At 37.0% G+C, this 56465-nt stretch overlaps 5 protein-coding genes and 1 pseudogene across 10 annotated transcripts in view; 3 read left to right on the top strand and 3 right to left on the bottom strand.

The window, feature by feature from the left end:
* Nucleotides 1–3710, bottom strand: part of cacng6b (calcium channel, voltage-dependent, gamma subunit 6b) — a 15047-nt gene extending 11337 nt beyond the window's left edge. The window contains exons 1-2 of one of the 2 annotated variants that reach the window (XM_042740640.1): nt 3399–3710; nt 1–504 (exon numbers count right to left, since the gene is read on the bottom strand). The exon at nt 1–504 is cut by the window's left edge and continues 266 nt beyond it. In XM_042740640.1, coding sequence (XP_042596574.1) covers nt 1–92 — 92 coding nt within the window. In that variant the 5' untranslated portion in view covers nt 93–504; nt 3399–3710. Of the gene's footprint in view, nt 505–3398 lie in introns of those variants that run through there. The other variant, XM_042740641.1, reaches the window with a different exon arrangement.
* Nucleotides 3711–5074: 1364 nt separating this feature from the next.
* On the bottom strand, nt 5075–12166 carry u2af2a (U2 small nuclear RNA auxiliary factor 2a). 3 transcript variants are annotated; one of them, XM_042740639.1, is made up of 12 exons: nt 11656–12166; nt 10879–11032; nt 10665–10771; nt 9953–10104; nt 9652–9768; nt 9377–9545; nt 9203–9282; nt 6992–7114; nt 6647–6733; nt 6293–6544; nt 6029–6210; nt 5075–5685 (listed from the first exon to the last, which is right to left on the bottom strand). In XM_042740639.1, the coding sequence occupies exons 1-11, from the start codon at nt 11702–11704 to the stop codon at nt 6076–6078; spliced, it is 1425 nt and encodes a 474-aa protein (XP_042596573.1). In that variant the 5' UTR covers nt 11705–12166; the 3' UTR covers nt 5075–5685; nt 6029–6075. The 3 variants fall into 3 exon arrangements, with proteins under 3 accessions (XP_042596573.1, XP_042596572.1, XP_018924919.1); XM_042740638.1 differs by having other exon boundaries at nt 5075–6210; XM_019069374.2 differs by having other exon boundaries at nt 5075–6210; nt 9407–9545.
* Nucleotides 12167–12395: 229 nt separating this feature from the next.
* LOC122140090 lies at nt 12396–14801 on the top strand (annotated as a pseudogene).
* Nucleotides 14802–15522: 721 nt separating this feature from the next.
* On the top strand, nt 15523–24368 carry foxj2 (forkhead box J2). Its single transcript, XM_042740637.1, has 10 exons — nt 15523–15859; nt 16176–16495; nt 18175–18249; nt 18399–18479; nt 18555–18650; nt 19599–19752; nt 19892–20167; nt 20249–20350; nt 23647–24015; nt 24215–24368. Exons 2-10 carry the CDS (start codon nt 16190–16192, stop codon nt 24316–24318), a joined length of 1563 nt encoding a protein of 520 aa, XP_042596571.1. The 5' UTR covers nt 15523–15859; nt 16176–16189; the 3' UTR covers nt 24319–24368.
* Nucleotides 24369–25044: 676 nt separating this feature from the next.
* Nucleotides 25045–41994, bottom strand: LOC109105831 (epsin-1-like). Of its 3 annotated transcripts, none has more exons than XM_042740634.1 (13): nt 41590–41994; nt 39636–39785; nt 39162–39263; nt 38158–38315; nt 37935–38063; nt 37358–37478; nt 36994–37136; nt 35732–35944; nt 35257–35340; nt 34614–34866; nt 34349–34513; nt 26905–27159; nt 25045–26821 (listed from the first exon to the last, which is right to left on the bottom strand). In XM_042740634.1, the coding sequence occupies exons 3-13, from the start codon at nt 39229–39231 to the stop codon at nt 26334–26336; spliced, it is 2079 nt and encodes a 692-aa protein (XP_042596568.1). In that variant the 5' UTR covers nt 39232–39263; nt 39636–39785; nt 41590–41994; the 3' UTR covers nt 25045–26333. The 3 variants fall into 3 exon arrangements, with proteins under 3 accessions (XP_042596568.1, XP_042596569.1, XP_042596570.1); XM_042740635.1 differs by having other exon boundaries at nt 35873–35944; XM_042740636.1 differs by lacking the exon at nt 35732–35944.
* A 2543-nt stretch (nt 41995–44537) lies between these two features.
* On the top strand, nt 44538–50912 carry sbk3 (SH3 domain binding kinase family, member 3). Its single transcript, XM_042740633.1, has 4 exons — nt 44538–45200; nt 47712–47856; nt 47974–48176; nt 49534–50912. Exons 1-4 carry the CDS (start codon nt 45195–45197, stop codon nt 50248–50250), a joined length of 1071 nt encoding a protein of 356 aa, XP_042596567.1. The 5' UTR covers nt 44538–45194; the 3' UTR covers nt 50251–50912.
* Nucleotides 50913–56465: the final 5553 nt, after the last annotated feature.

Below are 56465 nucleotides of genomic sequence, written 5' to 3'. Positions count from 1 at the left end.
CCTGAACGCCCACTCTTAATGCCAACTCCACCTAAAGCCGCCGTACCCACTCTCCCGTCCTCATCCTGCCGCAGAAATAAGTTGGACCACATGGCAGCCACAATGCTTGGAGAAACTCCCAGAGGCAAAGTCAAGAAAGGGGACAAACAAATAACTAAAGCAAAAAACAGGAGGCTTAGAGAGATTAGTCTGGAGTTAGGCGGACGGACGCATAATGAGAACGCAGAGAGGTGTATTAATAGAAAGCTCAAAAAGGAAGAGGAAATGATAGTGAATTACAATGTTCTGTGATTTAAAAGGAATCCAGCGTGCAAGAAATTCATGTGACAGGGGGTCATTTCCGAAGAGCGCAGAGTGGGAATTAACTGAGGCCTACAAACGACAGAGAAGGTTTGATAAGAAACTAGACAGGAATAATGGGTAGATGAAAAGAAGGACTTGATGAGAGACACTGGATTGAGGCTTTATACAGCTGTGAAATGACGACACATTCCTCTGATGAACCTGCAGGGGAAAAAAAGAGAAAAAAGACAAGCTTTCAAAACACATAGTACATACAAAGTAGCAGAAAGACTGAAAGATAAAGCTATCAGAAATCTACAATTGATATTTTCCTTTAGTCACTAAACATTTAGTTGAAAAACAATAATTTGCCAATGGGATACAGAAAAACTATTCAAAATGCTTGCTAATTCTAATTAACAATTAGAATTACTTCTAATTCAATTCTACTGTTTTAATTTAATTCTAACACTACTATAAGGATGAATTTGTTAGCATTAGGTAATCAATTAGTTATTATTAATTAATAAAAAATAATTTTCAATGTTAATTCAAAAATATTTATTTTGTTTACTGTGATTTCATGTTCATTCATGACACAATTTAGAATTGAACTAGTTTTTAAAAGGTCTAATTAAATTACAATTAAATTACTTATAAGTCATGTTTTATAGTATCTTGAAAACATTTTTTTTTTTAACCATTGATATTTTTACTAGAAAACAAGACAGTTTCAATAAAATTTAATTTTATTTCACTTTAAAGTCATAACTAATCCAGTTATTAGAGGCACAGAAAACATATGAAATATGAAAAAGTTGTCATCATTTACTCACCCTAAAGTTGTTCTAAACCTAACTGAGTATCTTTTATTAGAGATCTACAAACAGTTGATGGTCCCCATTGACTTCCACAGTATGGAAAAAATGCTATGAAAATTAATGGGGACCAGCAACTGTTTGGTCCATGTTACCAACATTCATTCATATTTTTCAGGAGAAGAAAGAGTTTGCACAGGTTTGAAAAAGCTTGAGGAGTAAATAATGATATCTTTTTAATTTTTTGGTGAATTACCCCTTTAATACTTTGATAACAATATTATACCTTTGTCTTCTGTTGAGTATACAAACAGGCAGGAAGCCTACAGAGAAGGTTAATGCAGGTCACGATTAGGTCACATTGTCTAAGAATTAGCTATGCCAGATGCGACTCCAAGATATCAACACATACCCACATAACTCAGCCCACTTTAGCCCAGCCTGTTTGATCTGTGCCATTTTAAGGCCTCATAAATACCCGAGCATTACATGTACAGAGAACTATTAGATCTATGGACAGAGAGTTTCAAGGTGTGCGGTGTTCTGCTACTCTAAAAAAAGATGCGAGAGCAGGAAGAGTTTAACGTGGACTGTACAGACCGAGGGATGAAACACAAGGTTGTTGAGAATAGAGGCGAATAGAAGAGCCAGGTGGATCAGTAAGTGTTAATTCATGTGTGACAGAGGGTCTAAAGTAGTTATCACTGTACCCGTACAAGACAAGGCTCATTCATCACCCACATAGAAACAATAAGAACACAAGGTTAGAAACAAGCATGTGCCCCTTAGACAAAATGATAGCATGATACACTCACAAACATGCCAGACATACGTTTTTGAAATATCTGTTAGGTAAAATATAGTACAAATGAATAATTATTGTTATTAAATGCATTTCAATATTAAATAAAATGTAATTATATTTTATTTTTTCCTTTATTTATTTAAACTTTTTTTTAAGTTTTTTATTAATTGCCCCATTGGCAAATAGTTTAAGTATACACTACCATTCAGAAGATTGAGGTCAGTGTTTTTTTTTCTTTTTTTTACTCCACAAAGATGCATTAAATTGATCAAAAGTGACACTAAAATATTTTGTCACAATGTATGTCAGATAAATGATATTTGAAACTTTCTATTCATCAAAGATGAAAACGTTTTTTTTGCACTGATTATAAGAAATTATTTTTAAGCACCAAATGTGGGTACATTTAAAAATATTATAGAAAACAGTTATTTAAAAGTGTATTATTTCACAATATTACTTTTTTTTTTTACTGTATGCATGATAAAAATATATTATGTATCGGAGAGTACAAGCCTTCTTTCAAAAATATTAAAAATATATTTTTCTTAAAAAAACATACATGAAATAAAATATGGCAGGCTTTATGCTTAAAACTAAAATATTGTGCGAAAATCATCTTAATTCCATATATTCAAGTCAATATACAAGTGAAAATACAGATAATGTGTGACTACACACTGTTCTGCAGATATAAAACTAGATATTCAGTAAAGGTTTCTGGGGCCATATTCCGTTGCGTAAGTTACAGTCATTTGAGATATAACATACTATCAAAACACTAAACACGACCTGGAAATGTAACACACAGGTTAAAATTAACCCACTAAGATCATCTCTATCACAGCTCTTTATATTATCACAACTCTGTCAAAACTTTCTTCAAAACTATTATGCTTCTATAATATCTACTATAATTTGCAAGTTGTTGCCTCAAAAGGAAAACATCTGCACCCATAGAGAAAGGGCTCACATCTCAGTCAAGAGACAGTTTTGGCAGTCAGGATGGAAGAAACCAATTATCATTTTAAAGCAACTGGGCTTCAGCCCCACACTTGCACATTAGGTCTACTATATAGTATCTAGAAACAATGTGTAAACATTTCCCAGCAAAATAAATTACATTCACGCAACTAACTAAATGTTTGTAGAGTATCAAATAGCAAGAAAAAACCAAACAAAGTCTTGACACATCAAGTAACATATTTAACAGGTATTAGCTGCAATAAAAACTGAACTATAAATGCATTTTTTAAAAATTGGGTTAATACACAAAATCAATTACAACCATAGCAGTCTGCAGATAATACGTTTATGCTTCTATCAATTCATCCATGCACCCATATTTTAATCAGCTGCACAACATAAATCTGTAAAATTAAATTTAAGGCTTGTCACAGATATTTATTAAACTATGACAGTATGCATGTGTGCAGCAAGTGTATTAAAAAGCCATTAAACTTTAGCAACAGTAAGAGCGATCAAATCCTGACCTGTTCTGTGTGGGTGCAGATCTGATGACTAGATACATGAAACTCAGCTGAGAGAGGAGGAGAAGGAGGGACGTAAAGAGAGCGAGAGAGAGAAAAAGAGAGAGGGACAGAAAAAAGGAGGGTGGAGAAAACTGGGACTGGGGCTCATGAAATCAAGTTGTAGAGACTATGTAGTGTATGAGTGTATGTCACTCTGAGTTTTGCATGTCTGTGGGAAAGTAAATTGAGTGTATGTCAGCTGATCCACGGATGTTTGTGTGTGTGTATGGGCAAGGCTTCTATTTTGGACAAGCACCTGTTAATGACATTAAGAGAGTGTGTCCCTCAGCCATTTAGACAGAAAAGAGAGAGAGGACAGTTTATCAGGCGAGAGAAAGCAGCTGATACAGCCGCATAGAAAGTTATAGATGGCACTGAATCAAAGAGGGGTGTGTGAGAAAGAAAAAGGGTGAAAAAAAAGAGAACTGGCTGGAAGACATAACATGGGGCATTATCAGTGGGTGGAAAATAATGAAGCCAGAAAGATGCTCACTAATTAACCAACAGAACATGTGCCTCCATCCATTAGTAGATGTTCATTCACAGTCGTTCCATAAATCAACAGAAAACATTTGTTGTCTATATGATCAGAATTTCTGTCTCTACAAAGTTACAAGAACTATTTCACTGAACTTTAACAAAGAAAAATATTGAAGCATACTATTCATTAACAAGCTAAATGCATTAACATCTTTCAAAGACTTGGCACCATGAACAACACATTCTACATTGTTGCAAACTGCTGATTCATCACCATGATAATGTTACCAAGCTGGCTAACATTGATGAGGTGGTGCCAAACTTGCAAAAACGGAGAACCAGCCAGTATGTTTTGCACAATTTGCCTTTACTTTCAAGCAAAAGTGTTTAATTTATTTGCTTACATTGTAGCTGATTAATTTCCAGGTGAAAACGTGGGGGAAAATGTAATAAAATTGTTGTATTAGGAAAACTTGCATCTAATATAGTGCTAAAGATTAAAACTGATCATTCTTTTGTGGCAGGGCACATAAAAATCTGAATTACTATTCCGATTGGACCAGAAGTTGAAAAAACCTTACTGCTGAGCTCTGCTTGTCAACAAATTTTCCTGGCACTTTAAGAAAATATTGGTCAGTTTGGAATTCATTTTCAGACATTTTTTTGCATAACATGCATCAGGTAGTCTGTAGCTGTCGGTAGAGTCAGAAACAATTTTTATGTAATTCTATTCAAATTAACCACCCGATAAACGACTCTTTTTCTAGTCTTTGCAGAGTTCTTTATTCAGTTTAATCTACTGGTTTTGTGAAGCACAATAAACTCCTCAATCTCTATTTCTCTGCATTTCATAATTTCCAGTCAACTTATAGAAACACATGAATATCAGCAATCAACATATTTCTGATATTGTTGTCCTGTTTCGTTTCTTTTCTTTGACCAAAAAACAAACAAAAACACAAACAAACAAACAAAAACACCAGCCTACCCCCCCTCCCAACCCCCCGCCATCCCCCCAGTAACCCTAGCCGCCCCCCACAGAGGACCCTAGCCGCCATAATACTCAGATACCGTATTGAAACTACACTACTTGAAGTGAGCAGTGCCTGTTAGCACTATCTGCTGGCAGAATATAGATGCAGTGTGTAGCAAGTCAATTCAAATGCATTGAGTTTATTTCACCAGATGTTTCTCTGGTCTTCATACATAAACGCATTGTATTAAATCAACTCAGCTTATAACAGTTTTAAAAAACAGCAGTGGACAGTTAGATACAGAATGTATATAAAAAAAAAAGAAAAAAAAAAAAAACAGAAACGAGACAAGTATCTTTTTCACTGTGTATAAATTTGGTTAGATCGGGCCAGGAAAATAGGATTCACGAAAAACAGTACAACTATTATAAAAGGAGGGAGAGATAGCAGGAAAAAGACAGAGGAGGGGGAAAATAGAGGACAGTATAGATGTAACTGGTAATTATCACCCTCTACAAGATAGATGCCTGTAGCGGCTTTACCTCATACATGTATGGTGTCAAAAGATGACCTGGAAACTCCTCTGGCTTTTTAACCTCTACACTTTTACACATGAAACCTCATTCACAGCCTAAATATAAAACCATATTCAAATAACAAAGACTTCTCTCCTGAAATACCCCCTCTCACCTTCTTGTTTGAGTGTATCATTCATTTTTGTAGTTGTCATCTTTTCTCTTTCCTCACTTGCTCCTTTACATCCTCCTCTCACTCTTATCTGACCAGTGTGTGAGCTGTACAGATGATAGAGCAGGAATTTAACATCGAGACAAAGTGACATGTAAATTCACTATGGGTCAAAATTAAGCTGGAAGTTAGTGGCATGTCTAACTAAATCCTTTTCTGTAGATAATGACACGGTATGGTCCATTTTCCCATCTTAAAGCTTTGCACATATTTCAATGTTGTTGTCATCATCATCAAAAAAAAAACAAAAAAACATGACAGATGACTGGTTCGCTACATTTTGACCAATCAAAAGTCATGCTTTTAGTCTGCCAGATTTTAAAAAGCTCACACTCTCTCAGACCTCATAAATCTACAAAATAAGGGGCTTCTGAGAGATTCAAATCACACCATCTGCATCTCTCCGAGTCTCTCTCGCGCTGGATTCTGTCCGGTCTCTACCAGAATTCACGGCGGTGGTAGGCATCAGGGTCGCAGTATTTAGTCACCACCACTCTGTTGGCGAATTTCCTTCCTGTTAAGCCTTGCATTGCCTTCTGGGAGTCAAACACTGACATGAACTCCACGAAGATCTGAGGCAAAGCAAAAAAGACCATAAATAACTGTTTCAAATGGTCACGATGAAATGTGACATTGTACAAGCTGTTTTCAAACCTTTCCAGTGCCAGGAACTTCCACGCCATCAACGGGACGTGGGATCTCGATGCTCTTGACCTGGCCGTATTTGGAGCACTCATCTCTGACGTCTTCCACGATCTCCTCATACTCTTCATCATCCAGCAGCTCCTCTGGAGCCACCATGTTCATCAGACACAATACTTCTGTGGGAATGCCGCCCATCTGAGTCACCGAGCTGTTCATGAGACCTGGAACTTGAAGGGTAACTGGTGTCTGGTTTATACCAGTCCAGAGGGAAGAAAGAGGGGAAGAGGGTGAGAAACAGGAGATAAGGTCTACATGGCCTACATCCAGTAAATAAACTATACACTATTCACACTTTTCCCTCACCAGTGTGGTGTTCTTGGAGCCGACGCTTGCTCTCTGGACCAGGAGTTTCTTGTCACCCAGTTGCATCCCGTTTAGCCCCGCGATGGCCTGTGATAGTAAACAGTGTGCCGGAGAGGTTAGCATGGGCATCAACCAAAAGCTCTGACACTGCCTCTAGCTCATCCCATGATAAATTCTAGCTAAATATTTGTTTCTCATAGATTTACGGATAAAGCCAATATTAAACAGTACATGTAATAAATATAAAACAAAGAAGCCAACAGTATATGCAGAAGACAAATGTGTGTTATTTGCTGAGCATTAACTGGCTGATTATGAAGGTGTAAAGCTTTGCGTTGTCATCACCTGGTCACTGATATTGACGTCAACATATTCACAGAAGGCATAGCCCTTAGAGAGGCCTGTTGCGCTGTCCTTCACCAAATTAAAGGCCTTCAGCGGGCCAAACGATGTCAGCAATTCCTTGACCTGTAGAACAGAGAAAAGTCACTACGTAAAACTTTACAAAAATATAACCACACGCATCATTCAAGAAGTCATGCATTAAATTGATCCAAAGTCACAGTAAAGACTAGAAAAAACATTTCAAACAAAATATTTTGAATGTTCCATTTATAAAAAAGTTCAGAAGGCCAATTTCTGAAAGACCATGTAATATTCAAGACTAGAAAAGCTGCTGAAAATTCAGCTTTGATGTCACATGAATAAATTACATTTTAAAATTACAGAATACAGTTCTTTTAAACTGTAATAATATTTCACAATATTACTGATTTTACTGTATTTTGACCAAATGAATATACATTGGTGAGCATTTGTGAACAAGTGACTTGTTGCTTCTTAATCAATTTAAATATTTACAGTGGTGCTTGAAAATTTGTAAACTATGTTTCTATGTTCTATGTTTCTGTATAAATATGACCCAAAAGATCATCAGATTTCAGATTTCATTAGATCATGCAAATTTGACAAAAAAAGAACCCAATCAAGCAATTGAAAAAATATATATATATAGTTGGTCATTTATTTTTTCCTGAAAATGATCCAATATAACATATGTGAGTGGCAAAAGTATGTGAATCTCTAGAATTAGCAGATAATTTGAAGGCGAAATTAGAGTCCGTCTGTTCAGAGGTGTTTTTAATCAACGGGATGGCTGTCAGGTGTCAGTGCGTGCCCTGTTTTAATTAAAGAACAGGGACCTATCAAAGTCTGATCATGTTTGTGGGAGTGCATTATGGCAGCCAGGAACAAAGGAGATCTCTGAGGACCTCAGAAAAAGAGCTGTTGTTGCTCATCAGGCTAGAAAACCATCTCTCAAGAGCTTGGACTCCACAAATCCATAGTCAGACAGATTGTGGAGGAAAATCAAAACCATTGTTACCCTCCCCTGACAAAGATCACTCTAAAGCAAGATGTGTAATAGTCCATGAAGTTGCAAAGGACCCCAGGGTAACTTCTAAGTAACTAAAGGGTTTTCTCCCATTGGTTAATATTAATGTTCATGATTCCACCATCAGGAGAACACTGAACAAGCATGGTGTGCATAGCAGAGTTGCAAGGAGAAAGCCACTGCTCTCCAAAAAGAACAGTGCTGCCCCTCTGCAGTTTGCTAAAGATCATGTGGACAAACCAGAGGACTTGGAGAAAAGTTTAATTGACGGATGAGACTAATATACATTTTGGGTTTAAATGAGAAACGTTGTTTGGTGAAAGGAAAACACTGCATTCCAGCATAAGAAACTTATCCCATCTGAAAAACGTGGTGGTGGTAGTATCATGGTTTGGGTCTGTTTGGCTGCATCTGGGCCAGGACGGCTTGCCATCATTGATAGAACAATGAATTCTGAATTATACCAGCAAATTCTAAAGGAAAATGTCAGGACATCTGTCTGACAACTGCGTCTCAAGAGAAAGTGGGCCATGCAGCAATACAACAACCCCAAGCACACAAGATAATGTTTTGGAAATGCCGAGTCAAAGTCCAGAACTTAATCCAAATGAAATGTTGTGGAGTATCTGAAGCAAGCAGTTCACAGGACATTACAGAATTGAAATTGTTCTGTACTGAGGAATGGGCTAAAATTCTTTCAAGCTGTTGTGAAGGACTGATCAGCAATCACAAGAAATGTTTAGCTGCAGTTATTGCTGCAAAAGGGGTCACACCAGGTATTGAAAGCACAGATTCAAATACTTTTACCACTCACAGATGTGTAACACTGGATCATTTTTCTCAATAAATAAATGACAAAGTATACATTTTTAGGCTCATTTGTCTGATTGGATTCTCTTTGTCTTATTTCAGAATCTGATGATGAAATATAGAAAATTCACAAACTTTAAAGCACCGCTGTATATGCATTTTTCAGATTGACAAAAGGGAGCTTAAAATCATAGAAACAACTGTTCTGTGGTGCATGAAAAGGTTTTGTCTTTCATTTTGTAAAGCTTAAAATGTAAAAAGATTGTCAGATCTGATTCTGAACGCTCTGCCCAATTGAGGGATAACTCTGCGTCACTCCAGTGAACGGAACACAATGTCATTTTAACCCAAACCTGGTCATCGTTGAGGTAATTTGGCAGACCGCCAATGAAGAGTTTATGGGCCGAATCAGGGACCACCGTGGAGACGACGCCTACAGAGAAAGAGCCAGAGTGTGACCAACAATGATCGAAATTAAATCAATAACTACTAAACTTTGAATGAAAAGAACAAAACATTGCGCGTACAAGAATTGGGGGAGCAAAAGAGAGACGTGCCTGGGACATAGACACTGGGATTCTCACTCATGCCTGGCAGAGGCTGGTAGTCGTGTGGTCGACGAATCTTTAAACTCTGTCCCTGGAAAATTATGCCATCAAATGCCATGGCCTGTGTCGTTTCATCCACCGAACGAAACTGTATTGCCAAACATAAAAATGACATTATTAGGCTGCCAGAATTTCCTGACGCTTTTATGTGAGGATCTACGAAATTTGCTCTACCACTCTGAATGAAGACTGACCTCCAAAAAGGCAAAATTCTTGTCCTGGTTGATCTGAACTGCAAGGACTGGGTTACCTGGGGCCTGACACAGGCCACCCAAACGCATCTGAGCATTGAAGAAGTCCATCATAGACTCCTATCAAAAAAAATATCACAAAGCAATGCTATTAATCAAACTTGTGTAAGAAAAAAAGCACAGCATTAAACAAAATTAATCAGTTGTACTCCAGTTTATGGATGACAGGCCAAATTATATACTGGATTCATGATAACGTTGAAGGAAAGATAATCACTCCTTCTACTACAGAATGTCAACTTACCTCTGTGATGCCAAATGGGATGTTGCCGACATAAAGCCGCCGGGCCTGTCGAGTCATCTGACTGCCCACAACAGGAACAGGTGTTGGGGTCACAGCCAGACCCTCAGGGGTCATTGTGGGTAGCAGAGCAGTGGCCGGGATCTGACCAGCAGCTGAAGACAAAGAAAGGTTCATAAGTATGTTAGACATGACTTTTCAGCACCATTACTCCAGTCTTCGGTGTCACATGATACTTTAGAAATGTGCAGATTTGGTGCTCAAGAAACATTTCTTATTTTTCTCATCAAAAACAGTTGCTGGTTAATATTTTTCTGGAAACTATCATACATTTTTTCAGGATTCTTTGATGAATAGTAAAGTAAAAAAAAAAAAAAAAGAAGCCATTTATATGTGCTAGAAATATTTTATAACATTATAAATCTATTCACTGTCACTTTTGATCAATTTAATCCATCTCCTAGTTGAACAATTAATTTTTTTATTTTATTATTTAATGAATTTAAAAAATAATGGGCTAAAACAGTTATTTCATATTGGAGTAGCACACAACAAGAAATGTTTAAAACTCTTGTTTTAGCCCAGAGATTAGTCGACAGGAGAGCAGGTGGCTGTTCATTGTTGTCTAGGGGCATCAAGATAGATCACGAGAGATATAGCTCAAGAGCAGATGTAAACGGGTCAAAACAGGAATGAAAGAAAAACAGACTCTTACCCTGCATGGCTTTGTACTGCATGGGTGTGATGTGTTCAAATCCAGGAGGAGGAACATCCCAATATTTTTTCACTTTAATCTTTTTCTTCTCACGGTGTGGAGAGCGACTGCCAATGGAGACAGAGCGATCAACAATGACGGTCTTTGAAAATACACAGGCTTTCGTAAAGCTTTCAGTCAATGTCCCTAAGGATCTGAGTTTTCCCAATTTTACCTGCGTCTGTGTCTGCGGTCCTTGCTGTCTCCATGCCGATCTCGGCTGCCTCCTCTCCTTTCTCGGTCCCGGCTCCTTCTTTTCCTGTCCTGGTCTCTGCTGCGACTTCTCGAGCCAGTGCGCCGGTGGTGCTTGTTCTCCTTGTCTCTGTCCGCTGTACAGCATAAAAAAATTCAACATGTTCATTCAAACTGCAATCTGCTTACTGATGCTCATATAAGCACCAGTGCCACAAATAAAGCTTTTTTTAAATATATTTACGGGCTGAACAACATTCTTCATAATATCTTTAACTGTGTTCTGCAGAAGAAAGTCAGTCATACAGGTTTGGAAGAATATGAGGGTAAGTTTATGATGACAGGATTTTCATTTGGGTGAACTGTCACTTTAACTAAATAAACCTAGACCTCATTATTATGAATTCATCAAATGCTTAATTACAGATAAGTAAGCATGAATAGAAAGCATTTTATTCATCACATGCAACTTTTAACACTGAGCCCAGAACATATTTATGCATGCATGCATTATATAAACATTATTTTTAAGCTGCTTATCTTTGCAGAACCCCAAACACACACATTGTGTAAATTAGATTAGCAATGCATTTAAGACATAACATCACTGCATTTGTCTGGTGTGGATCTGTGCAATGTGATGCAGACCCTCCTTCAGGCTGCAGGCACGTCCAGAAATGTACTCACTGACCACTACCACATCAGCTCTAACACCTGACCATGCCCTCGTTCTCATCACAATTACACTTTTATTCCTCACCTTGCTTGTTTTCGGTCAGCTGTCTCTCAAACTCGTCAAAATCGGACATTTTCCAGCAGCTCCAACACGCCGACTGAGAGTGAAGCGGGCTAGCTAGTAGCTAGCAATTCAGAGGCTGCTATTATCTCGCAAAATAATAATAATTATAAACTTCACACCAAGCGTGAAGCAATTAAGAAACTATAGTTTGTGTAAGGCAAAAACGCGACCCTGAGGAAGCAAAGCGCAGTTTAATGAAAGCAGCTGGAGTCGAGCTGATGTCTTCCAGAAGCACTCAGCACCGTTACATACAAAGACTAGCATGAGGAAAGCGTGCTTTCAAAGACACCGAGCGTAAACACACATGCACCGGATGATGTACTGGAATAAACGACTGCTATGCTAGTGGAAGAGCTCATGTATTCCTCAAAACTACCGAAATACGTAAAGCACAGTCTCTATTTTCCACAAAATCTCTATGAAACGCCAAGGCCGTGAGAGTGCGCCCACTAAGGTCAGTGGCCACTCCCAAACACTTCCGGGTCAACTTTAAAATTTTAAGCTTTAAAATATATTAAATTATAAAGGGTATTTATTACAGCTGCTGATTTCAAGAATGTGTATTTTGCATTTAAAATCATAACATATAAATATACATGTTCTTTACGAACAAAAACTGAATAAACTAGGCTGTATTGTTTTGTATCTGACTGCGCCCCCTAATGGCAGGGTAACGTTGACCTGGTTAGTCCTCTCTGCTAACAGTAAGTACTGCTCGTTGGCCTCTGAATACCCCTGAATTCTTTTATCAGCGCAGTATGACAGTTGCAATCTATGTGTAAGTGAGAAAGATTAAATGCATTGTTAAAGTGCAGGGCATTAGAGCACTGCCTACGTTCTTTCACTATTGTTGTTACAAGAACAGTGGCTCAAAACCCAATGTCAGTGTTTTTAGACATTGTAGTATTTATTTTCATTAAGCATTTTCTTTTAATTTCATTTAGGTGGCACAGTCAGACACTCATTACAGTTTAGTCACAAAATATGTATTACCTTTTTTGCTTTCATTGCCAATAAGCTAATAAGTACTGCTGGTGCTTAATTGTGTTGTGATAAAACAGAATATGTTGTACAACTTTATTTTTAGTGTTTTATTATTTCATTTAAGATTATGTAAATATAACTAAACTGAAATCATTTTAAAACTTATTTGGGCCCCCATGGAAGTTTTCTGAGGCCTTCTAATGGGCCCCGTCCCCCTGGTAGAGAAACACTGTATTACAGTCTATGCACAAAGACACAGAATTTGAAGAACTGGCAGGCTGTCCACCAAAGGCTCAGTGCTGCTACAGACCCACTATTTTCCAGTTTACAAACATTGTGAGCAATGCCACAAGATTGCCACAGTTAAAATCACCACCTTCATACGAAATTAATAGGGCATTAAAAGGTTTAATAATAATTTGGTTTAAAATATACAAATTTGAAACCTGTTTTGATATTTTATATGTGAAAGAAAGTGAAAGTCGTGACATTTGCCAAGTATGGTAACCCATACTCGGAATTGGTGCTCTGCATTTAACCCATCCAATTGCACACAGTGGGCAGCTATATCCAGCACCCAGGGAGCAACTGGGGGTTCAGTGCCTTGCTCAAGGGCACTTCAGCCACGGGTATCAAGGGTGGAAGAGAGCGCTGTTCATTCACTCCCCACCCATCTAAAACTCCTGCCAGCACCAAGACTTGAACCGGCGACCTTCTGGTTACAAGTCCAAATCTCTAACCATAAGGCCACATCTGCCCCCAATATATCAATGTATCTTGGCGTTATATGATTACATATGAAAAATTGTCTTTAAATCATTGCAAATGCGAGATTTTTACATATCTTATCTTGACTCACACCCACATCTTTTCAAACACAAACTCAAGTCAAGTGATGGATGGCATCTATAAGCTTTTTTCTAAAGGTCTATAGAAACAGGAGGAATTTTACAGTGTTTGCTTACAGATACAGTATATGTTTATTTGTTGAGGTGGTTGTGCAGAATCTGTTGTGTCCTAAGAGCCAGTGATTCTCAGGCTTTTCTATACATATCTGTCTGTCATTTTCAGTCATACAGATCGTCTTTTTGCACTGCCACGACTGAAGCAGGGTGGGGCGTTTCTCACCACTACAGAGGGAGTTTTATTACAACTAGTGCAGGATGCCAAGCACCCCAACTGTAAAGAGGTACCTGTGTGTCAGCCACATTTGAACTCTTTTACACCTAAAAAGCATTCTGTCATTGTCTTGTACTCACGGCACTCTAAATCTTTGCAGAATTTTGCAGAATTTTTTTTCTTGTATGTGCATTAAGATACACACACATACACAATTTATATATTAATTTATATGTAACTTTTCTTATTTTTTAATTCAAGAAATGTAAAAATGTAAATATTTAAATGTAGTTAATATTTAAATTTAAGAATGTAAAATTTGAATGCATATTTAACACAAAGCTGACATTAGAGGGAATAGAACACAATTGTTGCATTGGCCACTTTTATGTTAATTTATTTGGACATTATTAAGTTTGACAGCACTAATCCCTTTTTTCTTTTATTGTTAAGAAAAGAGCTTGGATATTTTATGAAACATCTCTTTTTGTGTTCAGCTAAAGAAAAAAAAAGACGGGTTTGGACTTTTGGGGTAAGCTATTACTTTTTATAAGACCTTGAGGGAATCATATGATTAATCAAGGGTTTTCTTAGCCTTGGTTGAAGGTTTGTTTGAGTCTGTATGAGGAGCTGCTGAGGTGGTTGGGATTTTGTAGTGATTAAGTCTGCATTCGGCTATTGTTGTGTTCATGTTCTGACCTGTCCTCCTTCATTTTTTTGCACACAGATCCAGAAGCTCTTGGCTCACCCCTCCCCTGATACAAGGCCTGCTGGCCTTCTTCAGCTCTCTAGTCTACACAGTCACACACCACACCCTGCAGACATAATTACATCAATTACTAGAAGTCAGCACAAACCACTTTCTGAACCTGTTAGAGTCATGTGTGCTATGAGCATTTTTGTATTTGAATAAAATAACATCCAAAGAAACATGGATATTTGACATTTGAAAATGTTTCTGGTAACGCTTCTGGTTCTGCATGTTAACATTAGTTAATGCATTATCTAACTATGAGCAATACATTTGTTACAGAATTTAATCATCTTTGTTAATGGTAGTTAATATAAAAACAACTTTCCGTTGCTAGTTAATGTTATTTAATATTAACAGATACAACTTCAGATTTTTATCATGTATTATTAAAGTTAAAATTAACATTAACTATGATTAATAAATGCTTTAGAAGTGTTTTTCATTGTTACTTCCTGTTAACTAATGTTAGCAAATGAAAACTCAATTTAAAATGTTATCACATTTATTAATCAAGCTTAATTTGAATTTGATTATATTATTTTTCATGATTTTATGTTTGATCATAGAGTTAACAATGTATATTTTAACATACAACTTTAATGTGTTATATGTGTAAATTAAAATGAAAAAAATAAATGCGTCCTTTATTGTTATCTTACAAGTAAATTGATATTAATGCATAAAACCTTACTGTAAAGCATTACCAAATGAATGTATTCGGTACATTCATCTTTATGAAATAAGAATAAAACTTAAGCCTCTTGATTATGCATATGGTGTTGATATGTGTGATAGCCTACGTAACGTTTGTTTGTATCCTCACTGCTTCATTACTTGTGTGCCAAGTGTGAAATCCAGCAGGATGCAAAGATCACCGTGTCATACCAAGAAAATCTGAATGGAAATTATTACAGCGCCTGGTGCACCACTCCCCTCAGCAGAGAAACAGGAACTTACTCAACAGTAAAACACTACAAGTGTAGCTTCGAGAGGAGGAGAAACACACCGACTTCTCAAATGTCAAATGAGGGTGGAGTGTGTGACGTTCATCAGGCAGAACGGGAGGGGGAACGAGAAAGAAAGGGAAGAACTTTTTCCGACTATTTCTTCTTCTTCCAAACAGAAATTTAATACAAAACGTGTTAACCTAGGCGCTTCAGGTCGCGAATGAATGCAGCGATAAACAAAAGACAAGAAAGAAGGAGGATAAACAAGCGTTTGCGGAGATCCCTCAGATGCCTCTGTGCAACAGATGACAGCATTAAAAATTAGCACAGCGTGAAGCCTGTGGCCCTTTGACAGAAACGGGTATGCTTTCACTCATCTTTTATTCTTAAACACACATATTAATCTCTTATAGTGGGCTATTTTCGAAATAATAGACCTAAAAGCGTATCCAACATTTGATCCATACAGTGTGCAGTAACTCTGATGCTTTAAGTTTATGTTTGTTTGTCAAAACATTACTTAATGACTTCTAAATTAAGATTGGGATTACTACACACTTTTAAATCATATTGTCTTGCAACAGCGTATGGCATTGTTGACTTGGTTTCACAGCTTAGCTGGACTGCAAGGGTTAACACACGGTATTACATAATGTTTTGTTTTCTCTGCACCTCAGATCTCCCCTTCAGCATGACTTCTGAACTGGACTCTAGTTTGACCAGCATTGACTGGCTTCCTCAGCTGGGAATCAGCACTTTGCGATCAGGGAAAGAAAGAGTGGAGCGAAAAAAAGAAGGAGGAAGAGAGAAGGACATCCCTCCCATACCTACACCGTCCCCTGGATCCAATTCCAAAGTGAAACCTCCTCACAGCTACGCCACTCTGATAGCCATGGCGATAAGTTCTGCTCCTGAAATGAAGCTGAGTTTGAATGATATTTACACATGGATCAGCAACACATTTCCTTTTTATAGCAGAGCAGGAAGAGGATGGAAGGTAAAGGGCCAGACCAGTACATGACCACTTCCTTGTGCTAAATATACATTGAGGCAGAGTTGTGTATGCAGTTGTGCTCGAACTGGGCCTGTGGTTTGGATTTACACCTTTGTTGATTTAATAAACAAGTCTAGAAAGAAACTTTTGTAAAATATAAATGTAGCTGAAAGCAGTTCTTTTGTATATTAGGGTCAATCACAGAGTTAAACATGTCAGGATGATACAACCTTCCTGGTATCATAATACAGAAAAAAAGTCTAATTAAAGGAAATTAAAGGCTTGAAAAGAAAACTTTATGGCATAATATTTTCTTTAATTATTTCCTAGAAAAAAAAAAATATTACATTTTTTTCATTTTAAAATATTAAATAATTTGACCATCTTGTCTTTTTGGCAAGGCATGGTTAGTTCAGGTTGTAAAATGTCATGTGGTGCAACCCCTCAAAAAACTTAATGAATATTATTGAGTCATTTAGAGAACTGATCATTTTTACGTCATTGATGGATGCAATGTAGATTTTAGGCATTTAAATTTAACAGTTTAACATTTCATGATTTTTCAGCATACAATGTTGTGTGTGTTTTTTTATGGTTTTGGGATCTTGGCCCTTTTGAAGGACTATTGACTTTGATAGTTGTTGGATTTCAGAGCCCTGAATGAATCTCATGGAGCAAGTAAACATGCCTTTTCTTCTGTCCAGTGGCTCAGTTTCTCTTTTGATAGATATAACACCGACTTGAGTTTCTGGGGAGTTTGTTTTGCATCATATCCTACCATCAAAAGGTGTCAAAATGAACAGACTGCTTTTTATTATTGCATACTTAAAATTTGTTTATGATTCATCACACAGATTTATAACAGACCTACAATGACAGTTTGTAGGTGTGTAGTGATACTTTACAGGAAATGTGATGCAATCTCTTCTACTTCACGATTAAAGCTATGTGATATGATATGTGATGCTCTTTAACTGGAAGTGGTGCTGACTATCTGAGGAATCTGGACACGTTTAAAAACAGATTTTAGGAAATGATTCAAATGATTCATAAAATGTTATTTATTCTTGTGATGACAGCTGAATTTTCAGCAGTCATTACTCCAGATGTGCTGCTTAATATTTTTGTGGAAACCATAATGCATTTTTCAAGATTCTGACAAATAGCAAGTTCAAAAGAACAGTAATAGAAATCTTTTGTAACATGAGTGTTTTTACTGTCATTTTTGATTCATTTAATGCATTCTTGATGAATAAAAGTATTAATTTCTTCTTCAAAAAAAATAAAATAAATGGTAACACTTTACTTAAAGCCTTTATGTATAATGCATTATAAAGGCAGTTTTAATGCATTAATTATGTTCTGTAATGCACCTTATAATGCATTGTACAATCTCATAAACAACTGTAACCACAGTTAATATATTATAACACTTATCAATTCATCATTACACTATGCATTTTAAATTTGGTTATAAGTATTTACGACAAGATAGAATGTATTTCAACACACATTATGAATAATTAAAATGCATTATACCCTTTAATAACCCTTTTCAGTGGATTATACATAAAGTCTTTAAGTAAAGTGTTACCAAAAAGCTTACTGACCCCAAATCTTTGCATAGTAATGCATGTCAAATACATATGTATGTACAGACACATTTCTGTTTTGTCCCTTAGAACTCAATTCGACACAATTTGTCCCTCAATAAATGTTTCCGGAAAGTTCCTCGACCACAGAGCGATCCTGGGAAGGTGATGTAGTCAAATTATTTTTTATATATATATCTAAGGTTTATTTCATGTTAGATAGGAAAGATTATTACTGTCATGCTACTAACTACTGTTATAACACTCTCAAATCCACTTACTAATACTGAAGCTAAAATAATCACCTGTTTTAGGGCTCATACTGGACGATGGATGTACCGCCTGAGTCAACTCAACCCAGGGCAGTCAAACGTCCTTATCCTAAAGAGGAGGAGGTAAGAGTACGTCACGTGAAGTATATTTATCACATCTATGATATCAGTATTTCCCTCAATGACATCTCTCTTTAAGCTCCATTCTCAGAGGCCCAAGTGCCTGTCAGTCAAGCAGAGCCCCTCCCACCTCAGCCAGACAGCAAAAGCACGTTCTCTCCCCCTCCTTGCAAGGTTCAAAATCATTTCTTCTGCTTTTCTATTTCTATTAAGGATTAAGATCCTCTTATAGCAGAGCTTGAGGTCTAAGAAAGAGGAAATGAGAGTGTGTGGTAAACAAAAGAAAGCTAGTGACTGGAAGACTTTCATTTATAGTGAATTTAAATGCATACATCATCTCAAAGGAAAAGTTCAAATTAAAATTCTGTTATCATTTTCTCACACTCATGTCATTCCAAATCTGTATAGTATTATTTTTATCTATGGTTTTCAGAATCTATACTATGCATTTACAAAATAGGTGCCAACTTTAAAGTTGTATGAACTACAAAAAGGGTGCTTAGATGCCATTAATGTTATTGTTTCTGTATAACGTAACCAATATTGATATCAAATAGAGGTGCCATATTCTAAAGATGTCAACTTAGGAGCTAGCAGCAGTTTACTAATAGCTTGTGCAAACACAAACCCTCTTTTGAGATAAAAACAATTACTGTCAAGATTTAAAGACATGCAGCAAAAAATTAGCAGTCACAGACACAATTACTTTTTCAGCTGAACTTATGGATTTGTAGGAATTTCCCTTTCAGACACCACACAAAAACATGTCTTAACCCAATTTGCACTTGACATGGCTGTGATAATTTCCTGTTTGGTAGATTGTGTTCGTCATAATGGAAATTAACTGGCTACATCTGTTTTCTTTAATTTGTGCATTGTCTTTTGTGTGCAACAGAAGAAAGAAACCTATACAGATTTGGAATAACATGATGGTGAGAAATTAATGACAAAATTTACATTATTGGGTGAACTATCCCTTTAAATTCGAATTAAGTTTGGGTGTGAGGATGAGTAAATAATGTCAGAACTTTCATTTTTGGCTCAACTATTCCTTTAAGTAGTATATAACATTGTTTATCTAAACAACTCTCAAATGAATCTCTGCAAATTAAATTTCCACAGCAACGTCCGAGCATCCCAGTACCAACATCTCTTCCTTCGAACCCTCATGCTGATCCCTCCCTTCGATTCTCCTTTGCTGATTTGAACTTACCAGATTTGTACAATTCCTTCCAGTCCCTCTGTCGCTCCGTGAGTGAGAGAGTCACCTCACAATGTAAGTAAATCTATTATGCCACTCTTTTCCTTTTGGCTTATCATTTATTTTGATTCAGAATCAAGTCGGTGTAAGATGTGTCAGTTTAGTTGATGATTCACATTCTCTCTCTCGCTCTCTCTCTCTCTCTCTCTCATAGCGGACGTTACCAATTTACTTGGACTAACCCATGACAGTGCACCGCTCCACACGCCAACCCTGCCTCCCCTCTCCCCCTGCCCCTGTCCAAACCCTAATATGAACCAGTACACCAACCCCAACCCTAATCTTAACCCAAACCTCAATACCAATGGCAACTTCAACCCAAATACACCTAATACTAACTGTAGTTTTATACACAACCTAAACCCAAACCAGAACTCTAACATTAATCCAAACTCCAACACTGAGCCTGACAAGCTACTGCACAGTAATGGTGAGTATAATAACTGCTCAGGAGTGACGTGTTGATGGGATGCGAGTGTCCTGATCCTCTCTTTCTCTCTCTCTCTTTCAGCTGTTCCTGCAGATTGGTTCAGTAACGCTGACTCTTTGAGAGAGAGTTTCAGAATTGCTAGTAGTTTGGACTGGGCTAACATTGATCTCACCAGTCACCCTGGTCAGTACTCAGCTGTAGTCTACATGCTTTCACTTTCCGCTCTGGAGTTACATTTTAGTTTCAAAGTAACCATTTTGGAATATGTGCATCCAGAAGCAGTATTTTCCACTGTTGGAAAGCTATTTTGAAACTGTAACTTGGCAAGTTGCAATCTTCTTATACTCAAACTAAAATTGACACGCTACCATTTGGTAAAAAAATTGCTACAATACATGCAACAAACAAAACATAGCTAATTTCTGAAACCATTAATATCTTTTTAAATACATAATCATAAGGATGTATGATTTGTTAACTTATAATATAAATACTCATCCATTTACACTAAACGCTGAACTGTGAAAACAACACTTTAATTAATCTACAGGGTTTGCACCGCCCTGGAAAACCTCCATTTTACATTATATAAAAATTAAAATGTAATAAGCAAACAAAAACATTAAGCAGCACAACTGTCATTTCACTAGAATGATTTCTGAATGATAATGTGACACAGAAGACTCTAGTAAGGATGCTGAAAATTCAGCTTTGTCATCATTACATTACATTTAGTCATTTAGCGGACGCTTTTATCCAAAGTGACTTACAAATGAGGACAATGGAAGCAATCAAAATCAACAAAAGAGCAATGATATCCAAGTGCTATTACTAGTCTCAGTTCACTTAATGCAGTACACATTGCAAAGTTTTTATACATTTTTTAATTATATAATAATTAAATAGAAAATGGATAGAATAGAAAAAGAATAGAGCAAGCTAGTGTTAGAGGCCCTTTTTGCTTTTGTTAATTGTACAATAAATAAAAAGAAAACAAATAGACAGAATAAAAAAAGATTCTAAAAGGGACACATTTATTTTTTTAAAGAATAAAATGAGAATAGAATGTGCTAGACTTAGAGGGTCAAATAAAGATGGAAGGGATATGTTTTTAGCCGATTCTTGAAGATGGCTAAGGACTCAGCTGCTCGGACTGAGTTGGGCAGTTCTTTCCACCAGGAGGGAACATTTTATTTAAAAGTCCATAAAAGTGATTTTGTGCCTCTTTGGGATGGGACAGTAAAGCGATGTTCACTTGCAGAACGCAAGCTTCTAGAGGGCACATAAGTCTGAAGTAATGAATTTAGGTAAAGGGGTGCAAAGCCAGTGGTGGTTTTGTAGGCAAACATTATTGTCTTGAATTTTATGCGAGCAGCTATTGGTAGCCAGTGCAAATTGATAAACAGAGGTGTGATGTGCATTATTTATGGCTTATTAAAAATTAATCTTGCTGCCACGTTCTCGATTAGTTGTAAAGGTTTGATAGAACTGTCTGGAAGACCTGTCAAGAGAGCGTTGCAATAGTCCAGCCTGGACAGAACAAGAGCTTGAACAAGTTGTGAAGCATGTTAAAAAAAGGGCCTGATCTTAATTGATGTTAAATAAAGCAAATCTGCAGGACCGGACAGTTTTAGCAATGTGGTCTGAGAAAGTCAGCTGATCATTAATCATAACTCCAAGGTTTCTGTTTGTCTTTGAATGAGTTATGGTTGATGTGCCTAACTGGATGGTGAAATTGTGATGAAACGATGGGTTTGATGGAACCACAAGCAGTTCTGTCTTGAGTTGAAGGTCTGCTGAGGTTAGACAAGCTGAGATGCAAGCAGCTATCGTTGGATCATCAGGATGGAATGAGAGGTAGAGTTGAGCGTCATCAGCATAGCAGTGGTATGAAAAGCCATGTTTTTGAATGACAGAACCTAGTGATGTCATGTAGACAGAGAAGAGAAGTGGTCCAAGAACTGAGCCCTGAGGCACCCCAGTAGTTAGATGTTGTGACTTGGACACCTCACCTCTCCAAGATACCTTGAAGGACCTATCTGAGAGGTAAGACTCAAACCACTGGAGTGTGGTTCCTGAGATGCCCTTTGTCAATAGGGTTGACAGGAGGATCTGGTGGTTAACCATGTCAAAAGCAGTGGACAGATCCAGCAAGATAAGTATTAAAGATTTGGAATCTGAAATTCGGGAATGTGTGCCTGAAGAGTGAAACAAACTCATTCTACGGGGCCACTAAAATGTTAGCGGTAGCCTGTTGCATTACAGTACATGAAAGTTCACTTACCGCATACACAAAGTAAGGAAAAATGTCTGATAGGAAGATGGCAAATGATTTGCAGATCTTGAGCACCAATGACAAACATCTAATCTTGTCCAATGTGTGGTAAGCACTGCCGCTCCATAGTATAGAGTCCTTGTGATCACAAATCTCGAAAGTGAAATTTATGTACAGTCGCCTGTACTTAACCAACGATATAATTGCATGAAAAAGTAAGGAAATATATTTTAAAGTATTTTTTTATCCTCCCTTCTCGTAGGCTATTTATTCCCTTAGTACACTTGGGTTTCTTAAGTAGTGGGGTTATACAAGCGTGTCTAAATGCTGAGGGAAAAACACCAGTGTGAAGGGATGTGTTAATGATGTGAGGGAGTGCAGGTACAACTGCAGGTGAAATGACTTGAAGGAGATGAGATGACTAGGATCAAGCAGACAAGTAGTAGGATGATTAGAAAGGATGAATTTGAGGACTTCTGCCTCAGAGAGTGAAGAGAAGGATGTGAACGAGTGTATGTTTGCTGGTAAGATGTGCTTGACAGTTTGTGGTGTGGAATAAGTTGTGGCCTAATGGTTAGAGAGTTTGACTCCTAACCCTAAGGTTGTGGGTTTGAGTCTCGGGCTGGCAATACCACGACTGAGGTGCCCTTGAGCAAGGTACCGACCCCCCAGCTGCTCCCTGGGCACCGCAGCATAAATGGCTGCCCACTGTTCCGGGTGTGTGTTCACTGCTGTGTGTGTGCACTTTAGATGGGTTGAATGCAGAGCACGAATTCCGAGTATGGGTCACCATACTTGGCTGTATGTCACTTTACAGTTTTTACTGTATTTTTGATTACAAAAATATAGCCTTAGTGAATATAAGAGACTGTTGTCACAAACAACTTTTAAAATAAGGCCTGGAAAAATCTTGGAAATGCATTGGTCATAAAGTGTGGGAACCCTGTAATTGAATCAAGAAAAAAAAAAACCTTTTACCTACATTTTTATTTTGCTGAAGAAAGGATAATCAGTGGTTGCAATTTTTTTTTTGGACCAGTTTATTAAAATGAACATCTAAATGAATAGACATGCAAACATTCTGTGCATAATCTGTGTGTAATGTTGCTTAAAGGTTTGTTAATTAATGAATGCATTCAAAATACTACAAAACTACTGTACATCACTGAAATTAATCGTTTCTATCTATGTTGTTCTCATGCAGACCTGGTAGAGAGCATGCGGCAGGCTGAGCTCTGTGACTGGGCATTGGATTCAACGCTCTTCACCTCACTCTGTGATTCACTCAACCGTTTCTTCACTCAGAAGGGTCTCATTAGCTCATCTTCTGGTGGCCCCTCCTCTTTTGGACAAATGGCCCCACATCCTATGAATATGCCGCCCACTAACCTTCCCAGCCTTGCTAGTTTAACTCAACCCTCTCCACTCATCTACTCCACTCAGCTCCCTCCTGGCACTAGTGAATCTCCCCTCCAAAGTCCCAGGAGAACCCTGACTCCTCACACCCAGAACCAGACAGCACAAAGATCCCTGGGGCTGCAGCCCACCACGAGCCAGCCACTGACTCCTAATGGTAGGTCAACAGACCCCTTAAATCCTTTACAGGACCACTGTGCATCTAAATTTAAAGGAATAGTTCACCCAAAAATGAAAATTCTGTCATTTGATTACTCACCCCAATGTAGTTTCAAACCATTCCATGACTTCTGTAGAACATTAAGATATTGTTTTGGAGAATGTTTTAACTGTTTTTACCCATTGTCCTAATACAGCACTTCAAACTCAACCCCTGACCCCCACAGGACGTCCACACTTGAAGAAAGTCAACAGTGAGGAAATCCAGGATGATTTCGACTGGGATTCTTTGATTGAATAAATTTGTTTGCAGATAAATACACCGTAAAGAAAACATGAGCCAATAATTGCGAAAAGGCATGAGTATCTGTCAAAAAGGAGGTGAGGCTAACTCATTCATCTTGTTTCATTTATATGTGGAACAAAAGCAGCACCATCATAACAATGATCATCTTTCAGCTGTTTGTTTCCTTTGATTGATATGGCACAGTGGTGCTGCTATAGTCAACTGCATTTTGAAGTGCTGGAGAATAAAAATATCCAGCACCAAATTGTGAGATTAACCAAAATATTTATCATGTATGTTCCTGAACTGCTCCAGACCTTGAACGTTGGGGTGGATTGATCCACACCAGGTTGCCTTTTACGTCAACGTATTACAATGTAAATAGCATTAGCACTTCAAAAGCTTGACACTTTAGTCAATTTAATAGCTATTGAAAGAACTTTTTGACCAAAGACAATCTTAAATTGCACTTTTTCAGCAAATTGCATGTACACTAACAATTTGTGGGAGAATAAATGCAGTTTAACAGTACACTGAGGTATACTACAGCAATACATATGGGTGTATTTTGACTGAAATCAATTATGACATTTATTGCTTTATATTATTACACTGTCACATAGCAAATCCCCATGGGGACCCAGTGTCTTCAATAAAAAAAATTAAAAAAAAGAAATGTCCAATGTCTTTTAATTGCCATTTAAAAGCAAACCAATACCAAAGAATGAAAAGCTTAGACAATTTTTTTGTGCATTTTTTTTTTATTTCTTAAATTTCTTTGATTTTTTTTCCCCTCCATTTTATTTTTAAATGTGAATGTTCACAGTCAACACCACACGATTTTTGACCATCGCCAATATTAGAGACATATCTCTAAAATGTTCATATATATATATAAAATAATTCATTGAAAGTAAATAAAGAATAACAGCATGGATCATGTCATTCAGTCCCCAATTTTATGATTCCGCATAATCATTCAGGTAATTTTTTTTTTTTCAGTTTCAGAAGCGTTAACACTTTCCCATTCTGTGTAAATGTTCAAGGAAAAAATGTGAAATGCAAAGACAGGCTGATTATCACGTGAACAGGTGTCGTATTAATGCTTTGATTCTTACAACTGCAAAAATAAATGTGTGAAAAGAAGGACCTTTATAACAACTTCAGAGTGCTGAAAATGAGACTATCCTGATAAAACCCCATCAGAAGCACAGCAGAGGACCGAGTGAAAACAATGGACACATCATACAAGCTCTCTCTCTCACTCACTCACTCACTCACTCACTCACTCACTCACTCACTCACACACACACACACACAGCATCTCTTCATGTGTACCACTTGACGTGGACTGAAATTTCGCAGGTGGTCGAAGGAGACCAAGCAGGCATCTGTTTCAATGGCAATTTCCAGTGCGATTTTCCTTGGTTTAATCGATCCCAGGACTCAGAGACATACGATTAAAATAAATTACACAAGATTACACATTAAATTAAAAGTAATAAATCTATCGAATGATTTTTTTTTTTACTAGAGTTGTGAATAAAACAGACAGCTGAATTCTTCTCAGTTCAGGGTGAGCCTGTCACATTCATCCTTCATACACTCTTTCATCAGAGGGTCATCGGCTCAATGAAAGGGGGAGAAAGGGGTATATGATTGAGTTCATTAGTGGCTTGTTTTCCTCCTCCCTTATCTTCATGTTTCTGAACAATAACAATCATCCTAATAATATAACAATATTAACAGCCTGCATTCATTGAATGAACCCACCAATCATCCATGTCTGTCAAAGAAAAAAACTGAACTAACAGGGAAATAAATAGATTTCAAATACTCTAAAATAAAATGAAAACAAAAACAATTTTTGAAATGCTGTTTTGTGAAAGAAAATAACATTTTTGTTTTTACTTTTTCATTAAATATAGAGATGTACACATTTCTTTTTTGTCAAACACAAACTGTGTTGGTAGGGCAGGTTTGGATTGGTTGGATTTAGTTGACAGGGCACATGGGATTGGTGAAATCCCTCAAAGAAGGAAAGGATTGGTGCTTGTGCCTGTTGTTCCACCTCCCATAGATCCTCCAGTTCCCATCACTCCGCCCACCCCTGACGGCCCGCCCAAAATCAGTGCAGGTTGTGCAGGGCCACCAGGGCCCATCAGCAAGGGATTTCCTGCGGGACCCATGGGGGATATTCCACCAAAAGGCATGCCCATTGGGCTGGACTGTACCATTCCCATGCCCATACCAGGGGCCACCATAGGGACCCCCATTCCTGGCATGCCAATCCCCGGCTGAACCATTCCCATTGCTGGTGGAGGCATGTGACACAGCATAGGATTCTGGGGAATGGGGCTTGTACGGAGCTGGCTCAGACCGAGTGAAGAAGGTTGAGGGGAGATGGATGCCATCGGAGTCACGCCAAAAGGATTAGAAGCAGAAGGTGGCGTCGGAGACACCCCTCTACTGGAAATGGTACTGCCTGGGGTAACTCCCATACCTGTTGAGGAGGCACCTAAAGTTAAAGGAGAAAACTAATGTTAGAGGGATAAACAAAACATGATTTCTCTCTAAACGTGGGTTGTTTTAAATACACACCCTGTGTCTGTAGGAAGGGGTTGTGAGATGTGGAGGAGATGGTTGGCGGTGGTGGTTGTTTAGGTTTGGGTTTTGATGATACTAGTGAGTCCAAATCCACGAGTGCAGCATTGGGACCCAAGAATGATTCTGGCGTTTTTCGAACAGGCAAGGAGGAACTGAGCGATGAAAGGTCAAAGGGCACTGGAGAGCCTGTGCTGCCTCCACCTCCAGCATCACCTCCTGTCACTGAGGAGCCTCTTCTCTCTAGATCAGCTGTGTGTGTGGAAAAGATTAGACATAAACGGTTTAAAAAACGATACTGTGAATGTCTAACAAAGAAACAGGATTGCTGTCCAGCTGATCCTTTGCTAAGACCTGCATTAAACACAGTACTGACCAATACTACCAATACCATATTATTAGACAAACATTTATTTATTTTATTTTGGGATGGTGCACCATACAGGCTAACAACTAAGATATCTGCAATCGACTCCCCATTGGAAATGAATGGCTGCTGGTCTTGTTGTTTCTCATAGATAGTGAAAATGTACAGTTTAGAGATGCACTGATACTGGTATTGGATCCGATACTGCACCCCTGTACTTGTACACGTTCTCATAAAAATGCTCTGATACCAAATGCCGATACCACACAGCGTGTGAACACTGTTGTGTCCAGATAAAGAATCACTGACAACAGAACAACAGAGATCAGAATGTATTAAAGATTAAAGGTGCCGTATGTAAGATTTTGACTCTACTAAAGCATAAAAATACCATAATATGTTTGCAGATATTTAAGAAACATGCTAAGTTAACATACTAGTTTATGAAACATTTAATTTTACATTCTTTTATTCTCCTTTGAAAATGTGCGTTACGGGCCGGAATCTCTGACTTTGTTTTGGTTTGTGAAACCCGCACACTGCCAGTTTATCCAATTGTATTTGCCAGTTGCCAGTTGGTGGAAAACACCGGATATTTCATTTCATTCATCATCAAGTGCGCTCGTTCCTGTTGGTGTAGTCAATCTGGCAACCTGCATGTGCGTCAAGTCTGAGGAGGAGGGGGTGGGTGAAAAAAACCCTCTCCAATATTTTGAATTTGGACTACAATACCTAGTTCAACCACTCGGGGTCAATCCTACATACAGCACCTTTAAGGATGTCTATGAAGTACATGTATGTAATTAATATAATGTCAAACATCCATTATTCATGCCTGTATAGCTGATGTGCGCAAGCTCATAAGCAAAGCACGCTGAGTGGATTGAGTGCACAGCGGCAATATCCCTTAATCACAGACATCACTGGAACGTAAGTTCGGTCTGATATGTCAAAAGCAAGCAAGTAAAACGATGTAAAAGTTACTTAATGCAACCCTCTACAGACACCCTGGCAATTGAATCGCCATTGGCTAGTAAATTTTTTAGTTTACTTGCCAGACTGATATGCTATATATGCATGTGTGTGTTTCTATCTATCTATCTATCTATCTATCTATCTATCTATCTGTATATGTATGTATATGTGTGTGTGTGTGTGTATATATATATATATATATATATATATATATATATATATATATATATATATATATATATATATATATATATATATATATATATATATATATATGTATAGATAGACAGATAGATAGACAGATAGATAGATAGATGTTTGTAAAGTGGCACAGCTTTTTAAATATATGAAAGTACTACATTCTTAATATCAGTCAGTCAAGCATATAGCAAATATATGATAATCAAGTATTTAATGTTAGAACTTTAATAATTAGATTTAAAACCATGTATGAATGCATATGAGTCATTTTAACTGAACTTAGGACTGGTGGTGGTGCTTTTTTGGTCATTCAGTGTTTCTGTAAAAAAAAAAAAACATTTTTTTAGAAAAACTAACAATAATACTGATAAGAATTCTACTAATAAAAACAATGTAAAATACTCTAAGTCTTAACGAGCCGCTGGATTCATGAATATTAATCAGGTTGTGTGCGTTCGCTCTAATTAATTTGCTAAAATCAAAACAGGGATGATAATAGGTGAGCACCAGCCAACGAGATTGTCGTTTGCGTATTAGTTCTGCCCACTACCAGAGAACCCGGCAGTTCTTAAAAGCTGAAGCATTCCAACTCTGTTCTTTTGACAAGAAAATACAACAAAAGAAGATCGTTTACACGTAGCGCGTCAATTCTGCATGTTATGTTAAACTCTGTAATCTCACTCTGTAAAAAATAAAAAGGAATGTCTAATTAATTAAAATCATAAAACTTAAACAATTTAACATCCGTTTATTAAAGGTTTAACAAAAATTACATGCTTAGGGCCCTAAGAAATGTTTTATTTTTTCCAACCTTCTGTTTTGTTACCAAATTCTGTTTTAGTATGTCTAATTATGTGAAAGCATAAAAACATGTTTCATTTATTCATACAATAGCCTTAAGATATTTTGCGTTGTGTATTTACATTTTTTAAGGCATAACAATTAATTTAATCTAACCTTTAAATAATAAAAATTACACAAATTTAATTTTTTGGAAAATAAAGGTCATTTAATGTTACAATTAAAACATTAAAGTAATATTGTATGATTATTTCTTTAAAAATAAGGTTTTAATAGTTTTAGTAATAGTAGTAGCAGCCTATTATGTACATTCTACTGAATAATAGTAATATATTTCTGCCGCAACGCCTTCGAGGTTAAACCAAACTTTTATTTTGACAGGTTGCTGTGAATACCTTTACATTTCTGTGTGTATATGGCTGCATTTACACTTGGCATTAACATGCGACCTGTATCTGGATGTTGTCCACATACACATTGAAAAGACAAGTGTAAACACAATTCTGATCAGAATGTTATCCGATCAGTGTGTCCTGGTCCAGAAGTAGTTGAGGATGCATTGTGATCGGATCTCGGTGTAATGTAAACACAATCCAGCTATTGTGTCTGCATTCGCAGGTCGACATCACGCAAAACCCCGCCCCCTCTCTCGAGAACTGTGAGAAAAAAAGACGGAGAACACCTGTGTAGAGCGCTAATGAGACTCCTACACTTATCTTTGATTTGTAAAATGTCCCGCGACTGAAAATGCTTTTCAAAAGAAAACCCACAATTTCAGGTTGACTTTGCATCGGGCCATTCTCTGCAGACTTATTTAAATATTGCGCGGAAAAGACAGATCCGATCGGTTATTCAGACAGAAAAATCAGTTGATGTTGGCAAATGTAAACGCGCCGTGTTCTGATTGTACGGTGATCGCATGTTAAAGGGGTCATATGATTTAGGGTTGGGTATCGAAAACCGGTTCCATTTTAGAACCGGTTCCAAATTTCCAAGAACCGGGTGTTGGTTAGGGTTGGTTATTTTAGATTGTTTTTATTTTTTAATGGGTTTGAATTTTAATTTGATTGGGTTCGATTGTTTGCAGGAACGAAAAGAATTTGCGCCCTGTTTGTGTGCAGCGCAAATGAAGCGCAAGCGTGTGCACTGAGAGCAGCGGTCATGCTGCGGGTTCCCAGTTTGTGTCCGTTCTCGTACCGTTCCGTGTATTTCAACAGTAGAAAAGGTTGTTCCGAGCCGAAACTGACTTCTTTCATATTTGTCGACCAATATACAGAAAACTACATCAGTATATCATCTTAAACACTGCAGTTTTTGTCTTACGTGAACGTAAACAGATGAGAAAGAAAACACACATGTACAGTATTTTTGCTTAAAGAGACAACAGCCTAATAAACGCACTGCCTGTCATTAATGTTAATCAAAGAACAAAAGAAAATCATTCACTGATCTTAAATGAATATATTTAATAACTTTAATTGATTAATCTTTATCTTATTTATAAAAAGAAACCTATTCAGTGTTTTTAAACTTTTAATTACAGTTTCTGTACCTGAAATTTTGTTTAGTTGTATTTATTTATGATATTGCTAATTGATTTGTTTGTTCCTATCTTATTACTGACTGTTTTTAACACTTTAATATTTGAAATTTATATTAATCTAGTTGTTTTTGGTATGGTATTTTTTTTTAAAGCACAGGCAAAATTCCTCTTGCAGTGTTTTGTAGGCTGCTGATTTTTGCTTATGTTATTCAGCTGCAACAGAATGCTTTGTAAAAAGACAGAATAAATGTTTGACTTAATTTTTTTTATATTGGATTTTTTATCCTTTTGGAATCGAAACTAAGAATTGATAAGAATCGGAATCGATAAGCAGAATCGGAATCGATAAAATTCAAACGATACCCAACCCTACATATGATGCTGCTAAAAAGAACATTATTTTGTGTATTTGCTTTAATTAAATGTGTTTATGTGGTTTAAGGTTCAAAAAACACATTATTTTCCACATACTGTACATTATTGTTTGTCCTCTATGCCCCACCTTTCTGAAATGTGTTGTTTTTTAAAAATCTCATCGGTCCGGAATGCGAGGTGTGCTCTGATCCAGTGCTTTGTGATTGGCCGAATGCCTCAAGCATGTGACGGAAATGTTACGCCACTTGCCATACTGTGATGCGTGTCCCGGTCAGAACACCGGCAAGACAAGACAAAAACAATTAAACCCATTACAAACAAGCCATTTGTTGCATCCAGTGGGGACATAATTATGCATTATAATGACTTATACTGTGTTTTTACGCATTGCATTGCACCGCGTAAACATAAAACCATGTCTGCATTTGTGATCAGAGAAATGACAAACGACAAGCGCTACTCTACACCAGCGGTTCTCAATTCCAGTCCTTGCACCCTCCAGACCTCAATATTTTGCAGGTCTGTATTTTTTGAAAATCTTTATTTTTGTAATCATGTTTTTGGTAGTGAGCTCATTGCATGAACTGTGTTCCCATTGACATGGTCCCTACACAGTGTTCATTGCTCCCTACTCCCTGAGCAGGGGAAATCTTTTGAAGTTTACTTCACTTCGCAACATTCATTTATGGATTTGTGCTGCGCAACTTCTTTACACACGGACAAGTGTGACATCATATACCTCTGTAAATACAATTTAAATTCACGCCTCGCACACTTCAATGCACTTTGAATGGAACATAAACCTTTGCTTCGAACTGGAATCATGGTGGAATATCCTGTGATGTCCACTTCGCAGGGCACTTACGTTCAAATAGAACAAACGTCTGAAGCGTTAACAGAAACATACAAAACATGCAGAGCAGGGGGCGCAAGGACTGGAATTGAGAACAGCTACTCTACACTGCTCAAAACTTGCGTTTGAATCATCAGTGGCAAATCCTCTACAATAAAGACCTATTTAATCTGCATATAAAACATTAGAAATGAGATGTTTAATTCTTATTTTGTGTTTGTTAAAACAAAAACTATTTGTTGTTTGTCTCAATAAATTGTGTTAATTTAAAAATACAGTGGTTAAATAAAAAAAAAAAAAGTATATATATTGCTTTTTGTTTTAAAAAAGGTTATAAAAAATGTCAATAATTATCGATACCAAATGATATGAAACATTAAATTGTTGATACATTTTTTTAGCCCAGTCCTACAACAGCACCTTTAGAAATATATTTACTGAGAAAAATGGTGACGTGTTCAATACTTATTTTACCCACTGTGTAAAGCCCTTGCTATGTGTACTATGTTTAAGCTAACTGAGACTTGTTATAGCACCTATATATATCATTGCTCTTTTGTTGTTTTTGATTGCTTCCATTGTCCTCATTTGTAAGTCGCTTTGGATAAAAGCGTCTGCTAAATGACTAAATGTAATGTAAATGTAATTTTCCTGTTATTCAAAGTGTCAAAACATGTGGTGTGACTGTCTGGCCATAACAGTTGTTTTGGAAACATCTTTGAAATTACCCTAAATTACCCCAGATTAATTTTCTGCATTATTTGGCATGGCATGTTTTGTAATCCTGTATAAAACTGCAAAGCATTTGTATTTATATTTCCAACATAATATTCAAACAAACTTTGTCTGATAATCATGATATTTCATTTTTTAAGGCTACGGCCGATTCTTCTAGATGAAAAACATTAAAACCACTTAATTTAAAATTTTAGTATGAATTTATGTGTACACAACCTTCTTAATGTTTGAACAACTACAAAAAATATTATTTTTTGTATTTTAAAATGGTCGAAAATCCATGTCAAAACATCAATGACCCATAAATAGAGTGAAAGAAACAAAAGCTTGTAGAATACATTTTAACTGGCATAATTAAGTAAGAAAATAACTGAAGGAAATATCTATTTACTAAATAAACTAAGCCAACTAACACTATACATATTCTTTTGGTTTCTATACCCAGTATTTCTAAAAAATTATAAATGCAATGAAAATACCGGTATCTCGGAGTATACAGGAATACTTTGCATCGGCAAGTATCAAAAATAAAAGTACTGTATCGTCCCGTTCAGAAAAAGCATCATAGTTCCTACCAGCTCACATAAAAATAATATCCATTTTATTTCTGGAAATCTCCAGATCACCCTGTGAAACCTTCTGTAAAGCTTATCAAAAAGGAAAAAGAGTAGCCAAGGGGTGGTGCCTTGCAAATAGTAAATAAACCAGTACCAAGTACAAAACCTCTTCAGCTGCAGAGTGGGGAGTGAAAATGTGTGGAAATTACCAACAAACACACTGTTATGTCTAAAGCAATATAACTTATCTTTGGACAAGTCAGGGGTGTCCAAGCCTGCTCCTGGAGGGTCACTGTTCTGCTCTAGCTTCCACTTAAAGGGATAGTTAACCCAAAAATTAAAATTACCCCATGATCAAGCCATCCTATGTGTATATGACTTTCTTCTTTCAGAAGAATACAATCAGATTTATATTAAAAATGGCTCTGGCTCTACCAAGATTTATAAATGGCAGTGAATGGGGATTGAGATTTTGAAGCCCAAAAAAGTGCATCCATCCATCATAAAAAGTGCTCCACACAGCTCCGGGGGGTTAATAAAGGCCTTATGAAGCGAAGCGTTTGTGTTAGAAAAATATCACTATTTTAAAACTTTATAAATCATAATCTCCAGCTTCTGCTAACTGTCGTATGCGCATTCATTAGAGAGAATGGTGTTCCAGCAGATGATGTAGCGTAAGCTCCAGTGAGAATATGCTAGTCTCGCGAGAACCAAGTTTTGCTTACAGCAAAGGAAAACCAGTCTCATATTGGCTTGTATCGAAATCCTCCAGGCATTTTTTCTTACAAATCCTAGTTTTGTACTTCTAATACGTTACCGGTGTTGTTTTGCTCTCTTCGGTGCGCTTCCACGTAGCTACACTCTGCTGGAACGCCACTCTCTATTGAACGCGCTTATGACAGTTAGCGGAAACTACAGATTATGGTTTAAAAGTCCTAAATCTGTATATTTTTCTTAAACACATCGCTTCACTTCAGTATTGGACACCCCCTATGATAACTGCATCTATGCATTTACATGTGCAAGTATACCTGTGCCGTTAGTTTGTTTAACTGAGCCACTCCAGGGGTCAGAGGTCAGACCGTCAGTGGCAGGGGCGGCTCCTTCCGCTGCCCAGGGATCGGCTGACCCTGAGAGCGGGGTAGGGGCCGGAGCCACTGAGGCAGCCCAAGGGTCGGCACTTGGAGGGGTCACGGCTGGAGGGGATACAAGGAGAGGTCAAGGATCAGAGGACACCATGAATAAAGAGGAAAAGCCAGGGTAAAGACACAGAGGACACATCCTCGACACTCTTACCTGTGGACGCCCAGGGGTCAGAGTTCACTCTAGAGGACGAGTCACCCCATGGATCCGGGGCTACTGTTGCTGGTGCTCCTCCCCAGGGGTCGGCACTTGGGGGAGAGGCCGGGGAAGCAGCTCCCCATGGGTCGGCAGGACCCCATGGCCCAGCGGTAGACGCAGGAGCCAAAACGGGAGGTGGAGAGGGTCCGGCAGAGCCCGTTGCAGGGCCCCCCCATGGATCTACGGCACTCAACTCCATCAGAGACGACTGAGAGAGAGACATGTCAGTAAGAACGTCCTCATTTCGAAAGGAATCCGCGAGAAAGCAAAAGAGTGAGAGGGAAGCTTGTTTGTACAGAGAGGACAGACACTTACACTTGCAAGTGGTTCAATAATAGCTAGTGTGGCGAAATGTCAAGAAGGAAGAAACTCTAGAGGAAGTGAAACAAGCTCACACACATCGTTGTGCTAAAGCGCGTACGCAGGGTGAGAGACACAGACAGAGCAGGTAACTCTTGGAGAGTGAGAGGCAGGTACACAAACACAACCCTCGGTAACACAACACACTACCATGAGTACACCTCACGCTCTCATCCTAGAAGAACAACAACTCGTCAAGCATGAACTCTTGCTGACACAATCGTACACAATCACACACCTCCTCGGGCTTGGCTTTCTCCCTCTTACTCTCCTCGATGGCCATCTGCAGCCTCAGGTCGTCTCCCCTGCGCAGACGCTCCTCCTGCCAATCACACACCACCGTCACATCATCACAGTGAACCAAGTTCTGTGGGCTGATGGGAAATGGAGTCTACTGAACTGTGGCAACCTGACTCCCATGTCTCACCAGCTTCAGAGTTGTGCTTCATGGCTTCAGCTACGCACAAATCAACAAGATTTGAAAGTAGTGGGCGGTTTGTCTACTCTGACATTTCATTCATAAGCTCTGATGGAATTACAAAGAATGAACAATTACTGAGAATTGTAGGTACTTTCGGAATCACTCATTGATTTCATCATGCAAAAGTAAAAAATTTGTTCTGAAGACTTCAAACAGAAATTATGAACAAGAGGTAAGCTCAACACATACAGAAGAACAACAGGAATTTTTTAACCTTTTTAAAAGCACTTACTAGGTATTTCTTAGACACTTCAATTGTTCCATGATCATTCTGAAGCATATTACTTTCAGGCTGATCTGTGATTTGCAAGGGAAGAGGATAGCAAAGGAAGAGTTCATCCACTGTAACCTGGATGAATTTTTGCTCCCTGACCTTTTGGTGAGTCTCCTGGCTGACTGTGAGTGCGTAGCGGAGATCTGCATCTTCCAGAGGGTCATTGCTAGTCTGAAGGAGGGGGGCAGGGTGAGGACAGATGTGAGTGAAGGAGTGAGGGGAGAAATGTGCAGAAACTGTGCAGAGGACGGGCCAAATGTTTAATGCGTGTTATTCTACATTAGACAGACCATATTTCTATTCTATGATGGCAGTTAGGGAAGAAGGCAGATTTAGGGAGCTTTAAAGAATGATATTATTAGCAGAGCTCAACAGTAAGAATGGCCTGAGGCCAGTATGATATAGTTGAGCCAGTTGACAGAACTGTCACTTGACCTATTGGGGCACATATCTTACATTTTTTACATGCTTTTATATACATTGCTAACTTTTTTTACTCTGAATACTTCTTGTATTATTATTATTACAGAATTATAACTGCTATCATTTAGTGTGTAAAAAAAATCAAATTGTGTTGTGTGCCAGTTAAATATTGCCAGGGCAATCTGAACTACTGATCAGACTCAACAAGCTGGAAAAAAAACTTTACTGTTGAGCTCTGAATGGGATGCCACAGTTAAAGTACAACATGTAATTCATTGGCATGTCCTAAAATCAGTAAATATATTTCACAAGTCACAGTCCATTAGAGCAATTTATTACAGAACTATCTGGAATATTTCACTGGAACAGATTACATTTTGCTGTCAAATATGTTTGTATAATTGGCCACTAAACTATATAATTGAACACTGTCTCAGGCAAACAATTTCCTGTGCTACCTTGCAGCATGGTCTCAACTTTCTTTACATAAAAAAAACTCATAATTTACATAATTTATTTCCATTTAATAAGCAGGATAATGTACAGTTAGTATTTCAATTTCACAAAATTAAGATCTGATCACCACCTCATGATTTATTCTGCATATGACCAGCTGACTCCACATTATCCCTTACATATAGTTCTGCTAAAATCAAATTTCACATTAAGTATGCCAACAAAGCTCTTTCCATTTCTAGTAGAACAACTATTCATCCTCCTCTGTCTCTGAACCATCTCAGTAGTACATTTTACCTGCAGCTTGAAAACCTGATCGCCGATTGGCTGAGAGACTTTACCTGTTCCGCCTCTTCCTTGCTCATGGCCAGTGCCAGCTGGAGCTGCAGGTCCTCCTCTCCAGTGCTCTGGGGCCACGCCTGCTCAGCGTCTGCTCCCGAGGGCAGTCCTCCCCCTAAAGCAGGAGCAGAAGGGGCCGAAGATGCTAAGGGAGGAGTCAAATGACAGCCATTATGATGCATCAATAGATGGTGGAGTATCGGTTCCTAAAATTGCTTCCAGAGCAAAATGCTTGCCAACATCCATACTTGGCCAAAGCTGTGAAGTGCACTCAAAGTGTTTTTATAAGGGTGCTGACATTCATTTGAGTGTCTGCCTTGACCCCTTTATGAGCCCTTCCTACTGCAAAGCACTTCTAGTTCTTACCACTGCTAGTCTGTGCCATCTTCTCTTTGGTCTTGAGAGCATGTATCCTCTCCTCTCGTAGCCTCTCCTCGTCTTTTAGCAAAGTCACCAGCTGCTTGGCCTTTTCCCGTACATTCACACCCTGAAACATGCAGACAATATGTAATGTTACATATGAACTTACTGTGTTTTGCACAAAGCAAGTGTGTAATTCTAGTACGTTTAATTGTCCAGCATCAGAATTAATAATTTAACAATCTGAACTACATGTTGTTGAGTTTGAGGTAGTGCATGTGACAAACATGTTATTAGGGTTACTAAAATAAAATAAAACCTATTGGGCTGAAGTTTTTTGTGGTTTAAATGTGAGTGGGAGAAAGACCTTGGTTGAAAGTCATGGCATTTGAATTGACTGCACATAGAGACCTTGAGTGAGAGATTGCTGTAGTGTGCGAAACACATTTGAGAACCATTACTAACATGATGAAGGACACTTCAAAACTAACACTGAGAGCTCTCCTTTTATTTCCATTCTGAAAGAGAGATAACATGTTTCATGTGCACGTGTGTATAAATATAACTTCTTGTTTGTGTATACCTGGTCCTTGCCATCTCTGTCAATGTACTGGAAATCTTTGAGAGTCTGAACGGCGTAGATGTTTTCCCTGCATTGCTGTGCCACTCTTTCTGAACCTGTCTTTATCAGATACTCCATCAGAGTCATAGCCTGAGAAAGAGCAGAAGTAAAAATACAATCAGATTGTGTTTATAACCTCATATACCACATCTGCCACTAGTGAGGGTAAAACTGTCAAACTTACTTTATATACATGTCTCCAGTTCTTCCCATGGTCGTTGAGTCTCTTCCAGACCATGCTCATAATCTCTGAGAAGGCCACTACATTGTATGTCAGGTCAGCAATCTCTGACATCAGAGAGCTAGAGGGACCCCATGGGTCATTAGAGGTTGCTTCCCTAACTTGAGAAAAATAAAATAAAAAAATCAAACTTGTGTCTTTTCATGCTTACTGAATACTGTAATTTTAAGTATGTGTAAGTGTTTGAAACTATACTCTATGCAACTTTAAAAATTTTAAACAGAAGTATGCTACATGACTGCATAACACTGCATGTTTATTCAGCTAGTGTTGTCAAGTAAAAAAAAAAAAAAGAATTAAAAATAATAATAAATGTTAAAAAACAAACAAACAACAGGTTAAGAACTGCCATTGTACCATATATACCACTGAAGTAGCTGTTATTGCTTCCAGTTCATTTATAGCACTAGAAACTGAAGGTCAGTGCATTGCATTGCATTACGCTCTGTTATATACTGCACAACTTAGAGAATATAGTGGTTATCTTTATAATCTAAGCAGATAAAAAGAACAGACTGTGCAAATACTACAGAAAGAGTATGTACTAGAGTGGTCCAGTAGTATGATACTCCAAACATAACTTTATTTCACTGACCAACATTGTGACGCACTTTTACTATTTAGGCAGGAATTCTATGCAAAAAAAATGTATGTGATGAGATTACTTAATTCACTACGAAGACTATGTGTTCAGCATTTTTGGTCACCTGTTTTTCACCCTAAACTAAAATTACTGATGTAAACATATGAATGAATTCCTGTCTCTTTTGTATGACTGCTAACAATTTCATTCAATCGGGGGAGGGGAAATGAAGAGCAGAAATACAAAACATTTATCAGGAACTAAAAGACTTTGAATAAGAAGCCTGTTTCAAGGCTAAGATGAAGAAGAATGTGAAAAGAAGAACAGAGAAAATGAAAGCTGGGTTACAAAGGTAAAAGTCTAACCTTTATCTCTGCCTCTGAGTAATTGTGAACAATGTTCTTCACTTGTCGCCGCAGCGATGATGTCGACATGGCAACAGGCTGGCTATCAGGTTCTGCAAAATCTGGAACATTGTAAAGCAATGTCAATAAAACGCTAATATGGACAGGTACAAAGGCAAACAAAGGCTACACATTTTTCAAAAGGGAGTGTATCAGCTCTGAGACTGAAATATCTAAGAATGACCAGGAGGTACCAGCAGGACGTTTATCAGAAAACAAAAAGGAAATGCTTTGGCTGCTATTCAAACGCCATTCATCTCTCCATCGACAAAAAAAAAAGACCTAATCTAACATAATATCCCCAGTAACGTGCACCCTCTGTAACCATGAGAGCGCAGCACCAGGAATTCCCCAACCTAAAAGTCCTGTAAACACAAGAGCATCTGATGACGTGTAAGTCTGGCTCCAGGAAGTGTGTGTGAGGTGTACTATACCTGGGAGTGTCGTTCTCTCTCCCCCCCTCGCGATCTCTCTGTGTGTGTGCACTCAGGTCGGGGTCTCTCACTGTTTAGCCTGTCCACTGTTCCAAACCTCCACACGGCGGCCACATGAGGGCCCAGAAGCACAGATGTGGGGTGAAATAACTATGAGAAGAACAGAGATTTAGACAGGAGGTACAACATACAGGGATGAAAGCTCGTGCAGCACTGTGGAGGCTTAAAAACACAAAAGACATAAAATTCCTCTCTTTGACAATAGAGAAAATGCAGTAATAGCGCACCATGCCTGAAGGCACTGTACATTGCTCATCTGTAACATCAGCTAGGTGTAGGCCTAGAGAAACAAAGCTGAAGCTCAACACCTGCTGTGATGTATAAACACAACATCTATCACTTCACTATAAAGTCTAATTTATCATATGTGATACATCGATTTATAAAGTCGCTAAATTATCAGTATGATTAAAAGCAGTTGAACAAATACGACTACATGCCTTTTGCACTCTGAATGATAACTAATATTTTTAGTAAAAAAAAAGGCTTTCGGCATAGTAGTAAAAATGTCCACCTTCACATCATGGTATTGTATCTTTTTACCGTTAATTATTTCATGATTTTTAAGAAGAATTTCAAGATTAATATTTACTGGATGGAAGCCATTTAGGCTTATTTGATTATCCATACATCAATTATGTATCAAATATAAAACAACGGGATTTTAAGGATAATTTTTCTCTCAATAATCATAGTAAGCTCCTGCATTGAATTCTATGTAATTAAAACTGCAGAGCTCTGATCATAAAACTAAGAATTAAATATCATCTTACGAAGACATAATATTAGAAGATACAGATTGACAACTGATATTTAACTATATGCATTTTATGCAAGTAGTCCGTTATAGTTTTATAAAAATCGCACTGATGTATATTACAAGCTATCAGTATTTAAACTTACATTTTGTCCATATAAACAACATCTCAACCAAACTGCATATTTTTGATCAGTTTTGAGCATCTAAATAAAATAAACACGTTTAGTCCCTCCTTGAATGTCAGCTCTATATCACACATGCGCTATAAAACACCGGTTGTATTATAGAATAAAAAATACCCCAAACTTTGACATGCATATTCTGTCTAAAATATACAGCTCCATCAAAAAATAAATAAATAAATAAATAAAAATAAAAAAAATACATCGGACTATTATTTCACTACTATTTAATTACGTCACGTTTACATGGTTAACATTAAATTAAACACAGGTATAACACAGGAACAAGGGAGTTACTAACATGACCTGATCATATTAATAAACTATCACACCACACTAGCACCTTTGACTACATTGAAGGCAAATATAATAAAAATGTCCTTCTAAGCTTCGGTCAATCCAGGAAGAACAGGCGATAAGTAGTAGTTGATAGGGTGTATTAATGTGCAGCTCTGTTGTATAAAGCGTTGACCTGATAACAGTCCCACACCCGCCTTCAGGATACAGGAACAAAGTACAAAATCTGAATAAACCGTTGTCAATGAGACCAGACCTTTAACTACAACCTCCATTCAAAACAGTTAAATCAGGGGTCAACAGGTGGTTTTTAAAAGCAAGTCGATGAGGTGATAAACAACATCCACTGAACTTATCTATGACAACTTTTGCTCGGAAATGTGCATGAAATCTGACAGTTCTGCAAATCTGCATCAGATCTCTTAAAGCGGCGTGTTGTTTATCTCTGTCTGAGCAGAAGACAGTGAGGGCTATCAGACAACAGCACAGACCTCTCTACACCTCACCCAGCTAACAAATGAAGCAGCATTCACTCCCAGCCGTTATGGAACTCTTCTAAAGTAACTCCAGCCCCGAACAAGCCCTCAGCGCTCCAAACTGATAGAAAGAGATCACTGCCAAGTGCACTAGAGAGCAGCTAGCCGAGGCTACTTACCGCTGAGCTTCTGTTCTTCCTCTCAAACACGACCAGACATCCAGCCGAGCAGCAGAAAGCGGGTTATTATCAGTGGAGACGGGGGTAAAGGGACGCGCTGTTGCCTCTGTCACGACGCTAAACTAAAAAAACTCATTTAACAGACTCAAGCGTCGCGCTATGCTAACTCAACTCATAAAGAGACGCGCCTGAGTGCGTGTCAGAGTGACGCTCAGCGCGGTTTTCCTTCACAGCTATCGCCCTTCGAGTCGTGCTCGTCATTTAAACATATAACGTGTCATACAGCCGCTTATACTAATATAACAGCGCTACTGTCGTAAATAACGTCTGAAGTGACCCTGCTGTTGCTCTGATTGTACGAGGAGATGGCGGCACTTCCGCTTCCGTTTCCCCGCAACCGGACGGACCGCGCCCCCTTGCGCTCTCAGAGATTTGAATATTCATGAGCCATGGGGAACTACTATCTTAACAATGATTTTTTTATGTGATTTTGAATAGTAGACATACAGTGAAAGCATCGAACTGTATGAATCTAGACTGTGACGTGAAAATCTGGTATATGAATATTATATAATGCGCAAACAAATGTAATGGTATCGTTTTGGTGACGCTGTTAAACACCTTTATGAGTTCTGTCATTTATTTTGACAGCAAGAGCTGCTATGTGCTATTAACATGTGTGGCACTTGGGTGTCATGTTAACCTGTACGAGCCTTTGAGTTATGAAGAGATGACAAGTATCATCTGATATTTTCTTTACTTACTTTACAGTGATGCTACAGCGCGCAGTGCCCACATAGTGGCGATGTTCTCAATCAGATCAAATCAGATGAAGAAAATCTACAACATACTATACCTTCAACCTTTTTGTCTTGAAGGGCCCCCAGAGTTCAACACAATATTCAAAGGCACCTCGCATAAACTAGAATATTTCTTCCAGTATGTTCTGCTATAATCATTTTTATTAACAGAAACCTCACTTGCCAATTCTTTTCAAATGATCAAATTATTTTTTGTGTTAATGTTTAAAGTATTCTGTTTGTTAATAACAAAAAAGTTTAATTTTTATATTTTATACATTTACATTCTATTTTATTATTATTATTATTATTATTTGAAATGTAATTAAGTAAGATTATTTAGTCTAAATCATCCTGCAGACCCCTTCAATGTTTGCTGAGGCACCCTAATGGGCCTCGGCCCCTGGTTGAGGAGCACTTATTTTTGTGAATATACTATAAAATATTCATACAAATACTCTCAAGTCTCATGACTGGCTGCGTTATTGCTCTTTATTGTACAGAACATTACTTAGAAATGTAATGATGGCACTAAAGGGAAATATATTACCATAGTGCATACCTAAGCAATAATCATTCTCACTTTCACATTTTTCATGTGTCAGCTGAACTCAAGTTTCACTTTTATCTCCAAAGAATATTTTAGGGCAGTTTTTACTTAAAAAATTACAATGTGTGGTGTATTGCATTTGCATTTTTGCATTTTTTGCAAAAAAAAAAAATATTTTACAATCTGTATGCTTCATGAAAGTAACATGTAACAGATTACTTTGAGCTGGGTGGTTTTCTCACTACATTTAGATAAAAATGGCCAGTTGATGACAGAGATTTCATACCAAGTCACTCAAACTGAATATTTGCAGAAACCACTCAAAGGTTATAAGAAAACAGACAGTGAGCCTTAAACTATACTACTTGAAAATAAAAATATGCATGCACCCAAACACATTCATGCAGAATAACTCAACACCACCACGACTATGACTGTGAAGAACAGTTTCACACTTCTGTAAAAGATTTAAAAATGAACACATTTGAAATACTTCTTAATTTGTTGTTAATGTAAGTAATTAAATCCATTAATTGCAATACAAACACATTCATTGCTACCTATCTGCATATTTTGGGTATTGGGTAACATGCTAAAGACATATCATGTGACATTCTTCAACAGCAGGGGAGTGACAGAAGCATAGTTCAGATTATGAATGGAAATGAGACCAGAGGGACTGATGAAGCCTCACTGAAGTCAACAGGAGACTGTATTAGCAACAGCTTCATGCATGTAGAGCAGCTGGAGAAATAGAAACGGGCACGGTTGTGATAACAGGGATTGTTTGCCTTACGTAATATACAGTAGCCATATTGTACTTGAGATATCAAGGAGAATCTTTTTGAGGTGTAAATGTAGAGATTAATTAATAGTGAAGTTCAGAGAGAGAGTTGAGGTTCAGGGTAAACTGAGAGTGAGATAGAGAAAGAGAGAATGTGAACTGGCAGCGCTGAGCAGAAGTTTGACATGGAGAGGATGGTTGTATTAGGATCTGCAAGCTTTCAGCTGTTTTGTCACTCAAACAGATGGCAAAATCTACAGGTTAAATAAGAAAAACCAACAAACAAACAAGCTAAATAAAACAAAAATAGGGGATACATTTTTTGTAATGACTCTAAACTGTTCTCATTTATATATATTCATAATTCTTCTTATCCAGCAGTGCTTTGAAAGTGCTGATATTTATACAAGGATATTAAATAAGATAGTATTTAACAAGATAGTACATTCAACTATATTAAATCTAAAACAATCATCTAAACCAGGGGCATCGTGTTAAGTCTTTAGTGCTGTGATTAATAAATAAAGATATAAAATAATCGCTCATCCATATTTAAAGTTAAAACATTTACCAAAGTCTACATCTCATATATTATTTTGTACATAGATTAAAATTTTTTTTTATTCAAAATACTTTCAACTGTTTACATGAATAATAAAAAAATATATATGTGTGACTGGTAATGTCACAGTCCAAAACCAAGTAAAATGATTACACTAGGATTATTTTTATTCTTGCAAAAAATTCTGCAATATTGGACTGCATATTTTTAAATACTCCTAAAATGGACATTATGCTATATCAAAATGATAATGCTTTGGTCAAGAGCTTAGGAGTAATTCGATTTCAAAACTGTAAATGTCTTGTTATCTTCTTCAATCTCACTTGATCCAGCAGAGCTGCTGTTCTGCACAGTAGGAGGAATGTATGAAAGTGATAGCACTAGTAGGAAGAAGGGAGATCAAGAGAGAGAGAGGAGGATTAGGAAAGAGACTGCAGGGAACAGCAGGAACTCAATAAAGTGTTGCAGATGACAGGTGGAACACATTGGGATGCTTTACTGACGTACAAGACGAAAGAGAGCGAGTGAGACGTCTGGGAAGGGGCTGCATGCCTCACTGTTGTAGAACATGGCTATCTGGGATGGAAATATGCAGAGGAATTTTTGAGGGAAAAGGGAAGAGCGAGGGAGAGAGAGAGAGAGCAGAGGTAGCAGGCATGCATGAGTGAGGGCCGTCAGACTCATTGAGGATCAAGAGAGAGAGAGAGCACAGATATAAAAATACTCAGTAGCAACTGATACTCACATTCATTAACTGACAACAATAACTGCGTGTCAATCTCAGTTGTTTGTTGATAACAAGTAACAGACAGTTTGACTCAGATCTCAGTCCTGTACAGATGGGAAAGAGACAGTGAGAGAGGTACTGACTGTTTCCAAGACATCCTGAAAGACCTGCAGCGTTGGACAATGACTGTGAGTCAAATACTGCTCTTATGGAAAATTCTCCATTTCATAACAGCACACATTAATTAGTACCTAATTGTTACCAGAAATTAATAAATAATATTTAAAATATGTAAGAATAACACACACACATATATATATAGACTATATGTAGGATTTAACAGGATAAAACCTGAAATGCCATGTGATCTAAAACCGCCATTCACAAAACACCACATGTACTTGTAACAAATGAAAACATTCATTGCTGATTTCATTAATGGTGAATGGCAGCTTTACAGAAGAAAATCATGACTGAAAAACTTTTCAGGTTTTATCCGGCTAAATCTTTAAAGCTGTGTTATACACCTGTGGTTAATATGAAGCGTTCCAGCCGTTCTCCACAGCACATACTGTACATACTGCACATATCCAATTGCATGTCACTGATAACCCATTCGAAATCATTTTGAAATACAAAAGTGAAAAGGGTTGTCACTGCAATTAAATGGGAAAGGATGGTTGAGTTTCACAGTAAATATGTACAATACTGATCAAAAGTTTCTGATAAAGATTTTTAATGTTTTGCTCAAAAAGGATGCATTAAAAAACAGTAATATTGTAAATTATTATTACAACTTAAAAAACTGTTTTGTATTTAAAATATATATTAAAAAATGTATAAAATTAACATTTTTGCAGTCATTACTCAAAGAGCATGTCTACAGTGACATGATCTTTTGGAAATTACTATAATATGCTGATTTTGTGCTGAAGAAATATTTCTTTTATTATCAATATTGCAGGCAGTTTTTGCTGCTTAGTATTTTTGTGGAAACCATGATACACATTCAAAATCTGGGTTAAGTAAGATTTTTAAAAAAAAAAAAAAAGAAAGAAGAAAAAGAAAAAATGAAATAAATAAAGACACATTAAACTGAATAAAAGTGACAGTAAAGACATAAAAAATGTTATTTAAGATTTTTATTTCAAATAAATTCTGTTCTTTTGAAATTTCTATTTATCAAAGATTTCTAAAAAAATAAATAAAATAAGAACCATTATAATTAATTGACTATCAATAATAATTGATAGTAACTGCACCAAATATGCTTACAAAAACAATTTCTAAAGGACTGTGTGAAACTGAAGCCTGGAGAAATGGCTGCTAAAAATTCAGCTTTGAATCACAGGAATAAAATACATTTTAAATATTAAAATAGAAAACTGTTATTTTATTTTAAATTGCAATAATATTTCACACTATTACTGGTAAGCATAAGAGACTAAAATAGATAGACAGACAGAGGGATAGATAGATAGATAGATAGATAGATAGATAGATAGATAGATAGATAGATAGATAGATAGATAGATAGATAGATAGATAGATAGATAGATAGATAGATAGATAGATAGATAGATAGATAGATAGATAGATTGATTGATTGATTGATTGATAGACAGACAGATAGACAGCCCTTTGCACTATGTGCCAATATTGACATATTTACAAAACTTTTGTATTTCAAAAGTATTCTGAATGGTTAATCAATGCTAGATAATTGTGATATGGTTTCAAAAACTGATTTACAAGGGGTTGAATGGGTAAAATCCTAAAAAAAATTTTAATGCCTAACAGCAAAAGACAGATGAAATTCTTAAAATTCAGTTTTAAAATCAGCATTAGTCTTACTGTACATTACAGGCATGAAGGTTACATGGAAAATGTAACAAGCTAGAGCCTGCACGTCTACTCCTGGCACCTTATCAAAGGCCACTGCCAGAGACGTCTATCAGTAAGATAAAGGCTGTTCTCAGTGCCTAGCAACGCACTCATACAACCACTCCACCGGGTCTACATCACAGACTTATAAAGTTGTAACTGAATACCACAATTACATGTTCTTTGATGGCTCTGGAAGCGCATGGTGCTGCTCCTCAGCTGCATGGCATTAGTGAAGGTTACATAGACTTGCATAGTAAAAACACGAACACAGACGCACATAGGACTGGGGTGATGCCCACTTCTAGGAACTTTAATCAACACATGTCCCTTATAGATGAATAGGGTGTAATGTAAACATGAGCTGCTTGCTTTGTGTTATGTAAAACACACTTGTAATATACACCCAAGCTATTTCAGGGCCGTCAAGGTGTTAATGGGCTTGTGGTATAGTTTGACCATTCTCTGTGTGACATAAAGGTGAAGGCTGGTGAAAGAACTGACATATGGATAGTTATTACAGCTATTATTATTACACAGCTCTCTGGAATACAAGGATGCAATTTAATTGCACAGTTGTCTAACTGATCATTGTCTCAAGCAACCAATTTGTCTTTGATTATTTGATCAGGATCAGATAATAAACATGCATTTATCAGTTATAACATGAAAATATTTATCAGCTTATTTTTAATAATTCATGTCAACTTTAATTTTTGCAAAGATTACATAAAACAAAAGTGGAGGCTTCACACAGCCTACTGACTGAAAATGATCATTGCATGATTTCAATTTTGCTGTTGTATTGTTGTCAGACTGCACCTAAAGAACTGGACGAGCTGTGCTACCTCACGGCTCAGTCCATGACATCACTGGTGACATCACAGCACTTCAAGCTCATCAAAAAGCTGGGAGAGGGCTCGTACGGCAAGGTGATGCTGGCTGTGCATCGGAGGAGAGGTCAGTTGATTTGTGCTCACCTGTTTAGTTCACTTTGAGCACTGTGACAAACAAGATAGGGTGTATATTTGGTGAAAGCGAAGCACTTCTTACTTTAGCAATCTCTGAACTTTGCAGGAACCCCAATGGCTCTGAAGTTCTTCCCCCGTAGCTCCACCACTCTTCAAGCTTTCCTGCGGGAATACAATCTCTCCATCTCCTACTGCACACACCCTTCTTTAACACGGGCTATAGGCATCTTCTACTCCACTCCTTCTAACTATGTCTTTGCCCAGGAGGCTGGTCTCTATGGCGACCTGTATGATGTCATCGTGTCAGAGGTCAGTAAAACAGTAGACTTGACTGATTTTAATTTCACAAAAAGTCACATTCTGACATCATTTACTCACCCTCAAGTTGTTCAGAAGTGATTTAGATGACCACTAGACAACCTTATAATGGCTCCTCCTCTACAATGGTCCCTGGGCTGGAACTGAAATTATGATGACGCATGCATGATGAGTGGAGCATTTTTCGTAGTGACATCTTTCCAGGGAACAATGTATCTTTGATTATTCAGGCACGTACTTGTTGTCTGATATCCTCACTCCCTGTTCTCATTCTCCTGCCAAAAACAGCAGCTCCTATCATCAGCCTTGATACATTAATGCTGTTTAATGGGAGTACTTGGAGCACCGCTGAAGAGCAGATTAAATACAGAACACACAGATCTTCTGTCATCTCATCACTCTTTCCATTTTTACTGGGCTGTATTGGAATAAATAATATTTCCAAAGCATCGATACATACAACAAATAAATTGAAAGGGAAAAAAAATACATACATACATAAATGAAAATAATGTACCCGAAATGTTTAAATAAATAATCAATATAAAAACAACAACAACTGAAAAAATAGCAATAACAATAATGAAAAACAAGCAAATAAGGTAAAATAAATTATTAAATAAATAAACATAAGAATTGCCATAACAAGATTAATTTTAAAATGGAAAAATTATAATAATATAAAATTACATTAAGGCTAGTTATTTTACATAATAATAATAATAATAATAATAATAAATGAACATATACAAAAAGTAATAATATTGAACAAGGGTAAATAAGTAAATAAATAAATAACACTATTAGTTATAATGAGAAAAAAAGTGAAGAAAGAATTTTTTCTTTCTTCACTTTTTTTCTCATTATAACTTAAGAAAGAAAGAAAGAAAGAAAGAAAGAAAGAAAGAAAGAAAGAAAGAAAGAAAGAAAGAAAGAAAGAAAGAAAGAAAAAAAAATCAATAATAATAAAAATAATAAAATATAAAACAGCAATGGAAATATTATTGGAAAAAGGGAAATTATAAGGTGCCAGAAATGGAAATAAACAAATATTCAATGTAATAATAATAATAATAATAAATTGACATATACAAATAATAATAACAATAAAAATGAAAATAGGAAAAATAAGGTGTTATATAAATGAATAAATATACAAGTAAGTCAACAAATAAATAAGCAATATTATGTGTAATTTTTATAATAATAATAATTATAAAATAACATTTTATGTAAAATGTTACAACAATATCATGTAAAATGTTAATAATAATACATTAAAAATGATAAAATAATAATTCTAATAATCAGTATATATAAAAAGGAATCTCTTTGTCTTTTTCTGTAGGAGGGGGTGAGTGAGGAGTCTGCACAACGTGTGATGTCTCAGTTGAGTGGTGCTGTGTCTCATCTCCATTCTCTTGGCTTTGTGCACCGTGACATCAAGCCAGAGAACATCTTCTTGTGTGACCGTGCTTGTCGCTGGGTCAAACTGGGCGACTTTGGCCTGGCTCGAGCACAGGGGACCGAGGTCCGTGCTGTGTGGTACAACTCACCTTTCTGTGTGCCCGAGGTAGAGGGCGCCAAGACAGTCAGCGATGCAGAGGAAGCGGAGGACATCTGGATGTCCGTGGAGCCCAGTTTGGATACTTGGGCTTTGGGGATCCTCATATACTGCCTGCTGACGAGCTGCTTCCCCTGGGAGGAGAGCACTTCTGATGACCCTTCCTACTGCAAGTATAGAGACTGGTTCAACCGAATCGAACAGAGAGAGGAGGCACAAGACACTGTGAGGGAGGAGAATGAAGCAGAAATTGATGTGCCCCCGCAGTTTGACTCTTTAAGCTCATTCGTCCTCACCTTGCTGAGAAAGCTGCTGAACCCGCTGCCCCGGCTTCGCCCCGGGCCTGATGAGATCCTGTCTTACCTCGGGGGACCTTGGTTACTGAAGACAGAGAAAGAGGAGATGAGGAGAGAGCTGGAGGCACAAGAGGAGGCCAAGAAGATGTATGAGAGAGGAGGGGTGGAAGCGGAAAAAGAGATATTGGGACGGAGGGAGAGATAAAGTTCATGCACGACAGCAAAAATGTACTTTATTTTCAAGATTTTATATAGCATTTATATTTTGGAATATAAGTTTTTTTATATCATTTTATATCATTTATTTGATCAAAACAGTAATATTGTTACATTAGAAATTATTACAATTTAAAATAACTGTTTTCTATTTCAATACAAAGAAGCTGAATTTTTTAGCAATCTTCAGTGTCACATGATCCTTTAGAAATCATTCTAATATCCTGATTTGATGCTCAAACATTATTATTTTATGATCAATGTTGAAAACAGTTGCTGCTTGTGGAAACAATGTATTTATCAGGACTTTTTTCAGGATAATTTTTTATTTCTTTTTGGATTATTAGTGTCTGGACATGGTTAAGTAGACAATTTTCATTCAAGAATGGCTTAGTGTTCAGATACTTTGGCCACAACAATTCAGTGTTTCTCATATTGAGCTGGTAATACTAAAACCAACAATACTGCAATTACCAACAGACTTCTCAGTTGCAATGTATAAGTATTCACTTAACGTGTAGAGAGGAAAACTTGTAGATGTAGATTAATAATGCTCAACAGATGTGGGTGGAATACATAAACACTGTTTCTACCTCAAACCAGTTGTTTTAATGTTTATACATGTTTGAATAAACTTGTTTTGGTGACTCATTTACTCTCTTCAGTCTGTTATATAATATGCACTTCTCAAGTTACACTTATAAGTTGACATCCACATATGCGTACGTCAGTATTTGTTGATAAACTATACCGACCTCATCATGCATTATAACACTTCAGATGAAGTGTCTCGGGCCGGCTATACCACTACTGAGGTGCCCTTGAGCAAGGCACCGAACTCCCAACTGCTCCCCGGGCGCCGCAGCATAAATGGCTGCCCACTGCTCCGGGTGTATGTTCACGGTGTGTGTGTGTGTGTGTGTTCACTGCTGTGTGTGTGCACTCTGGATGGGTTAAATGCAGAGCACGAATTCTGAGTATGGGTCACCATACTTGGCTGTATGTCACGTCACTTCACTTCACTTCCATCAAGACCACCCTGTCTTTTCTGCATTTAGTGCTTACTTACAAATTGTAGTATATTACAAAATACATATAGTTAGTAATGTAAACACATAACAGATTTTAGTTATAGTCTGATTAGTTTTGCCTACTTTTAGATTACCTTCGACCTAGTTCATAACATTGATTTGAATTGAATATCTTTTACTGATATCATATTGATATGCAAATAGAAAGACAATGTATTCCATTCTTTGTTATTAACAAGTGCATTAAATATTTCATTATGTCAGGGCTTCTCAAACTGGGGTTTATGAAGGAACCAGCAAGAGGTTCCTAAGTCAATAAGAGTTGATTATTAAATCTTTAAAAATGTTAAATTAAATAAATAATTAATAAAAACAAACAATAAAAATAAAAAAAACTATATTTTAATTTGTTTACCTGCATCAACCATCAACAAAACTGTAAACATGAAAAACTGTTGTTAAATTATTGACTAATTATTATTATACTTACTATTATTAAATTCAGAGGGTACTTCAGGTAATCATATAATGTCAAAAAGATTCAGCTGACAAAAAAAGTTTTATATGTAAATACAAAATGGAAATTAATTTGTCCATTGTCGTGTTTTAGAAAAAAAGAAGAAGATCAATTCTGTGTAATTATGTGCACTTTCAAAAAACTGGAAGTCTTTTCAAACACAGGTGTTTTTAGATAGAAAATTAAAAGATTGTGGAGGAATGATAAAATATGAAGAATTTACTTTCATTGTGTGAATAATCATGTAATCAATAAAAAAGTAACAGTAAGTATTTTAAATGTAATATAATCAGATTACATGTGTTTAATTTTTTGAATCTATGTAATCTAGATAATAATCTTATTACTCAGTATTGTCTGCAACCTACAGTTTATGTATTTAATTTTATTTTCTAACATTGTTCAGTGTTTTGATTATTCCTTCATTTAGTCTTCCTCTGACCCCCTCCATGAATCCTAAAGATTCATTATATCAGCTCTGGGCTTCACTATGGGGCCTATGTGAGCCCTTCTGCAGATGGTTTTATAAATAGCCTCAGGTCCATCTATTTAGACTGCTGAACACATCAGCACCTTTCTGTGTCCCCTCTTTGCACCCTGCTTCTCTCTCCCTGTTCATGTTCTTCACCACCTCTTCATCTCTCCTATGAAACATTGTGATCTGTCCTTCTCTGGTTCGGTACAGAGCATTCATTTAGCATGCAGGTCAAAGTCAGGTCAAATTATGTGCATTCCCTCACAGATGCATTAATACAGTCTACATTCTCCCCTAGTTGATGATATTGTTGTATTCTTATAGTAGATGACAAGGTGAAAGAATATTATGTGTTTCATCAGTCAGTGTCACTTCATGCCATCAGCTTTCTGGAAATCTGCTGTTCAGAGATGCGCAATATCAGTAGTGTTGCATCTGCATCATTGTTCGGAGCTGCAGAGGAGCTTCAATGGTGACATGGCCAATAAAACAGACGAGGCTTTTGAGTGACAAAGGGACCAGACATCATTTTCTGTTAACAAAAGTTGGCAGCGCAACAAAGTTGAGCTCAGTTTTGTGCAAATGAGCAGCATTTAGTCGACAGTAACCAATAGGAGTGCAGGTCTGCAACCAGATAAAGTTATTCCTGCTTCTTTGTTTACACTTCCTAACTGGGAAAAAGGTTCAGCCAGTGTACTTAACTAAGTACTAAACCAGTGAACTAAAACTAAAACTATTACAAGTCACCTTTATATTTTCTAAGTATTAGATAAAAAAACCTTATCTTAAAATATTGAAAATATATTTACTAAAATTACTTAAACTAAACTGAAATAAATTCAATCAAAACAGAAATATAAAAAATAAAAAAATTAAAATGACAAAAACATACTTACTAAGACAAACTAAAATTAAAATGAAAACGAATAAAAAAAAAATTAATTCAAAATATTAATGAATAGTAAACAATACTAATATATTATTGGCTTAGGCCAGCATAATTTTTGGGTTAAATGTGGTCTAAACTTGGTTAGCACTGGTTTAGTGTTGGTCTAACATAGTCAAGTTGGTTAACTGAGAGACAAATGATTAGAAAAGGTTTTCATTACCATCTCATTTTAAATTCTATTTCATGCCATTTAAAATGCATTCAGTTCTTAATTTAATTCGGAATGATGCACAATCTATAATGATTTTCAGTTTTTGTCATTTTTAAAAATAAACCTTTACCTGGGCACCACCTACGAGACCTGTTTAAACAACACACAGGTCTCAGTTTAATATTGCATGTGTATAAAAAATGAATCTTAATAGTTTTTTTTACTAGTTTCATTCATTTTGCAGCTAGTAAAATTAAATCTCAGACATGAGACAAATGTGCACAATGTCATAAACAGAGATTTGATGGCCAGTAAATTCCAGTGTACAGGGATAGACTCCACAGGGGACAGCTGGATGGAAGGACACAACAACTGATGAGTGGTGGGAGACACAGATAGAACGCAGTGGATCATGAAAATGACAGGAGAAGAGCTGGACGGTAAGAGCAGAGCCAAGGACAGCAATGCGATTAGCAGAACCTACTACAAACCTCAGCAAAATGCAGGGATAATGATTACATCACACAAACATATCAATATACAGACTGGCTAATCTTGATCAGTAGCAGTCAACATATAAAACTGATCGTTTGCATTACAGCAGCAAATACTGATTACTTTTATCAAAATCAGCAGATTCGCAGTCCATTGAAAACAGATCTCTGAATCTGTGAATTTGAACAAATTGTCTGAGTAAATGATTCAATGACTCACTCAGAATACTTATCACATTTTGCTGCTGTAGTATTTCTAGTATTTCTGTAGTAATACTATTCCACCAATATTTCAGGAGCCTGGGTTGCCAGTTTTCAGAAAACACAGCATACTGCAGCCATGGAAGACAGCAAACGAACTGGGTCAGAGATCACACATTCTACCTGACCTCAAAAGCATTACCACAGGCATATTAAAATGTGGATAAATCAGCTCATAACCTTACAGTGTAAGGCTTGTCACCCTCCATTGTCAGTTGCACTGGTTAGTGTTGTATGTCCTCAATCTGACAACCCGCATGAGCATCATGTCTGAGGAGGAGGCGGGAGAAACAATATTTTGAATTTAGACAAATATGCGAATGAGCCCACAGACCCGAGGTTTAGGAATATACAGTGCAAAACATCATCTTATAAATAACCAGGATAAACAGTTAACTCCAAAAAAATAATAAGCAATGTCAAATAAGAAAAAAGATAAACCAGGATTCTGTTAACCAGGGGTTTAGAATGACCCAGGGTTAACTAAGACTCTCCACCTACTGGCATACAATGGACCAAAAATAACTATAAGAATGATCTTTACATTTAAAAACAATATATGTGTGTGTGCGTGTGTGTATGGAATACAGGTTTGTTGTTATCATCTCAAGAAAAAGAAAAAAAAAATACTTTCCATGTTAAATGCAATTTTGTGTTAAAGCATCTTAACTGGAAGTCAGTGTAGAAGTAATAGTATGCCACTATGCTATGAACACAGCCTATAATTTTCTACTTCAATTTGCTATTTACAAGAGGCACTAGAGGGTCACTCTAAGCCTGGGTTTGTATGAAGACTTGTTTTATACTCGCAGCTACTGTAATATCACAGATTTAAGATGCCTAACATCTCAGTTTACCTCTTACTTACTACTATAAACTTTCTATTATAAACTGTCATTCGGTCCAGTTTATAGATGTCAGTGTAAGCGATACCGTGAGACAGAGCCAATTGTAGTTTCCAAAAGAGGAAATACAGTAATTTATGTTTACAAGAACCCATGAAAATGAGGAGATTTCTCTTTAGTGGAAACTGAAGGGAGTTAAGCTCTTTTGGTAGGGGTAAGGAGATATTACATTCCTCCAATAAACATTACAATATTATATTGTATACACGATCTGGCACGCTTATCTATTTGTGGTCAACTCAAGGACCCACCGTGTCTCCCTCATGCTGACCCACATGGCATGATGAAGCACACAGAATTCCACCGTTTGGTCGTCAGGTCGCTGTGTTCACGGGTTTGGACTAGCTCAGCTTTGGCTCTCTCTTATCATGCCACCATATGTCAAATTGTCAACAGCTCCTCTGGTGCTCAGTTTGTCGACCTAGTTAGACTATCATCCCAAAGCACAGTATGGACATTGGGAAAACATGCAGCCGTGTTGTGTCAACTGCATGATGACTGTCTGACTGGGCCTAAAGGAGGCACCAGATAAGCTACAGGTCAGGACTGCACCATCCCAGGCATTGCGGGTTTTCCCCAATTAAAATAGATTCTGATCCCTGTGGATGTGGTGGGCCAGGGAGTCAGTATTTGTTTATTTTCAGCAGTGGTAACTTTCCTTACATTTACATGCCAGCCCTAAAACAGAATATCTAATATGATCTAATATGTTCTCTGTAAAGATTAACCCTATGACATGAATTTGGCATGTTGTCTTCAAATATTAACCTTAGGAGCACTACACTCTCTAACAATAGGGAAACTACATTAGAAAATTGTGCATTTCTTTAATCTGGGTCACTTGACAGACTGTGAAAATGACTTGCTAATAGGAAGAACATTTTTTTTAATTACTTAGAAACTTACCAAAAAATTGGCAAATTACTTACTGGTGTGCAAAAGTGTCACATGGCCTAAACATTTTTACCTTGTATAATTAAGTTAAGATCAATGTAGCTGTAACATCACCAAATATGTAATTTATGTTATTCATGCAATTTTTCTGGTTGTGGGTGGTTGGGGGTGTCCATCCAAAATTTTAGGATTCTTTTGTCAACACAACCAAATCAAAATCAGTTTATGCTAAGCAAAACTTATAGTAATTAAAATAATAATAAAAGATTAAGATTGTTTTCAGAGAATCTTAAATTTACAAAATCCCATTTTACACCATAAATCTAATACTTTTTAATGTGATTTATGCAAGAATAAAAATGCTGGAGAGGTTAAAAAAAAATCAAGATATTCAATAATTCAAGAAAAGTCTTATTATTATAATTTAATGCTTTTCTAGAAAACGTATACATAAAGGATGTTTAGCTATTGTTACTTGAAAGCAAAACAAAACTACGGATTAAAAATACAAAATATTTGTTATTTAA

This window comes from Cyprinus carpio, chromosome B16 (assembly GCF_018340385.1).
Source record: "Cyprinus carpio isolate SPL01 chromosome B16, ASM1834038v1, whole genome shotgun sequence".
NCBI classification, from domain to species: Eukaryota; Metazoa; Chordata; class Actinopteri; order Cypriniformes; family Cyprinidae; genus Cyprinus; species Cyprinus carpio.
This window is presented reverse-complemented; position numbering and strand designations above follow the sequence as displayed.

Coding starts and splice junctions, on each gene's coding strand:
- u2af2a (XM_042740638.1), bottom strand. CDS start 11,704: ATGTCCGATTTTGACGAGTTTGAGAGACAGCTGACCGAAAACAAGCAA. Junction 11,033..11,655: donor GCTGACCGAAAACAAGCAAG/GTGAGGAATAAA, acceptor TATGCTGTACAG/CGGACAGAGACAAGGAGAAC. Junction 6,734..6,991: donor ACGTCAATATCAGTGACCAG/GTGATGACAACG, acceptor TTACTATCACAG/GCCATCGCGGGGCTAAACGG.
- foxj2 (XM_042740637.1), top strand. CDS start 16,190: ATGACTTCTGAACTGGACTCTAGTTTGACCAGCATTGACTGGCTTCCT. Junction 16,496..18,174: donor GAGCAGGAAGAGGATGGAAG/GTAAAGGGCCAG, acceptor TTTGTCCCTTAG/AACTCAATTCGACACAATTT. Junction 20,168..20,248: donor CAAGCTACTGCACAGTAATG/GTGAGTATAATA, acceptor TCTCTCTTTCAG/CTGTTCCTGCAGATTGGTTC.
- LOC109105831 (XM_042740634.1), bottom strand. CDS start 39,231: ATGTCGACATCATCGCTGCGGCGACAAGTGAAGAACATTGTTCACAAT. Junction 35,341..35,731: donor AAGTGTCTAAGAAATACCTA/GTAAGTGCTTTT, acceptor TGTGATTGGCAG/GAGGAGCGTCTGCGCAGGGG. Junction 34,867..35,256: donor AGAAAGCCAAGCCCGAGGAG/GTGTGTGATTGT, acceptor TCTCTCTCTCAG/TCGTCTCTGATGGAGTTGAG.
- sbk3 (XM_042740633.1), top strand. Junction 47,857..47,973: donor GGCTGTGCATCGGAGGAGAG/GTCAGTTGATTT, acceptor TGAACTTTGCAG/GAACCCCAATGGCTCTGAAG. Junction 48,177..49,533: donor ATGATGTCATCGTGTCAGAG/GTCAGTAAAACA, acceptor CTTTTTCTGTAG/GAGGGGGTGAGTGAGGAGTC.